At 43.3% G+C, this 50,880-nt stretch overlaps 7 protein-coding genes and 1 pseudogene across 8 annotated transcripts; 4 read left to right on the plus strand and 4 right to left on the minus strand.

The window, feature by feature from the left end:
* The first annotated feature begins 254 nt into the window (after positions 1–254).
* Positions 255–5,070, plus strand: LOC133913098 (uncharacterized). Its single transcript, XM_062356149.1, has 7 exons — positions 255–591; positions 724–887; positions 995–1,032; positions 1,120–1,207; positions 1,417–1,644; positions 2,372–2,437; positions 4,630–5,070. Exons 1-7 carry the CDS (start codon positions 555–557, stop codon positions 4,816–4,818), a joined length of 810 nt encoding a protein of 269 aa, XP_062212133.1. The 5' UTR covers positions 255–554; the 3' UTR covers positions 4,819–5,070.
* A 5,016-nt stretch (positions 5,071–10,086) lies between these two features.
* On the plus strand, positions 10,087–13,300 carry LOC133913102 (uncharacterized). 2 transcript variants are annotated; one of them, XM_062356153.1, is made up of 4 exons: positions 10,087–10,497; positions 11,275–11,416; positions 13,041–13,172; positions 13,215–13,300. In XM_062356153.1, the coding sequence occupies exons 1-3, from the start codon at positions 10,196–10,198 to the stop codon at positions 13,122–13,124; spliced, it is 528 nt and encodes a 175-aa protein (XP_062212137.1). In that variant the 5' UTR covers positions 10,087–10,195; the 3' UTR covers positions 13,125–13,172; positions 13,215–13,300. The 2 variants fall into 2 exon arrangements, with proteins under 2 accessions (XP_062212137.1, XP_062212135.1); XM_062356151.1 differs by having other exon boundaries at positions 13,041–13,258.
* A 121-nt stretch (positions 13,301–13,421) lies between these two features.
* On the plus strand, positions 13,422–19,332 carry LOC133913100 (pentatricopeptide repeat-containing protein At2g21090-like; annotated as a pseudogene).
* A 1,559-nt stretch (positions 19,333–20,891) lies between these two features.
* LOC133913101 (elongation of fatty acids protein 3-like) lies at positions 20,892–22,076 on the minus strand. Its single transcript, XM_062356150.1, has one exon. The coding sequence runs from the start codon at positions 21,910–21,912 to the stop codon at positions 21,073–21,075; it is 840 nt and encodes a 279-aa protein (XP_062212134.1). The 5' UTR covers positions 21,913–22,076; the 3' UTR covers positions 20,892–21,072.
* A 3,997-nt stretch (positions 22,077–26,073) lies between these two features.
* On the plus strand, positions 26,074–28,078 carry LOC133910723 (uncharacterized). The gene is made up of 3 exons (XM_062353023.1): positions 26,074–26,687; positions 27,022–27,073; positions 27,791–28,078. The coding sequence occupies exons 1-3, from the start codon at positions 26,074–26,076 to the stop codon at positions 27,833–27,835; spliced, it is 711 nt and encodes a 236-aa protein (XP_062209007.1). The 3' UTR covers positions 27,836–28,078.
* A 2,132-nt stretch (positions 28,079–30,210) lies between these two features.
* On the minus strand, positions 30,211–31,017 carry LOC133913104 (uncharacterized protein C6G9.01c). The gene has a single exon (XM_062356155.1). It carries the CDS (start codon positions 30,902–30,904, stop codon positions 30,485–30,487), a length of 420 nt encoding a protein of 139 aa, XP_062212139.1. The 5' UTR covers positions 30,905–31,017; the 3' UTR covers positions 30,211–30,484.
* Positions 31,018–31,506: 489 nt separating this feature from the next.
* LOC133913103 (uncharacterized) lies at positions 31,507–34,559 on the minus strand. Its single transcript, XM_062356154.1, has 6 exons — positions 34,038–34,559; positions 33,537–33,651; positions 33,196–33,401; positions 33,053–33,080; positions 32,149–32,257; positions 31,507–31,714 (listed from the first exon to the last, which is right to left on the minus strand). The coding sequence occupies exons 1-6, from the start codon at positions 34,323–34,325 to the stop codon at positions 31,633–31,635; spliced, it is 828 nt and encodes a 275-aa protein (XP_062212138.1). The 5' UTR covers positions 34,326–34,559; the 3' UTR covers positions 31,507–31,632.
* A 1,017-nt stretch (positions 34,560–35,576) lies between these two features.
* On the minus strand, positions 35,577–40,271 carry LOC133913105 (probable ethylene response sensor 1). The gene is made up of 6 exons (XM_062356156.1): positions 40,023–40,271; positions 38,529–39,473; positions 37,919–38,287; positions 37,571–37,837; positions 36,195–36,322; positions 35,577–36,010 (listed from the first exon to the last, which is right to left on the minus strand). The coding sequence occupies exons 2-6, from the start codon at positions 39,432–39,434 to the stop codon at positions 35,767–35,769; spliced, it is 1,914 nt and encodes a 637-aa protein (XP_062212140.1). The 5' UTR covers positions 39,435–39,473; positions 40,023–40,271; the 3' UTR covers positions 35,577–35,766.
* Positions 40,272–50,880: the final 10,609 nt, after the last annotated feature.

A 50,880-nucleotide genomic window follows, 5' to 3' on the forward strand; every position in this document is an offset into this window, starting at 1 on the left:
AAATTAATTTATCTTATTAAAAAACATAAATAACCTATCTCATCTAACCTCGAACACACACAACCATACGATGAGAAACATCTGTGTGTGTGACGATCGCACTCGCTGGCTAATGGCTATGCTATCGTACCACAGTACGACCCTTCAAGCGTTACGTAGTACTCCGACGACAAGCCAAAAAAGGCGGGCTCAAACGCGTACTGGAGCTCTGCCCTGCCATTGCCTTTCCCAAAGCCTCGAGCCGTGTCGCCGAGCAGCCGCGAGGAACACGAGGCGCTGAAGGCCTCCACCCCGGGAACCAAACCAACCGAACCGAGTCGGACTGCTTTCACGCACGTTGTGATCGGCTCGATTAGTCACCATACCACTTCCTCGTGATCCACTGCCCCCGCATCCGCCTCGCCCCAAACTCTAGTTAAAAACGCCCCGCCTCCCTCTCCGCCTCTGCTCTCCGCCTCTGCTCTCTCTCTCTCGAGACAATCGCGCGCGCAGCTCCATCGCCGCCATCTCGGCATCCCCTGTTCCTAGCTTCGTCCAGAGCTCGATCTCCGGCCATGGCCGCGGACTCTCCCTTCGACTGCCTTCTCATAGGTAAGCAGTAAACTCATCACGAGCTCGATCGTGGCATAAAGCGATGGCTGCTCTTCTTGGCGGTGATGGCGCATGCCCCTGCCGTGCCCCGATCCAGCCATCTAACTCTTGACGGTTCCCTGTCCCGTGCAGACCTCGACGACACGCTGTACCCGGGCAACACCGGCATCGGGCTGCCCCTGAAGCGCAACATCGACGAGTTCCTCGTCGCCAAGCTCGGCGTCACCGCCGAGAGGGCGGCCGCGATGCGCGTCGAGCTCTTCCGCACGCATGGCAGCACCCTCGCGGGCCTCATCGTACGTACCCACACTCCGGCCTGCCTTCTCCGACGTGCCTCGATCGCCTTTACTTTTCCTTCCTCCGTTACCTAATTGATTTTGGGCTTTGTCTCCGATTTCGGCAGGCGCTCGGCTATGACGTGCACCCGGACGAGTACCACAGGTCAGCACGCAACCAATTCACTATAATTTTGCTAGATTAATCTACATTTCTTTTTCAAATGTAACCAAAATTTGCTTTGAACTGTAGCTACGTACACGGCAAGCTGCCGTACGACCGGATCACTGCCGACCCGCAGCTAGCGCGGCTGCTGCAGAGCATCCCGCAGCGCAAAGTGGTAACAAAGCTGCCCCATTTTTTCCCGATTAAAGTCACACACACATCACATTACACGGCTACCACTGGTCAACTAATTTTAGGATTAAAATTCGAGTACTGATTGGTAGAGTCGTGTTTGTGAAAATTCAGTATTACAAATATGATGCTAGTTATATAACGGCACCACTGGTCAACTAATTTTACATGTATCCGTGTTGCGGGGCGCAGCTGTTCACGAACTCGGATCGCGCGCACATGAAGCGAGCGCTGGAGCGGCTGGGTGTCGACGAGTCCTGCTTCGACGCCGTCGTGTGCTTCGAGACCATGAACCCGCACCTCTTTGGCGAGGCAACGGAGCAGGGCGCCGACGGTGACCATCCGGTCGTGATCTTGAAGCCGTCGGTCGACGCCATCGTGGCGGGCCTCCGCATCGCCGGCTCCAACCCACGTCGGACGGTAAGTTGGGAATTGACTGCTCAATCCTGTTACCATTTTTGTTGAGTTCGTAACCTGGTTTAAATGGACATTAGAGTCTGTATTTCCTGGAGTCGTAGTATTAACTGGTGAGGAAACTTTACATGATTCTGAACTAAACAAAGGGAAGCGACTCATGTACGCTAAGATATTCTAAACCACATGCCTTTCACAACCATTGCACTCCCTCCCATCGTAAACACATAACATTTTGGACATCATCCAGTCAAATTTTTAAAACTTTAACTATCAATAATTTTTAAAATATTTAGTTTTAAAATATAAAAATTATAACTGTGAATTTATCTTGAAAAATACTTTCATAATCTCATAAACTTATTGACTTTATAAATATATTTTAGTAAAAAATAATGATAGTAGGTACACATATTTAAAACGTCAAGAATTTTTTATTAGAAGGGTAGTTAACTATAGAAACTCAAAAGGCACCGTCTAATGTGAACACCCTCTTCTTTATTAAAAGATTAAACATGGCAAGGGAATATATATGTTGGAAAGTGGCATTAGGTAGTACTACTTAGTATAATACGAGCCCAACGATTTGAAAATTAGCAACTAGTCGGGCCCTAATCAACACTTGCTTTCAGTGTAAGCAAAGCCTGTCAGCTCATTTTTACGTGCTTCATTTCCCCCTGTCAATGATCACAAAACTAACACATTTACTGATCTTTCTTGCTCTACGCGACAGCTCTTCCTAGACGACAGCGAGAGGAACATCGCCGCGGGGAAAGCTCTCGGCCTCCGCACCGCCCTGGTACGTAACTAACCGACCTCCAACACCTTCCGCCCTGAACCGGCTGCACGACGCAAAATGTTAGGTAGGTCGGTCAGGTGGGCGGCCGGTGTGCCGCGCACTGCTACCCACCGGCCGGATGCCGATGGTGATCCGCTGCTCTTGTCGGACTAGGAAAGGATATTAAAAAGGAAATTCTATTAGATCTAATCTTATAGAAATATTTCGTTTTATACATGTTAAGTGTTTTTTCATTCTTAGTTACACGTGTCTTTTTTTTTATTCTCAGTTACATGTGTCAGTCGTTAAATTAAAAAATAATAATATGAATCAGAATCTTTCGATGATTTTTTCCCCCGCATATCTAGGCCTCCGTGGCAGATAGGAGATGACTCATTCATCTCTCTCTTTTTATTTTTCTCATTCATCTCTCTTTTTATTTTTCTTTCACCTCTTCCCTCTTTCTTCCTTTCTCATCTATGCTACAAAATTGTTACGAGACTCAAAGGGTTCCATTAACTGCAAAGTGGTAGAGGCCGCCGCACCGTGTCTTCGCTTAGGCGCACCACCGGTCTCGCGTTATTGGGTTGTCTTGCGAGCGTGTGCATGCGTTATTGGGTACTCCAATCTTGATTGCTTTCGCTCATGCGCGCTTAGCCATATAATTAGTGCCTCTAGTACTCGTGGCTGGCAACTAGGGATGAAAACGAACGGGAACGGTCGGGAAAACCCCCTAACCGTTTTCATTTTCACATTTTCTCTCGAAAACGGAATCGAAAACGGGAAAGCCGGAAACGGGTACGAACTCGGAAATGTCGGGATATCAAAAACGAACCAATCCGAACATAAATATACGGGTATCAGTCAGGAACCGATAATTTAAAATGAGAACACTGATCCGTAGAATAATGATTTCAAGCATCGGCGCGACACATAATTAATTCACACCAACAAAAATAATTTATATCATACACAGATAAACCACATAATGACATAAGTATCAACTGAAAAATAACTATCATGTTGTAACTCGAGTACTCGGCATAACATACAATCATACAAAGACTAGAATTGTAGGTGGTGCAAGAGCTTGAACAACATCGGTAGGTCAGCAGCCGACTGAGACTGGACCACTGGGATTTGGTTGAACTTTGGGATGGAGGTTATGTTTGGACTGGCCGATCGGGCTTGGTATGTGGGCTACATTGTGATTTGTGAAGTTTGATCTCAATTAGAAAAACGGGAAATTCTAGATTAAAAACGGGAAATCCGAAAACGGTCGGAAAAACCCCATAACCGTTTTCATTTTCACATTTTCTTTCGAAAACAGAATCGAAAACGGACAAGAAAATATAGAAAACGGATCGGAACGGAACGGGATTTATCCCGTCCGTTTTCATCCCTACTGGCAACTAGTAGGTGGAAAATGATATCTCTGGCATGATCATGCATCCAACTCGGTTGAATCCGTAGCTGGCTATTGCTTAATAACTGCACGAGCAATATGAAAGATTTTTTTTTCCGAGCGAACATACAAGAAAATTTTGCTTTTGTTTCCCTGTGACATTTTTCTGTGTCCAATCTAAATCGCCAGAAATTTGGATTGAACAATCCGATGCACGTGTTGCTTGAACAGTCGTCCTGGCCAATGAACAAACCAGTGCAGAACAAGGAAAAAAAATCTCTTCATTTTTTAAACGGCACGAGGAAAGGAGGAACACTAACCTATACCATCCATAATCATATTCTTTCATTTCGTTCTTTTTTATTCCCCTCCTCATTCATATTTTCTTTATTTTTTCTTATCTTTAACAGCTTTTTTTAAAGAAATTTGTGAAGAGAAATGAGATAATCCTATTTTAAAGAAAATAACTTTAGAATATCTTTATAACAAGAACCGTGAAAAAAACGTTGAAATGCTGAAAGAGAAAAATCAACTAGTGAAGGATTTAGTCCCTGTGGGATTCGGTTGGATGGTCTTACCCACCTTTGATTTGTAGCCATAGCGTGTCCATAGTAGTTGACCCGTCACGTCAGTCACAAACTGCCTGCCTTGTCAGACGACCAGGTCGATATATCGACACGGTACGCACCACCCAACCAATTTAATTTAGACATGTCAGATTAATTTTGGCTTTGCAAATTTCTTCCGTAAGCTACCATTTCGAAGATTTCCTCTCTGAGTACTGACGCCAATTAATCTCGTATGTCAGGTTGGCAAGAGGGTGAGGAGCAAGGAAGCCGACTACGCCCTGGAGAGCATCGGCAGCCTCCGGCGAGCCATCCCGGAGATATGGGGCGTCGCCGGCGGCGAGAGTGAACACACAGACCCTGGCATCGACAACAAGATTATGAGGTCCGACCTGGAGTCCATCATCCAGCCAACGTCAATCCAGGCCTAGCTGATTGGGCTCCTGACCCTGCACATCTTCTATAATCAAATGACGCCGCTAATAAAGCTCTCTCTATCTCTCGTAACTAATTATCATGTAAATTGTTCTCGATTCCTGACGTGTCTCTGTGTGTTAGTGTGAATACATGTGTACTTAGCTGACAGGCATGTACATACATTTCTGATCAGCACTGGTTGTCAATGTAAAACAAGTGCAGGACGAGTCATGTTACGTAATACCAATATGTGATCATTGCGTGTTTCCTTGCATATATTCCAAGTGACAGATTGCCAAATTGTACGCACTCCACGGAATGGTTCCGTATGAAACACTTGTGCCCTGGTTGTTTCACAAAATCAAAAGTCAATATGATCACATACTAATTGGGCGGTGGCTTGATTAGTGGCGCGTCAGCGATGACGCGGACGGACGGACGGGAGGTTTTAGAATTATCCGTCCTCTCCCCGGCATCGCCGCATCGGCATGTTAGTTTATTCTCTCTACCGCGTCATCGTCCTCCTTGACCCCTTGTCACCTCGCGCTGTCGTCGCTGTCCAGACGCCAGACAATCGGTCTCGTCATCGTCGTCATCTTCTACTACTTCTTCTTTTAATTTTTCTTCTTCTCCTTCTTGTCTTGATGCACGCTAACGTCACCGTGGCAACATGCAGAAGATATGGCCAGTCAAAATCGAACCAAAATGTAAAATGTTTTTTGTCCTCATATAAAATAAAATCCTAATTATAGAGAACTTAGTAAAACGGAAGTGGCTGGGAAATCAAATTTATCCGTCGTGTGATAAAAAAAAACGAGACTGTCATACACCTATGCAAAGATTATATTTAAAAAAAATGTATGCACATCTCACAATAGATACACCTCCATAATTTACTGCAATCCACTCAGTACCAGACACTAATTGGTTGGTGGAGGATGATATAAAAAACTGACAAATAATTTCGGCAAGATCTTAATGGTATAGTGATTATCTTTTGGTGAAATATTTATAAAAAATGATTGAAAGACACTCCAAACAAAACAGAAAACGCACCGAGGGTTACACAAACAACTAGAGATTAGATAGAGGAATTTTACATAGCGATATTCTCCGCTTTTGAGTTGCGTTTGCATGTTTCTTCGAGGACTCAAGTTATATTCTAGCGCGTTGTATCGACTTTTGGCTTTATGTAGCTAGCTGCATATGATTGTTTCTCTTTTGAACTCTTTTACTCATCATCTAATAAAATCGGCCGATGTCTTTGCCGTCCGTTCTTTAAAACCGTCGCCGTCGCCCTCAACGTACGCCGGGGTCGCTTGAACGAGAGAAGCGACGAATTAATCTTATCAAGTCTGACAAAATGTTTCGCCGGGAGAGCAGTGGGGACGAGTCACGCTCACACGTTGGGCTCTCAGCTCTTGTCCGGGCGATGCATTCGGATAGAGCCTGCCGTACATGTAGATCAGTATTTGCCACTTTGGCGGTGGATCTTTGGGCTGTAGCGTGTCCTGAAGGCTGAAACGGAAGAGACGTATGCGTCAGTACATGCGGGTCAGTATCAGGATTGTTGGATTGGGGAGCCGAGTGTACATGCATCAATGCATATGTCCCTGAGTATGGTGCGATGTGTTGAAAGTGATTTGATTGCAAAAGTAGTAGACTACAAATAATGATTTAAACTCCTTTTTTATTATTAATGATTGTTATATATATACACATATGTAAGGAGGTGTCCATTCCAGAAATACTCCTCCCGAACGGACATCTATGTAATGAATGGGCATATGCAACCGTTTGGGAGGAGTAACTGCTCGGCGGTTGTCCGGCTTGTATCACTTATTTCTAACATTTTTTTATTAATGTCGGTCCATTTACATATATAATTTATCTTGTAAGCTCTTTAAGAAATCATGTGGGAAAAAATATGATGAGAGTAATAATGATATATTGTTAAAACTCATTTAAAACGCAATGAAAAATTAAGTAAAAAATAATATATCATATATTGATTATTATCTCTTTGTTAATCCATATGAGGAAAAAACTTTAAAAGGGAAAAAACCTATAAGTGAGTTTAGAGAACAACAAATATGTCTTTGATGTCTCCTTTAAAAACCCTAGTAGGAAAAATAAGAGATATGACATATGATCTTGTCTTAGATATTGCTTTATTAAAAATCTTTTATGAGAAACTTTGTAAATAAAACTTATAGACGAAAAAGAGTACAATATGATGTATGAATAGATTAAATTCAGGAGGAGACTCCTCTGATTCTTATAAATCTCGAAGTCATCGCATACCAATACTATGAACATATTTTTTTAATGTTAAAGTTGGTAAGGACTTTGTGAATAAATCTGCGAGGTTATTCCAAGATTTAATTTGCAATATGTTTATTTCCCTCACTTTGTTATAAGTCATGAGGATATAAAAATTTAGGAGGCAATATGCTTAGTGATATTGCTTTTTTATGTAACCTATTTTTATCTGAGCAACAAAAGCAGCATTATTTTTACAGATAATGGTATGCGATTCAATGAGATCAATACCACATAATTGTTGTACGTGGTTGATAATTCTGCGAAGCCACATGTATTCACGTGATGCGTCATATAATGCAATTATTTCAGAATGATTTGTAGACGTTGCCACTAGAGTCTGTTTGGAAGACTTCTATAATATGGTTGTTCCATCATATAAGAACATGAAGTTTGTCTGTGATATGACATTGTGAGGATCTGATAAGTAGCTAGTATCAGTGTATCCAATCATATTTGAATCTTGATTTCTTCGAAATTGAAAGAATAGACCAAGATCTTTGGTGCCTTGGAGATATCAAAAGGTATTCTTGACTCCCATCCAATGCTGTTTAGTTGGAGCAGCGCTACGTCTAGCTAGTAAGTTCATTACAAATGCGATATCAGGCCTGATACAATTTACAAGATACATGAACGCTCCAATAACGATAAGATATGGAACCTTGTGTCTCAGTATCTCTTCTTTATCTTTTCATAGTCTAAATAGATCTTTTTCCATGTCTAGAGATCGAATAACCATGTGGGTTTCAGATAGATGTAATTTGTCCATATTGAATTTGTCTAATATTTTCTGGATATAGGCAGCTTGGTGTACCATAATTCCTAAGGAAAGATGCTCGAGTTGTGGACCCAAGAAAAATTTAATTTTACCTAAATCCTTCATCTCAAATTCCGTTTTCAGATAATCACGTGCTTTATTGATATCTTGTGCGTTGCCAATAATATTTAAGTCATTAACATATGCTGAGATAATACAAAATCCCACCGAGGATTTGTTGATGAATACGCATAGACAATCATCATTGTTAGAGTAACCTTTCTGCAGAAGAAACTCACTAAGTTAGTTGTACTATATTTATCATGACTGTTTTAAGCTGTACAGTGACTTATTGAGTTTTACATAATATATGTTGTGACTTGCACTTGGATTCGGGATTTGGATTCCATCGCGAATATGAATGTATATGTCCAAATCAGGTAACCCATATAGATATACGGTCACTATATCTATCACCTGCATAGATATATATTTTTGAACTACCAATGAGATAAGATATTGGAATATGATTTCACTCATGACTAGAGAATATGTTCCATTGAAATTAATGGCTAGTCTTTGTATGAACCTTTATGCTATAAGTCTTGCTTTGTATCTATTATTCTCATTCTGTTTTTGGACGAAAGCCCATTTGCATCCTACAGGGAAGACATTTTGAAGGTGTATGTATTACTTTTGTAAATATCTCTTTTTTTTTGAGTGAGGCTATTTCTGCTTGATTACAAACAATGATTCAAACTCCTTTTTCATTATTGATGATTGGATTGCAAAAGTAGTAGATTACAAACAATGATTCAAACTCTTTTTCATTATGATGATTGTTACACATATATATACGTAAGGAGGTTTCTGTTCGGAAAACGCCTCTCCTGAATAGACTTCAATCTAATGAACAGACATATGTAACAGTTTGGACAGTTGCTTGGCGGTTGTCTAGCTTGGATCACTGATTTCTAACACGATGGTTGTAAAGTGGGTGACGATAAGGATCGCTTGGTGAGCTGAGTGTACTTGCATGTGTTAGTTTTCAGATGGCGCAAATTCTACTTCATTTGTTAGTTCGATGGGCAATCGTGAATCTTCAGCGTGTTTGGTACTCCTAACTACGTACCTCCTTTGCTCACTCTTTTGTTTTTAGATTTTTTTTAAGGAGCTTCATTTACTAGTTTCTATCAGGATTACAACATGAAAATAAACACTCATGTACCGGTAGTGGTGCAAAGATAAGTCACTCATCGCCAACCTTAATATACGATACTTGTTTTATACATAAATGTGTAGCTTTATTACAAACATAATTAGCATGAAAAATAGAAAAAAAAATCAAAACCCTTCAGCTAAGCTTCTTGATATCATTGAAGATTAACGAAATATTGAACATCTCTTGCTGAGAGTTGTTCCGTAGGTCAGCGATTACTTTACTGTCTATCTCCATGATCACTTTCGTTATCCCCTCTATATAGCGAACAACAAACCATCTCGATAGGCCATAGCCTCTATTGCCAGTGCATTGAGTGCATTTGCATACCTAACAATAGTTGTGACATGAAAGCTTCCATATTCATCTTGGAGTGTACAACCTGTCACACCAGTAGATTGAGATAGAACGCACCATTAATGTTGCACTTGATGCACTCTGTAGAGGCTTCTTCCACACGAGTTATCGAGGTATCGGCTTCTTAATACTCATAGAATGGAGTATTCGCTAAAGATCAAATGTCATATATCGGGCCCAATATACTATCTAACTCATAGACATCGTTATATCAGCATGCCTCTTCTTATTTCTTGCCATCCACATTGTCCACATTCCACACAAAAATGATGACAACTTCTCGCTTCAAGCATACATATTAAACAACAAATTCTGAGCGGGTACAACTTTGGAAATTTCACCCCCTATAAGCTCAGTTGTACAACTCCAGAAGCATTTTGATCCCGTTGCTTGACGTGAAGTTTGCTCACTCTAGGCCTCTTGATGTGTCAAACTACTGGCCTAGTCTGCTGATGGCCTGATGCTGCCTAGCATTACCACTGGACTACTACTATACCAGGCTCAGGCCCATCTTCGCCGCATTTTCAATATCAAGGCCTACTTTGTTGGGCCGAAGTTCTGAGAATTGGGCTTCAGAAGAAAACCAAACGCTTCCAATTGCAAGACAGAGTATCAAAATTTTGCCAGAAAAATCAAAGCAAACACTGGCCATAACTGCAGCATCGGCAGCATCAGACTCGAGAGGACTAGAGGAGTCGTCCGTACAGTTACTGCGAGCGGAAGCCGGAATCAAGCCATGGACGCGCTCTACCTGCTCCCATCCGCCCCGCCGTCCTGCTCGACCGGCTCCGCCCTCTCGGGCCCGCGCGAGCTTGCGGCCGTGCGCTCCTCTGCCGCTTCCGCTCTGCGGCTGCGGCTCGCTGGGAGGCGTCGGCGGCGAGCCGGCGTGGCGCGGGCCGGCGGCGGCGGCGACGGGGAGGGGGGCAAGAGCGGCGCGGCGGCGTTCTTTGGGGAGGACGGGGTGGTGGAGGACATGGACGGGTACCTGGACTACCTGTCCCTCGAGTACGACTCCGTCTGGGACACCAAGCCTGCCTGGTCCGTTTTCTTGCCTTTTTCCTTGCAAGTTACACTGAGCGATTGGGGTTGAGCAGAAAATATTGAGAGTGGAATTGATGAACCTTATGGCGCGGATATATTATTTTTTTGCTAACGCATACGGAGAGTGTCTCAGTTTGAGATCACTATTGTTGTGCATTGTAAGTTGTAATAAAATATTACTCTGTAAACTGCTTTAACACTGTTGTAAAGGTTAGTTCCGTTCAATGTAAGAGTCAGCTCCAACCCTGACAATTTTTGATTCTGTGTTTTCTGTGAACAAGTCATGACACAATCGATGTATTTACAAACTGGAGAGGTGCTGGCGCAAGCCAGATTCTTTCAACCGGCTAGGTTCTCTGCTATGGCCGTGTTTCTTTCTTTTTCTTTGGCTGGTGCCCAATTTGGAAGATCTAGCTTTTGTAACCTTTTTCCCTTCTACTAATCAATGAAAGTAGCAGCTCTCCAACTTTTCTTTAGTCGAAGAAAGTACTACTTCCGGCCTCTATACTCGTGTCGAGCCTAGGACTCGGAATCCGGGTGGGCAGTTCCACCACGAGGATCCTTACCAATTGAGCTATGCTCAGTTCACAGCAGCTCTCCGGCTAACCTTTTAAAACATGACTAATTGATGTGTGCCTGCCGATCCATTTTCTTGATTGCCCTTCCAAGTTCCTTTTTGTTGAACATTTACAGATTCAACTTCTGTGACTACAGCCATATCTTCCTTAGCCTCTTGTCAGGTTCTTACGACTATATTTGGCTGCCCCTTTTCAGGTGTCAGCCTTGGACAATATTGCTTTCTGGAACTGTTGCTGTTGCCTTCAGTTGGTTGCTTATCCAATCCGTTGTGATTACTGCAGGAGTTTCTTTTGTAACATGTGCGTGGTGGTACATATTTCTCTACTCTTATCCTAAGGTTTGTACACCGTTTTTCTAACAACTGTTTCTTTGTACAATTCTGTTTTGTCAAGAAGATTGCTTAGAGGTTCCTTTTTGAAACATGTGTAACTCAGGCTTCAATTTAGTTTGTTCCACAATCATGAATTTTTTTTTTCAGGATGCCATTTTATTAGGACAAAATCTCAGAATGTTGGTCAATGAAGATGACACATTTGCTTGATTTCAATGTAACACATTTCCTCTGACTTAGATTTAGTAGCACAAAATACCATATTGGCATTATGCATTTTCAAACTGCAAATGCTACACTTGAATTTCTTGCCCTGCTTGAAAACATCCCAGCACACTGGACTACCAGATACAATTTGTGTTGCATTGAGTCAGCACAAATAACGTCTATTTTGTCAGTCTAATTGCATCAGCTTCAGACTTCTGTTGAAAACTGAGCGATAACTCAGTTGATAGAGCCTCCCGTCGAGGAGGCCACCCACCTGAACTCGAACTCGGGTGCTCGCAGCAGGTACCTCTGTGAGAAATATGGTCTCAGCGTGATCCTGGCCAGCCAGGGTTCAGTACCCCCTACCTAAAAAAACAAAGCCCGGGGAACGTCTCCTCCCCATGGCCGAGGAAAAAAAAAAGATTCAGACTCTTGTAGTCTCAGACTCTTAGTCCTCACTTGGTCGAAAGCAATTCCTGTTCTGGCAAAATCAATTGATGCAGATTTACCTTGTCTAAGGGTAACAACTGCTTGGTGCAAACTAAAATCATACACAGCTTAACTTTAGCTACTAATGAACCTTCAACTGACATAGCCTGGTCTAAGGGTAACAACTGCTTGGTGCAAAGGTTTGACTTATGATTGCCTGTACGTGCTGAGCAATTTTTCTCACCATTTCAGTTTTTCCATATGTATATAATCGCTTCCTGACTTCCCTAAAAAAATATTTTTTTGCTGACTGGCTTCAAACCTTCTAATTTTACACATCAAACGGCTAGCAAGTTAGGAGGGTTCTGTGGTATCAGTTCCAACCGGAGCTTACAGTCATTCGCGTCTCATTTCCTATTTGGATTGAAAATCCAAATAGCTTCAGTGCGAATTTATTTATTTACTTTTAGAAAGCAAGGGCAAGGGCTCTGCCATTCAATTAAGCAAGACAGCACACTTATGATCCTGTTTGTCACAGCTGAAACCTATGAGCTTTTGCTGATAGCTGCTTATGGCTTTTATTCAATCCAAATAGCTTCAGTGCGAATTTATTTATTTACTTTTAGAAAGCAAGGGCAAGGGCTCTGCCATTCAATTAAGCAAGACAGCACACTTATGATCCTGTTTGTCACAGCTGAAACCTATGAGCTTTCGCTGATAGCTGCTTATGGCTTTTATGAGCAATTTTTAAGTTCAAAGCACACTAGCTTTTCAAAAAACCACTCTCAGCCAGTTTATTAGCTTTTAGTTCATTTCATTATAATCTAGTTTTTCAGTTTTTTAAAAGACAGCAATAAGTCAGTCTATCTGTTTTAGCTTATAGCTTTTGAGAAGCAGAAGCCAGCAATAAGCTGTACCTGTTCGAACTTATGCTCAACATTATTTCTGTAGTGTTTCTGCTCCGATTGATTGAACTAGCCCTGTGACTTCTCAGGCATACACCGAGATGATAGCTGAGAGGAGGAGAAAGGTAGCTAGCGGTGCTGAAGATACCTACGGGATGGAGAAAATCCAGTGAAGAATTCCCAGCAGTGCTGCTGCACGTTCAGGCTCGTGGTCCATGTAACACCATTGATTCGTAGAATGTATTCGCTATAAATTGCAACATCACCATTGATTCGTAGAATGTATTCGCCAGAAATTGCAACGTCACTATTGATTCGTAGAATGTATTCGCCAGAAATTGCAACGTCATGGAGGAACGAGTCATGCTGCTTTGGTGGTTCAAATCTTCAGACTTGCATTCGTGTTCGTGCAATCGCCCATGGAATGATCTGGGCCGCTTGTGACTTAGTGACCTGGATTCTGGGCCAACTTGGCCCGGTGCGGCGCGGCCCGGCCCGGCCCGGCCCAGGCAGCCTAATTAGCACGCGTTGTAAACCAAACCCACTCTCTCAACGGCGGAAGCGTTCTTGGAAGTTCGAACTAACCATGGGAGCATGAGGGCAGCGGTCCGCACGAGGCGGCCGGTGCCGCGATCGCCGGTGCCGCCGGCGACAGGGACTACTCCGGAGAAGGCTCTCGCTCCCCTAACCCTCCCGCTAAGGTCGTTCAAGCTCCGCCTCGCCAGCGGCCCGCCGCTGGCGCCCACGGCGAAGGCCTTCAAGCCCTACGCCGAGACCTGCGCCTCCCTCCTCCGCCTCTGCCGCGCCGCCGCCCCACCCGCTTACTCCTCTCACTCCTCCGGCTACCTGCCGCTCTCCCTCTCGCTGCACGCGCACGCCCTCCGCTCGGGCCTCGCCGCCGACAGCTCCGTCGCGGCGAACCTGCTCACCGCCTAAGCCGCCTTCGCGCGCGCCGCGGACCGCGACCGGGCCTTCCGAGACTGCGTCTCTGCCGGAGCTGCCTCCTCCTTCGCGTACGACTTCATGGTGTCGGAGTACGTCAAGGCCGGGGATATCGCCTCCGCTCGCAGGCTGCTCGACGGAATGCCAGAGAGGAGTGTCGTGACTTACACCACCATGGTCGACGCGCTCATGAAGCGCGGGTCTGTGAGGGACGCATTTGATCTGTATGAGCTGTGCCCGCTCCGCTCGGTTGCCTTCTTCACTGCAACAATTGCTGGATTTGTCCGCAATGAGCTCCACGGCAGTGCCCTCCCTGTGTTTCGCGAGATGCTAAGCTGCGGCGTGAGACCTAACGTGGTTACACTGATTTGAGTGATCAAGGCATGTGCGGATGCAAGTGAATTTGATCTGGCCATGTGTGTGGTGGGATTGGCGATCAAATGGAACTTGTTTGAGAAGAATATTGAGGTTCGTAATTCTTTGATCACATTGTATTTAAGAATGGGAGATGCAGCTGCAGCATGCAGGGTGTTTGACGAGATGGAAGTGAGGGATGTTGTCTCATGGACTTTATTACTTGATGTGTATGCTGAGTTGGGTGACCTTGAGGGAGCTCGAAGGGTTCTTGATGCAGTGCCTGAGAAGAATGAGGTCTCCTGGGGTACTTTGATTGCAAGGCATGAGCAAAAAGGTGATGCCGCAGAAGCAGTGAGGCTTTACGGTCAAATGCTCGTTGACGGTTGTAGGCCAAACATTTCCTGCTTCTCCAGTGTGCTCAGTGCTTGTGCTACCCTTCGGGACTTTAGAGGAGGAACAAGGATCCATGCCAATGCCCTCAAGATGGGCTCTAGCAGCAATTCTTTTGTATCCAACTCTCTGATTGACATGTACTGCAAATGCAAGCAGTGCACAGGTGCACGAAGGATTTTTAATTCCCTCCCACAAAAGAACATAGTATGCTGGAACTCTCTCATTTCAGGTTATAGCTGGAATGAAAAAATGATGGAAGCTGCAGAGCTCTTCAAGAAAATGCCTGCACGGAATACAGTTTCATGGAATACGATCATTTCTGGTTACTCAGAAAATCAATGGTTTATTTATGCTCTGAAATCTTTCAGTGAAATGTTGGCTTCAGGGCAGATTCCAGGGAAAATTACCTTCTCAAGTGTTCTTTTCGCTTGTGCAAACTTATGCTCCTTAGAGATGGGCAAGATGGTTCATGCTAAGATTGTCAAGCTTGGAATTGAGAATAACGTCTTTATGGGGACTGTGCTTAGTGATATGTATGCCAAGTCAGGTGATTTGGAGAGCTCCAAGAGGATATTTCATAAAATGCCTGGGAAAAATGATTTCACTTGGACTGCCATGGTTCAGGGACTTGCAGAAAATGGTTTTGCAGAAGAGTCTATTCTGCTTTTTGAGAATATGATGGCAGCTGGAATAGCACCAAATGAGCATACATTTTTAGCTATTCTATTTGCTTGTTCCCACAGTGGCTTGGTTGAACAAGCCATACATTATTTCGAAACAATGCAGGCACAGGGCATCCCACCTAAAGAGAAGCACTACACTTGCATGGTTGATGTTCTAGCTCGAGCTGATCATTTGACAGAGGCAGAAGAGCTTCTCATGAGGGTTCCAAGTAAATCAGAAGCGAATTCATGGGCAGCTCTTCTGAACGCTTGCAACACTTACAGGAATAAGGAGATTGGTGAGAGGGCTGCAAAGAGACTTCGTGAGTTGGAAAAGGATAATACGGCGGGTTATGTGCTACTCTCAAACATGTATGCATCTTGTGGAAAATGGAAAGATGCAGCTGAGATGAGGATACTGATGAAAGAGGCTAGCCTTAAGAAAGATGGTGGGTGCAGCTGGTTGCAATTAAGGGGACAATATCATGCCTTCTTTTCTTAGGAAGCGAAGCATCCATTTTCAATGGAAATTTATGAGATATTGGATTTACTGATGTGGGAATCAACCACTTGAATTTGTTGCGATGGTTGGTCGCCAACAGGGAGAGTTTTGAGAAAATGAGGATTACTGTATCTTCTCCAATTTCATGAAGATAAAGTAGCAGTGTAGAGCTGTTTATGGAGAATTATGTGAAGGAAACAGAGTTTGACATCCAGAATTATGGTTCTCTTGATGCACTGAGTTCCACAAGTATTCAAGGATATCTGCTTCTAAACAATGATCAGCAAATTCTATAGGCAGACCATGAATGCTTTCATGGAGGAGAATGATGTTATAGAGTTATTGCAACTGAATTCGTTGGTATTGAACAATGTTATCATGACGCTCTACTTCACCCAGTTCCTGAAGCATTTGGCAATGCATGATGGTTCACATGATTTGATGTAAACCAGCTTCAGAAGAACAACAGAGAAAATGCAACTCTTCCTTTCGGAAAATTTTAATTTGTTTACTGCACTGTTCCTGGGCACCTCTGCTACTCGCTCAAGTGAAGATTACAGTGGTGATGCTCTAGGGGATGTAAATATCCTGCAAGAGGTGTTTGTTCTTATGTCTAAGCATAACTTGCTGCAATGGGCTGGCTGAAGTGACATGTGACCCTGATTTGGTGCTGTGGATTCACTTTTGAGGTGGATAAAGTACCTATGAAGGGTTCCATTATTCCAGTTGGACAAAAAGGAATTTCGAATAAAGTTTGGGCAGATCTTCAGAACTTGAAGCATCATTACCACGGAAGTCAGGTGCGTACTTTGTCATCAGTATGCTGATCATACCTTCTGTTGTCTGTGTTGAGAAATTCTTAAATTTTAATGTTTTCATGGGTTCCTTTTGCTTTGGACCGGCTGGCCCTTTGCCTCACTGTGGGCCAAGCCCATTCATCGGCGTGTACAAGGGAAGGTGTCGGTCTGCTAGGGCAAAAGGCAGGGTTGGAAACCGTGCGTGTGTAGGGAGAGAGGTGGTGGCGGCGGCACAACTATCTCCAATTCCTTCAGGGTCGTGGGTTGGATGGCATCGTCGCTGCCTCTATTTGGGGTGGCCGACTCCTCCCTGGACATACACAGAGGAAAACTCTTTTCCCATCCGCTCCCCACTGCTTTCTCTGATTTGGTCCGTCGATATGAGCTTGAGCCGAGTGAAGCTCGGTTTTGGTGGTCAGTGCTTCGGTGCTTGGGAGATTGAGTGGTGGAGCTCCTGTGGTGGTGCCGGATGGTGTTGTGAACGCCGAGGCTCGCCCGCACGCGCCGACACGGCATGGTGAGGCCTTGTATCTCCGTCTTCCTCGCCGGCGGCAATGGTGACGAATGGGATTTTTGGGACAGCGGCAGGAGTGTCGTGCCTTGTCTTGCCTCGATTCTTAGTGCATTTCAGCGGATTGCACTGTGAGTATTGTCCTCTTTTTTTTGTCCTGAACAGTATGGTTGCTTGTGTTTCTAAATGCTCTGATGATGAATTTCACTGAATTTGAGCATGTAGTCTAAGTACAATAGACAGAATTTGTATGGTACTTCGATTTCTTAGCTGATCCAGGCAAGTTGTGAGAGTTGTGGTTTTAAACTCTCTGTTTAATTTCTGTATACCAAGTTCTTTGATTCGGTTATCTCTCTGTGCACTGCTTGCTAACTTGAATTTTCTGAATATGGTGCCACTGTGATTGTTTAAGTAGTAGAAATTGATGGTCTATTCTCAGTGTGATCAGTTGGTCTGCTGCTCGATTATTTCAGTTTTCACAGTACCGTTTCCTTCTGTAAATCTGAAACTGTTCAGTAGCTTTGTCCAGAAAATCTTGTTAAGCTTCAGAGGATGGTTGTCAGATTCTGTTTCTATGTGTGATCTTAGTTACATGCCCAATTATTGATGTGGATTATGTGCAGCTAGGGAGTAGAAATTTGTAGTTCTAGGGCCAGCTGATTAGAACCCTCTGAGAGCAATTTTTTTTTAGTAAATCAACTTGTTGTTCAGTTTCTTATTTATACATGATGAATGATCTCTTTGTTTTTACACTGGTGGCTCATTCTTGCAAGATCATGATTATCTTATATGTTCTGGTCTGCTCTTTTATTGTTATTTATGGAATGTGGTTATTCATGCTCATATTGTCGCATTATATACAACAGTCTGTTCATGGATCAATGAATTATGAGATGGATGTTCTTATGCAGGCAATATTATCTGCTTTTATTTAGTGTAATTTTTGGTATAACTGGACTTGTTAAAGATAATTCATGCATTTTTATTTGATTTAATGCATCCAGTTTGAAATCACTTGTCATCTATTCAGTCGAAGGCTTGGAAAATTGCAATGGAGTGTGGACTGATTACCGATTCTACAGTAAGTTGTTTTGAGTAAAAACTTTATGGTTGATCAATTAATCCGTATGCTTACTGCATCAATTACTCTAGGCGTAACAGTTATATTGAAGGTTGAATTGAATCATAGCTGCGAAAGGATTTCTATTTTGGAAAACTAGCTTTTATTTTGGAAAACTAGCTTTATATGCTTTCTGCTCGGGGTTTGAGTCTTTCAGATTTGAAAACATTCATATGCACTAAGTATCAGTTGGCGGCTTGGAGGATCAGTGGAACCCACCCAACCAAGCACCGAATGCTATTGCGTCCTATGAGTCTATATTTGTAACCATATAGCCCTTCAGGAAAAAAAAAACTAGCATCATTTTCTCTCTAAAAGAGTAGTTTCTTGAAACATGAATTATTAAGTTTGAACTATTTGCACATGCAGTAACTACTGCTAGAGGAAACCAACTGTTAATATATAGAAACTTGTATACAATTGTGACTCGTGGTGCGCCTTAGCCACACTGGGTCAAACCTAATTTATAGGCTATTTTTCACTCACCTTTTCGTACAGATTAATGTTTTTTATACATTCAGCTCTGGTCTTTGCCCACATAGGATGATCTCTGGGACTCTGCAGACAGCAGGACTCTTTGATTTCTAAATTGCATCCAGTTAATAAAACCCAGATGCACACATGTACTCCTAGAATTTCAGCAGTCCAAGGCTCCAAACAGTCGGTGTCTCGTTGCACTCTACTGAAGCAGGGACTGAACCGCCGTTGGTCGGTGGCAGGCAATCCATGTGCTGTGGTGTGTACGCGCGGCTTGATTCTCGGCGCCAGCCCAACCCATCAGGCTGGACACCTCAGCAGCTCGGCGGTTCACGTCGACGGGCCCGCTCTTTCTTCCGAACCTTCGCCGCCCTGCCCACCCCACGCGCAGTCAGCGTCGGCCGAAGCAAGCAGAAGTGGTGAAGGCTCGTAACGCGTCGCCCTCACGTCAGTCGTCAGGTCCGCTCATCCCCCAGTTCCTTCCGTCCCCTCCCCTCTGCACTCAACCACTGCCACTTACACCAGATCCACCTTTACCGATCCCTTCTGTCGTTCCAGCGAGTGTTGATCCCACCTAGCCGGTCTGGTCTGGTCGCTGGTGCAGAGCCAGGGCGAGCGGCTGCGGCGATGGAGCCCCTGGAGGTGGCCATAACGATCGTGTTCGATGCGCTGCTGCTGGTGTTCATGGTGAAGCTCTTCTTCGCCATGTTCCAGATGAAGCTCGTCTTCGTCCTCTTCTGCCTCGTCATCCTCCTCTTCGCCATGGCCTTCTCCGGCCGGGCACCCAGTAGCTTCTAGCTCGTAGCAGGGAAAGCAGGTGGCAATCTTTCTTTTCCCTCTTTCGTGTCTTTTCCTTTGGAGGGTTGACCGGTGGAGTTGTGTGGTACTTCATCTTGTGAAAAACCCTTTTCATCTCGGTTTTTGGTTAAAGACTAATTTACTCAAAAAGTATGCATGATCCAAGGTGACTTGAAGAGAAACTATGAGCCCAGGGTGCAATTCACGTGAATTTAGTCAATCAAGAGTTTCACTTGTAGCTTCGCACTTCTATTTCTAAGCAAATTCATGCTGCACCCTTTGACAGGGTACTTTTCTTGTGGTTTCCTGCGTCATGAGCGGATGGGAAGACAATCAGTGACAGTCTTGCTTGCGAAATTCTCGCTTTCTTCTTGAAGAAAGCATACCGTAATATGAGTTAACAATTTCGTTTTTTTGCTCGGAGATGGAATGCTATGGATTCCATTAAACCAAAGGCAGTAGCCAAATCAGTGTTTACATTACATTTGATCAGAGTGCTCCAATTTCTCCTAGAAACCATAAGAGCTTATACGGCAGAGCTTCCAGAGTAACTTTCTGATTAAAATTAGGGAAAATTTTGTCAAACAGCAGCTTTCAGCTTCTCGATGGAATCAAAGGAAGTTCTGCTAAATAGTGGAATCCATGAGAGTGATTATCTAAAAACTGAAGTTGGAGAGTTGAAAAAAAAACAACTTCCTCTGATTCACTTTTCGTATAGAATCATTTTCTTCATATATTTTATTTTAGAGAATTATTTTCAGATAAAAAGAACTCTTATCAATCAGGTTCTAGATCTCGCCGTGTGGCCTCGAGAAGCTCACGAAAATGCTGAAGCGGTAGACTTTCCCAAATTCACGCCACTGAATAAAGAAAAAGGGAAAAAAATCGTCATCTAATAGGCTATCACCAATGACTCTTTGTGGTCTGCATCATATTTAAAGGACTGCCTTTCTTTTATGCAAGCCTTTATGCAAATCGGTGGAGCTTTATATAAGCACAATACATTCTCGCGATAGCGAATGCTGATGCTAAATCGATGTCATACTGAAGCAAAGAGAGCTCTCATCCGCACCACAAAATAAGCAGAGGCGGATCCACAGCGGCGGGGTAGCCTCCTCCTCAGCTCTCAATTTTTTGAACATAGAAGAGTAAGAAAAGAAAAAAAAAAAGAAGAGGAAGAAGAATAAGAGCTCCTACTTAGCGGCTCTAGATGCACTACTACAAATAAGTGTATACCGGCATGATGTGCACTAATTTGCGGCGTGGGAATTTCATAGTGATACAATCACTACGCTTATCCCTGAGAACTCGTTCGTGCGATGACAACTCTCCTCGCCTCTGATAAACATTCCTTTTTTTCCTTTTATTTTGCGAGATCAGATAAACGATTCGCTGATACCAATTGCCACAAATGTTTTTGCAGCATAACCAATTTGTTTGGGTGAAAATAAAGAATCAAATCAGAATATTACAGAAAAACACTACATTGCAACAGGAGTTTAAAATCATTAGTCCATAATAATGTCATGAGTAGTAAGCTCACTTCTTCCGCTGTTGACCTATCACTCTGCTTTCCCCTTGTTGGCGCTCTTCTTGCCCTTGGCGGCGGCGTAGGCGGCGCCGTGGAAGTCGAGGAAGAGCGCGAGAAGCGACGCGTTGAAGACGGCGTTGAACACCCACCCTGCCACCCCCTCGCACCCGCCGCGAGCGAAGTGGAGCCACAGCATCACCACTGACGCCGCGAAGCTGAAGAGGAACTGCACGATCTGCAGCTCCGTGACGGCCCGCTTCCACCGCCGCGGCCAGCGCCAGCCGACGCTGCAGCTGAGGTAGTAGGCGTACATGACGACGTGCACGCCGGCATTGGTGACGAGCGCGATGGGCATCAGGGACTGCCTCGTGGCGAGCCAGAGGTAGCACATGGCGATGACGACGGCGTGGTGGTAGACGTGGAGCAGCGTGAGCGGGCGGCGGCCCAGGAGGATGAGCAGCGTGTCGCCGAGCTCGTACACCTTGGAGAGGTAGAACACGTGCGCCCAGAAGAAGACCGGGCCCGACGCCTCCGTGGCGCCGCCGGGCGGGAAGCAGAATGGCCACGCCCACTGCGGCGAGGGCGCCGTGGCGACCGTGGAGAGCGCGCACCCGGCGGCCATGGCGGCGGAGAGCGCCAGGAGGACCGCGTTGTGGGCCGCAGAGGCCGCGCGGAGCGCCCGCGGCGGGAGCGGCGGGAGGAGTGGCAGGATGAGGCGGTGGAGGAGGAGCACCGCGGCGAGGTAGCCGCAGATGACGGCCGCGGTGAAGGACGGGGTCGCGCCGAGGGTGTGGCCCGGCTGCCAGCGGAAGGAGGACACGGCCGGGTGCTCCACCAGGAGCCACCGTGCGCGGCTCAGCAGCGCGGCCATCGGGCTCTGCTCAAATCGTGGCAGCCGCCGAGCAGTCTCCGAATCTCGCCGGGCTCGTCGCTGTGTGGTTTTCCACGTGACACGTCGAGCAGGAGGACGCAGATTGGAAGGGGGAAAATCCTATAGGACGTGGTGCACAGCCCTCCTCATGCAGCACGCCCCGCATGCCCGCCACCTGTAAGTATATATGCATCTCAAATCATCCGCGCGAGTCGAGCTCTAGCTAATGGGCTAAAATCTAAAATTATATAATATATACGATGTATTTAACAAAATAGATAATATATCATTATATGTATAGTTTTAATATTCATATTTGATATATTATTTATCAAAAATTGACTTTTATTATACCGTACATCGAAAAAACGTGAGTTTAGTCATATTTAACACACGAGGTACAAAATACGATATTGTAGCCTATTTTTAGCATATCATATATCAAAAATCAGATGTATTCAGCATACGAAGTATCGAATATGCTGAATATGATATGTAACAGCACATGAGATTTCTAGTATAAAATGATAGCATCAAAGTGCACACAGTCGGTACAGGCTATATTCGGCACACAAGGTACCGAATACGGCACTATAGCACATATTCGGCACATGAATACACTTTATTTTCGGCATATGAGATGCTGAATATAGCATATTCGGCACCATGACTGGACCCGTGTTTTTCAGTGTACGGTGTACCGAAAATTAGTTTTCATTAAATGAAATATCGAATACGGATATTAAAATTGTAAATATGATAATATATTATTTATTTCGTTAAATATGATCACGTATGTTATTTAATTTTAAATTTTGCTCTAGGAGCACGAGCCGAGGGTGCGACGACTAGCTCTGAAGCACGAGCGCGCCACAAATGCATCTGAGCCGAGGACCAGCCCTGGAGGCTGGAGCACGAGAGCATCCACATGTAGACGAGCGTATCTGAGCCAGATTGACGGGCAGGCCTCCCAGGTCCAAGTAGCGCGCCGCCAAGGTTTGCTTGCTACCCAGCGCGCGCAAGATCGAACCACCAATGAGATCGCTTCCCGTCGAGCACGCCGGCGCCGTCGAGATCACCGAGGCTGCCGCCGCTAATGAGATGACGTTCATCCCGGCCGGGCACGCCGACGCCACCGAGATCGCCGAGGTTGCCGGCGCTGATGAGATGAAGCACGTCCTCGCGGATCAGGCCGGCGCTGCTGAGATCGCCAAGGTTGCCGCTGTTGATGTGATGATGTTCGTCACCGCCGAGCAGCCGGTGTCGTCGAGATCGCCGCCCATTTCAACAAACAGGAGATGTGCGTGAATATCCATGGAAGTTAGAACTAACAAATCGTAGCAAGATTCAGGGAAAAATAAACTAGAGAATTGATTTGTGACAAGAACACAAGCACCTATGAGCAAATACTGCAGAACGTAAATCAAACGTTCCTCACCGCGCGAAACACAAGCAGCTGTAAGAACACAAGAAGTTGTGAGCAAATACCGCGGAACACCGCCGGCAGCGAATCGAGGGCGGTTGCTGGCTCGGCGGGGGCGTCGCTTCGGTTCTCATTGGCGGCGCATTGACGGCGGCCCGCGACCATGACTCAGCTGGCTGGCTCGAGCGGCGACTCGTTCGCGATGGCAGGCTCGGCTGGCCGTGAGAGCTCACGGGTTATTTTCCTTGTCTGACGCTGTTGTGCTTCGGTACTTTGAGATTGGTTCTTGGGGACAGCTGGCTTCCATCCGCCTGGTCTGCAGACAGCATGGCACCATAAAATTTTCTTCCCAGATTGGATTTTTTGAGAGGGTAAAGAGAGGACATATACTTATCCACGTACACTACACTTACACCACACATATACTACCATTAAATATTATATGTATCCTATATACAGTCCAGCACTTATTTCAAGAACAATTGAGAAATACATCCTCAGTGAGCATTCACACAGGCCTTTAAGGCTCGAACGCAGCCGGACTCGATCACGCACCAGCGACTTTGCCACCCGAACTAACCCTCAGTCTCTTCCAGATTGGACAGTGGCGCAGGTAGCCAATCCGTACGCCTAGTGAATCGTCCGCCGTCACGTGGTGGGCTGCGTGCAGCCGTGGGCTTGCAAAGCAGGAGGATCTCGTGTTACTCGTTGAACGGACTGGACCTTGCTCTTACTTGAGCCCACCAAAAAAATACCACCGAACAATACGCGATACCTTTTGGTATTCAAATCGGCCTATCAGAGCTTGTGTAGCAGTGTATGTGTATTTATTTTTTTATTTAATTCTCGATTTTATTTGGAAGTGTAAGAGTGGTCTAAAAAATTATAAATATTTTTATGAACAAACTAGAGCTCACTAGCAACCCATTTTAATTGGTTTGATAAAAAGACTAAGCCAATATTTAATTAAAAAAGACTATTTTTTAACTTCTAACAATTTTTAATGACTCAAATAAATTCCTAAAAATCAAGTAAAATTTATTAATATTCTTCTCGATTTTTAACTTCTAACAATATATTAACATTTTTATATATTATTACATCACATAAGAGAAATATTACTGACTTTTTTCTGATTTTACGAATTTATTTAAGACATTAAAAATTGCTAGAAGTTATCAAAGTAGGATTTTTTAGAGAATTTTAATTAAATGTTGACTTAGTGTTTTTAGATCAAACCAATTAAAATATGTTGCTAGAGCTCTAATTTACTCATAAAAATGTTCACAAATTTTTGAACCACTCTTATACTCTCAGATAAAATCAATAGTTAAATAAACAAAAATACACATGCACTACTACACAAGCTTTGTACCAGCACGAACCGATAGGCCAATTTGAATACCAAAAGGCGTCACTCACTGTTCGGGCAACATCTTTTTGTGGGCCTGCTGGCGCAAGATATCGCTCATTTAATGGGCGAGAGCAAGTTTTCACCTGCTAAATGAACGACACGTGGTCTGATCGTATTTTTTTGTATTTTTAATCTTTTGATCGACGAGTCCTATAAAATCTCATTCACTCAATGGATGAGATCTTATTCTCATCCGTTCATCGGACGACGGTAGCTTATTCTTATAATTAATTGAAATGAACGTGTATTCTTGCAAATATTAAAAAAGAAAATGTATAAATAAAAAAAAATTCAGGAAGCGTCAGGTGATGATGAGCCCAAAAGGCCCAGAAAGCCCACGTCTTTGTCCTTGCAAGTGAAACCAACAGGCCGTGACCAACCCGTTTCCAAAACTCTAGGAAAAAAGAGTCCATCTGACATGTTTCGACTATTGCCCGAGTCCCCGATTTCCCTAGTCAAACTCGAAAACCAAACATTAAACACTCCTCAGCTATTGAGACCGGCGAAATACCCCTTGGGCTCATGCAAAGGTGGTTTTGCTCTGCGTGGTGCTGATGTGGTGGTGGTATTGACAAGAAAGTGGCCACCACACCAGTTTTCTTCGCATGTGTCATCCCAGTCGGTAAAGATAGTAAATACAGTGGCGGAGCTTCATGGAGGCCACACTGGACTGTGACCCTTTGCCCTTCAGCCCTCTGGCCCACCCACCCTCGGAAGCACAATTTGATTCTCTCCGACCCAACCCACTATGCTGCCCCTATTAAGATTGGGCCCAAGCTACGCCACTAGGGCCCGCATGTCATACTCCGATCCAACCTTCTTCCTCCTCTTCTCCACTTCTCGCTTTGAACTGGGAAGCGAGGGTACCTGAAAGCAGGGGAAGTTGGAGAGGAGAGAGGACCGGCCAGTCTAATAACCCGGCAGCAGCCCCCACGCTCTTCGCAGTTGACGCTTCGTGGCGGTGAAGGAATTTCGGGCCCTTGACGATTTGGGCGGCGGCGGCGGCTCTGTGAATTCCGTGAAAAGATGGAGAAAATGTAGGAGGAGGCGACGTGGATTGTCAGCGTGAAGGCGACGCGGGGCTCAAGCCTCAGGCACTTGCTGTAATACCAAATTTTTGGAGGAAAAAAAAATAAAAATAAAAGGAATTTGACTACTTTTTTTTGACTTTTTGATCCGAGGCTCGTATGGATGATCGGAGACCGTGGTTACGTTCATCTCGTCGAAACGAACCCATTTTGCTATTCATATGTCCGTTTCGGGCACTTTGTGGCCCGTAGCAAGCCCAATAAATTTAGACCGTTCGTTGTTTTAAAAAAATAAAATGAAAAAAAGAGAGGATAAGTACCGGAGACCGATCCATCCAGACACTTCGCTCTCGTTCGCGTTTGCTCTCTCTCTTCTCGTTGCTGAGCATGTCTGTTGCCGCTGCTCCTGCCATCGCCCGCGTGCGCCGCCGTGCGCTGTGCGCTGCTGCCCCGCGCCGTCCGCCGGTCGAACCCGTCCTCCGGCGTGCCGCGCGCCTCGCCGCGCCACCGGACCAGCTCGCGCCGTGCGCCTGCACCGCTGTCGCCGCTGCCGCGCGCCGTCCTGCGCCTGTGAGCCGCCGCGTCGCGCGTTGCCGAACCACCGCCTGCCGGCGCCGCCGCCGTGCTCACTCTCTCTCTCTCTCCGTGTGTGTGCTAACCGAGAGCTAGAAAAGAATCAAGCACCGGAAAAGAAAGGAAAGGAGAGAGAGAAGAAGAAAGAAGAAAGAAAAAGAAAAGAGCCGGCCGGGAGAGAAGCCAGGAAGAAGGAAGAAAGGAAAAAAAAAAAGAGAGAAAAAGAAAGAGAAAAGGAGAAAAAAAAAAGAAAAAAAGAAAGAAAAAAAAGGGGAAAAGTTGGAAATTTCGGATTTTCGTCGGATTCGTCGTCATTTTTTTCGAAGGCGATTTCTCGGTAATTTCTGAACATTTGTGGTTGGATTAAATCAAATCAATCAATTCCTGTCGTATTATTTCATGTGATCAATAGTCTGTTTCGTTTCGATAATCATTATTGATTCGAAGATACGATATCTGAGTCGAAGTATTCAATTCATCGAAGCGAAGTCTAATTAGTGAGAATTTTGGTTCGACTCTGAATTGGAAATAATGTATCATTTCATGTGATACGGTTTTCTGTTCGATTTTTCAAAATATAGGCGTATACGCGACGTTTTCAGGCGTAGAATTGACGCTTCATATTTTATGTGTTTTAAATGTGTTTTAGTTCTAATAGTATGCCTGTACAGGTGGTACTATTTTCGGACGTTCTTGATCGAATTTTCTTCATCGTCGGTAAAGGCAAGTGAATGTATTGTATGACTATGCTTTAACCTAATATTGGGTTGCCTACATTCTTTAATTACAGTGCATTCATCTAATCTGAATGACTGATTCTGGGCTGAGTACTATGTTGTTTACGTTTTCAGAAGTTTACTCGATGATTGATTTATGAAGTGCAGTAGGCACGATATGTCATTCTGCAGTTGTTCATTAGTGTTGTATGTAATGTTTTTTTTGAAGTCTCAAGCATATTCCGGAAGTTATGTTGGTTATGTTTGAAGCACGTCATACATATACATCTCATGCATTGGAAGTTTGTCGTCGTCTTCTGGCCGCGACCGTACCGGTACAGTACCGTATGTCACCCGAGGAGGGGTACGGTGCACACCCTTACGTTACCCGAGGAGGGGTAAGGGTGAGAAGAGCATGTCATGTGCATGGTTATGTCTTCTTGTGAAATTTAATGAATTATTCATATCAAATCTTATTTTCTTTAGTTAGCTTGTATATAGATATATATGCGGCTCTGAAGGCTTATACCAACCGAATGTTAAAATATTTAATGTTATCGTTGGACTTGCTTAGTCATAACTGTTTCTCCTAGTGTTGGCGGTCTGTTTCTTTACTAGTTTCTATTTAGAATTGTTAGCACATTCAACTGTGGCTAAATAGCTGTTTGTTAAAGTACCTTTCACTTGTTGAGATTTTCGAATCTTACTCGTGCTTTCTTTACAGGTATGTTTAGATGTTGACGTGCATTTTGGGGATGGATCTTGGTAGCTGCACACACTACCTCATCACCATGTTGATAGCTCAACCGGTGTTATAAATGGTGTTTTTGGTGGTCTGTCGTTTGCTTTGTTCATGTTGTGGTAGACGCTGGTAGCGTCATAACGGTTTCTATATATGCTGGTTATATCTGATTCTGTCTGCCTGAGATCTTTCTTTTGGTCAGTTATACCTCTCTATAGAGGAAATGCTGCCAAAATATCCTATTTTCATATAAATAGGCTGAGTTGTAAAGTAGGGTGTTACACTTGCGCCGCCGCACTGATCCCCAGCGGATTCGACGCCACGCAGAGCTCGGCCGGATTCCCAGTTGCGGCCGCGGCCGCGCTTGGCTCCTCCTGACCGGTTTCGTTGAGGGGGTCGTCGGGCTAACGTGGGGACCTCCACCTTTCCTCTTCCTCGTCGTTCTCTCTCTCTCTCTTATTAGCCTTGCGGCCTTTGTGACCACGGGCTCTCCCAGGTCTGCGAGCACAACATGGATGCCAAGGAGCCCTCGCAGCAGCATCTCGTCGGCAGCGGTCGTGTTGGTCTTCCCGGCACGAGCGGGCTGGCAGGCGGTCTTCACGACAATAGCCTAGTCGGTGGCGCGCACCAAAAACGGCGGGCGTCGATGCCATCCTCGCCGCGCGAGCGCGCACGTTGCCACGTAAGGTCTTACCTCTCCGTGCTCTAGCGGCACCGCCTCTTGCACCAGCTCGTCCTTGCGGCGGACGGGTCATCGCCGTGACGTCCATGTCGAGCGCAAGGCAGCACGCCGGGGAAAGAAGATCCATTCGACTAATAGGAGAGAAGATAGAGGTGGAAGATGACATGTGGTCCCACGAGCTATTATTTGCTGAGAAAAATGTTTTTTCTTAGTTATTGCCATGTCAGCATAAAAGAGTAGTCCACGTGTTAGAACCGGTGCCACATCAGCACCTCGGAGCAAACCACCTTAGAATAGGCTTGAGGGGGTTATTTATCCGGTTTCATTAGTTGAGGGCATTGATTGTCTGATACCGGAGTTTAGGGAAGAAAATCGAACTCGTGCAATAGTTCCAGAGGTAAAATAGATTTTTTCCCCCGAATTCTGGGCATTTTGCTTCCCAAAAATTGATGTTTGACGAGAACACACTGCAAAGGAAACAATCGCATATTGGCAATTCGACCAATTTCACCGCAAACCTGACCGAGGACGCTACAATGCAATGGATCAAGATGTTCCTGGCATGATTAGATATTTGGATGGTTTGCATGCGAGTTGAGGTATTTTTCACATCGAATCAACTGAAAACCATCCAAGCAGCGTGTTAGCACAACAATATAGGACTATTATCGTGTGCTCATGAATGCTAAAGAAAAACAGAACACTCCCTTAAATGGTCCAGTTCAGGGTTAGTTTTCGTGTCGCTCCTGCTGTTCACTTGGAAATCTATGGCAGCAGCAGCAACTAGAACTGTAATCCCTCATGGTAGTAAAAGTGATAACCATACCTAAATTCCATTGTTTTACCTGAAGACCCAGAAGATGGCTCTAAATAACTACAAGACTGTTATAAAAAATAAAAGAAGATATACAAGATTGTACACAGTTCCTAGTAATGCTTGGATACCACCCACATTAAGCAAAGTTCACAGGCATGGCTCACTGTTTTGTGTAATTTCAAATTTCACAGCATGAGAGAATGCAGAACGATATTAACCAAATTTACATGAGCTAAAGGCACGCCCTAAAATACAAGGCATCTAAGCAACATCACCAGCAAAAATGTATCTACAAATCAGTAAGAAAGCCCCATTGAGAAACAGAAGGACATATGCTTAACAGGGGAAAAAACCGCATTCAGAAACAGACGGGAACGCCTTGCAGATTAGCTCACATTCTGACTGTAAGGTAGATGATCTTAGCCCTTCAGAGTTGAATTGACTAAACTGGCTTCTTGCCACACCTCTGGGCCCTGATATCGTTGTGTCAAAGTAATCAAGAGGCAATCGCTTGTAAAGAACCATTTACTACTCCAAGGGCTGAAGGCATATATTCAGGCCATCCACACTAACCCCTACTCACCTCTTGAAACCATGCCTCCAGCTTGATACATGAAAACCTACCAACGCAAAATATCTTTTGAAGTTGAGACAGCTTTGAGTTGCTCATCACGTTCAAACATGTTCTTCAGCTAAATAATAAGGAAAATAACCTCATTTACTACTCTTGGGGCAAGATCGAGCTTGTCCGATGCCATGCCCACAAACACGCGCAAATCATATTTGTACTATAGTTCCTTAAAACACCATATCATAATGAATCATACTTGGCAAATAATGATACACTGGAACATTAGAAATTTAGTTACTTAGTTACGGCTCAGTATGCTGCATATCAGAAGGTGGTCAACCAAACTCTAGGATATAATGTATTAGCGTTATGGCGACTCTGAATTTCAGCATAGTTTTGGCATCACCCATGCCATATCATCGATCTAGCCTCTCATAAATGTCCCTTTCATCCAGGAGCATAGTAATAGCACAGGAACCAAATTTTCATTTCATCAGAGCACAAATAAAACCACACTCGTCGTAGAATTCATCAAGCGCGATACAACTACACTGAATTAACCTCAGCGCATCACCTCTGGCATAGAAGAGGTAGCCCACAAGAAGCTCAGAAGCAGCACTCGCAGTCGAAGGGGCACAGCGGGGTGCCGCCGGCGCCGGCCTTGCCGAACCCGAGCTCCTCGGCGGAGTATATGGTGAGCCCGTCCGCCGTGCGCCGCCGCGGCCGCTTCTCCTCGACCTCATCGTCGTCGTCGTCCGGGGCCCTACCCTTGTCCTTACTCCTCGGCGTCTTGTCCTTCATCTTCTTCTTGACCCCCTCGGCCCCATTCTTGGACATCTTGGTCACCTTGCCCTCTTCCTGCTGCGGCGGCTTCCGCTTCTTGCCGGACTTGGCGGCGCTGAAGATCTCGTCGATCTCGTCTCTCGCCTTCTGCTTCTTAGGCTTCTGGTCAGAGGAGGGGGCTTTGGAGTCGAGAGGCGGGTTCGGGGCGGACGGCTTCTTCTTCTTGTGGGATTTGGTGGCCATTGAATAATACGGCGTGCGGAATCGGCCGCCGCCGCCGCCGCCGCAGGACGAGGAGGAGAAGGAGCTGGCTGATGAGGCTTGGTGTTGGGGAGGGCGGCGAGAAGGGTTTGCGAAGGAAAACGACGAGCCGGGTTAAGTTGGGCCGGCCCATAGATTGTCCTGACTTGTATACTTGATCGGCCTAACTCAGCATTCCAGATTTCTTTATTTTTCTTCTCTTTTTTTCCAACCTGGAAAATATACATTCCAATCCAAGTTGAGTAGGCTGCAGGTCAGAGTTGGACCCTGCGAGATCCCAGTGTGTAGCAAATACGTTCAACGCAGCTCTTGTTTATGTCAAGCAGATATATGCTCCATTATCCAGAATAACTAAACGAAATTGTTCATAACTTCTGAACAATCAATAGTTCACAATAAAACATGTTACCATGACATATGTACAGCTGATGCAAGGAGGCTTGTATTTACAACTTGCTGATAATCGCACATGATCTGGCAGACTGGCACCATTGCTCGTCCGCAACTACAGTGCCTTCGTGACAAACTTTGTGAGCAGATACGTCCAATCACCCATAAAAAATAGGGACAAATGAAACAATCCATCCCTTCTGAACAATCAATATTTCATAATAAAACAAGTTGCAATCACATATGTACAACTGACGAACGAGTTTTGTATTTACATTTTACAGATTGCTGATCATTCCACATCATGATACCAGGCGCACTCACAGTGCCTTCATAACAAATCTGGCAGACGCGGCAGCACCCTTCGCTGCCACCTTCAGGACATGACGACTCTTGTACAACCTGCATCCAATCAAAAAGTAATAGTGAAAAGAAGAGCCATCAGATATGCTTCGTACAAATTATTTGCATGTGTAGATAATTAGTCTTTTTATACAAGAGTCGCTTTAGCATCATCCTAACATAATTATATCATTTAAAAGATAGCTGAAGCAAAAGTATGATGATAAGAAAATAAAAGGTCAATAGATCATAATATTTTGCAAGTATTAGTGCTACATTCCATCAGAAGTATTTAAGATGACGAATACCAATAGTAGGTTAGCATTGCATAATTACTCTAAGCCATCACCTAGCAAATAAAGAGAAATAGAAGTTGAAAACAATGATACACCAAAAAGGAGGCAGAGTGGAGTAAACTTTTGGGTGTTCAAACACTTGATATAGCATTCAAGAGTAACGTCAGATGTACAAAATAGGCATGATGAAAACTTTACCCTACTAATGTGATTCCCCAAGTAGCCAAGATATAAATAACTTTTCCAGCCTCCCAAAGAGTTGACCATCTCCACCGAGCTTTCATGCTATCTAATGCCTTTAAAACAGCTGCTTACAAGTTAAAACCCAAAAATACATTAAATCATGCCAGAAGACAGTTGATGCAAATTAGTCCACATTCTACAAATAAACAAACTGACACTGACTAGTACAAACTGAAAGCAAAGTTGAACCTACTGTTTAATATTCATGTTTACCACCCAGTCCATCTTCTAGGGTTGATTTACTCTGAATTCGAAGATAAATAATATAACATACACTAAATCTGCACTGTCATATACAGAAAGGCGGAAACTATTCCTTCATTACAGCCACACCATACCATCTAAATTAGAAGGTTAACATTCCCAATCTGGCCTTCACCAGCATTACCTCATCAAATATAGCTATCTGAAAATCAAGCCTTCACAACACATACACAACCTTGGCCAAAGCAGCAACGGCTCCTTAAATTGTGACGTCTAATTTAGCAAAGTTATTTTCTCTATGAAGATATTATTAGCTTATGCTTAGCAACGGTGTGCATCGTACCCTAGAGCTATACAATCTCAAGTATCATATGGATTAGATGCGCTAGAGGGACATCTTTTTACAATGCAATATCTGATATATTCTCAAGTAATTCAATACATGCAAAAACACAATATGGTGATCACATAAGCATAGTAAGATAAACAGCAGGGGAGTTGTGTTGCATAACGTTGCTAATTGCATGTGAAAATAGAAACAGTAATAGTAGCAAAACTTTAGGCAACTATTCTGAAAAGATGAATCCCAGTAACCTGGACAACTATTTGGGGGTGTAATATTTAACTTGAGTGACAGCATAGAGGATAGCCATACCCTTTTGGAGCTCCACTGGCGATAATGACTGAAGGAAACATAACAGAAAACAATTAGAATAGAACAACATGGCAGTGCAGGAGAGGGGATGTTCATCAATCCTTGATAGCTCCTCTCAAAAGAACTCTTAAAGAAGCAAGTACCTTGGACTTTGGATATTCAAGAATGCACCTAGCAACAAAGGTGGCAATACCATCGACTATGTCGTCTTCATTGATTATCACATAATTTTCATCATCAATTCCACTAATTTCCTCCAAATTAGACCCAGCGGCATCACAAGCAACCAAGACCCATGATCCTTTCTTCCCATTACCCATGTTGCCTGGAATCTCTCCAACTTCCACCTCTGGTTGTCATTAAAGCAGAAAATGGAGAGGAGTTAAGTTGTTAGCACTTGGCAGAATGTATTAAAAGAACCAATAATAATTGTCATAAAACATAGTACAGAAATAAACTTTCCCAATGTGTAGCGAGGATAAACCTGTCATGTTGCCAGAAGATAGTTCAGTATGTTGACTTGTTGACTCATCCTGCAGTTTCGCAAGATGAGCAAGGAAGCTAGCGTTATTGACGGCCGCTAGAAGACGATTATACAGCTGCATCGTAAAAACACATCCGAGAACAACAAAATCAACCCAACATAAAAGATGAATCAAACAGCTATATGCTGGATAAGGCATGTGGTTATATCAAAATGAATTTCGAATTATTGTCTATTGATTCTGATTGGATATCACGGATTGAATAGTCCGCAAGCATCACACAGCACGCTTAACTTATCATGATGTTCTTAAATCTCGGCGTTTAGATCTACTGGTAATAACGTTTAAAGGATGAAAGAGGCACGATAATTCACATGCCCCTGCGAATTGCGGATATACATACTGATAACTATGTACGATCGTGCCAATTTCCATAGGATAAACGTAATAATCTGCAGCAGCATAAGACAAAGAGGTGCAACTAATTTTAAGAGGCTCACGTCGGGAGGGCACTCCTGGGAGACGCAGGGGGCGCCGTGGAGCTCACGGAGGAGGGCGAGGTCGTCGGCGAGGCGGGCGCGGAGCATGGCGTTCTCCTCCCGCAGCCGCGCGGCCTCCTCGCCTGCGCACCCGCCATCGTCCCCCGCGGGTGGTGTGGGAGGGGCGCCGTCGTGGGCGGGGTGGTGGCCGGGGCGGTGCTCGTAGGCGTAGCGCGCGACCTCGGCTATCTCGACGAGGGTGTGCGCGACCTCCAGCGGGATCTTGTGCGCCGCCGAGGCCAGCGCCATCGCCGCCGAGGGCGATCGATCTGTCGGTCGTTCGTTCGTCTGGTATCGTTAGGGACGCGATTGGGGCAGAATTGGGAGGAGGAGGAGGAGGAGGACGAGATAAACCCTAGGCCACGCAATACGCAACCTCGCCGTCGTGGCAATACGCAACCTCGCCGTGGACGACGAGGTCGATTGGGAAATTGGGGGGATTGAGTCACGTCCTGGTGGACCCCACATTTTTTTGAGTAAAAACGCAAAAAAAAAAGTGGGTTGTGAACTCGTCTCAGTCCGCAATCTAGTTCAATATGAATTGCTAGTAGTACTAAATAAGCACTTTCTTTATTATTTACTTATTACTTATTTTATCAATATCTAGTAGCATAAAAAGACATGTACTTTTTTTTACATGCCATAGTGTACACACTACACAAGACAGGCTGGCTTTAAAAATAATCTTATTCATCAGGTCAGCTGCATCTAATGACTTATAGATTTTGCAAGTCATCTTCCTCTAACAATGGAGCGAGTTTTGTATATGTGCATATACTCACCCTAGTCCAAAATCTAAGTCGTTTAGAATATTGACGCGTCTTCAAAGTGGCAATTTGTAGTAATTCTTAAGAAAAAAATATATTATAAAAGTATTTCTCATGATGGATCCAGTAAAATCAGTCTTGCCTTGTCAATCTCAATAATTCTTTACATGTTGATTGTCACAACTAATAAATTTGATCAGAACAAATTCTAATACGATTTATATTTTGGATAGGAAGGAGCACTAGTTAAGGGAAAATTGTCCAAGGTGGTCGTCTTAGTGAGAGAGTGAAGGAAGCTTAGTAGGTTAAATTTTACACAATGTACTTTCTCTTTTGTCCCTAGAGCTTGTAATTCGGTAGCCGACTCCATAGCAGCTGATGGAGCTGGTGACTCCATAGCAGCTTATGGAGCTGGTTTGCTTATGTCCTGGCTGCCAACGACTTAACTGGTACTAGTGATTAATGGAATTTTCTTCCATCTCAAAAAAGAAACCATAGGCCACCCAGAAAATTGCCACTATAGTTATTGCTGAACCATGGCCACCGAAATATCTTCGAACTGTGACAATGACAAGTGGGCTTAGCTTCTCGTGTCATTGACAAACCCAGCAATATTCTAGCACACTGTAACTTCACCAATGGTATGAATTCGTCTTACACGACGGATAAAAATGAGTTCAACAGAACAAGCAATGAGCTATAGTGGTCACGCACGAGCGCACGCACAACCAAGAACAAGCAATTCGCTGGTAGGATGCTATTCAGTGAAGCAAGTTAGCGTTGCACCCAGGTACATAGCCGCAGTATGCACTCCATTTGCTTTACATTATGTGTACATTATATGCCAGCTATGACAGGACTACAAACAAAATTCTAATGGGTTCCCTACTTGGTACTACGCCATCAATCATTTACAGTATATCTCATACACTTCTTTGGTACCGCGATTTCAGGGAAACTGATCCTTTCCTGTCATTAAGTGCGTTAAGCGCTTTCGGACCCGAAGAATCAGAGTCTGCGCTGCTTGGCCAGACTAGGGGGATCAGCTGCTGCTGGTAGGTGTTTGTATTGTCACTTACTCCGAGCTTGACAATGAATGTTGCAGTGCAACCTCTTCCTGTTCCTTCACTTTCAAGCCAGATGTGCCCTCCCATGAGGCTAACAAACCTGAAATAGATTTTTTTTTTCAGTGGGTTGTTGAGTTATAGTGTGAATGAATGAATTGAGTTATCACTAATAAGTCCTGCACTACAATGTAGTAAATCTTTTTGTGCCACTTAAAAGGAAATTGAGTTACCAAAAACAAGACCATGCAGAAAAAAAACTACTAGGAGATGTAATATTTAACTACCTCTTGCAAATGGCAAGGCCAAGACCACTACCATTGAACCCTTGGTTTCCTCCACTTTGAGTATGAGCAAACTTTGTAAATACATGAGTTAGATCCTGGGGACTAATACCACAGCCTGTATCTTTTACCTGCAATAGTGTACCATAGACTGTAAAGCGATGAAAACTGAAAAATAATACCTAAGCAAGTAAATAAGTAAAACTCCGTTTCATGTGTCCATGGCATGTTCACAATCTGGAAGCATGAAGCCCTTTTCCAGTTATGCACCCAGGAACACTGGAATCAACTAAATTGGAATTTTTATTAGTATAAACATCTGAGTTTTGTGATAAAATAGTTTGAGTACATGTTGTGATATCTTGATTTGGCTGATCTAGAGTTGATGTAAGATTTGGTTTAATGCTTCCAATCGAAGGCTATTTCATCTTTAGTAAATGCAATTTAGGTCTACATCAGCACTGGGAGTAATTCAATTCAAGCAACTCAAAAAAAGATGCAGCAAATGACTACAGCCAATGAGCCAGCAAATGTCACATGGTGTAAGGAGCAGAGTTGGAGAAACTAGATTTCAAATTTCTTTGAAATTATCTCTCAAATTTCTTTGAAATTATGTATAAGTTACACCATACAACACATAAGAGTATGTATGTACTAGATAGATCAATAAGAAACCTCACAACCAACAATTATCTACCGGCAGCTACAGTGCTACCGTATCCACCGGCAAAACTGATAAGCGGTCAGTTACCAACTTACCATTAGTTTTTGTAACCTTGGTAGGACGACCTGGAAATTATGCATTGATCTATACAAAATTGAAGCTACAAAGTGTATGGACAACTGGACTATCAAGCAACTGAACAGTCCAGCCAAGTTTGGTGATGCAGATGCAATGAATGATCATGACCGGTAATTACCAGAAGTATGTAATTTTTCATACTTGAATGCACATGTTAGTTGGAGGGTTTTCAGAAAATTCCTCATATGCCACTGAAACTGTGAAATATCTCATTGTGATAGTGGGTCCAAATCCCAATTCCATGAGAAATTCAGTAGCATATAAGAAGATATGACAAAATTTCTTAATATTGTATAAGGAATAACTAGAAGTTTTTCGATATGGTCGCAAAGAAGTACAATCAGGGTTCATGAAACTGCTATGGGGGACGACCAAAACATGGCTGGTTCCGGTTTCATTTGTGAATTTTGAAACCAAAAAGTGGTAATGAAGGGCCAGTTTTTGGAAACCTATGCACAATGCATACGAGTGTTTGCAAGGAAATCTTCTTGAATATTTCTGGATCCAACGTTAAGACCATGAGCACATAGCCTAGCCCAAGATTAATAATTCACACAAGCCTCTCTAGAATATTTACCTGAACTTTCAAATAGAAATGGTCATCACTTGCTGCTGGATGAAATTCTGGGGTTCTGAACTCTCTCAAAGAGTCAGGCTTCACAATAGAAGCTAAAAGTGTGATGTGCCCCTCCTTGGTAAACTTAACAGCATTGCCAGAGATATTTAGAATAGTTTGCATAAGTCTCTTTTCATCACCAATAGCACATAAGGGCAAATCTGGTGACAGCATAACCGATACAGACAGTCTCTTGATGGCTGCAATTGGTTTGATGAAACTCATCACCTGTAAGATTCAAATGGGAGTTTCAGTTAAGTGCACCAAACATATAGGTACTAGAATAATCAGAAGGCTGATGTTGAATACCTCTTTGAAAACAGCATGAAGATTGAATGCTTTAATCTCCAATTCAAGGCTTCCATCCTCAAGTTTGGAAAGATCCAACACGTCATTGATGAGTGTTGCTAAAAGATTGCTGCTTTTCAGTACTGTTTCCACCATTAGACGCTGCTCAGGAGTAAGCTCAGTTTCCAAAAGCAAGGAGGAAAGGGCTATTATTGCATTCATCGGTGTTCTCATTTCGTGATTCATAACAGCTAGGAAGTCATTGCGAGCACGGATGGCCATCTCAGCTTCTCTTCGAGCTAAATCCAGGGCAACATTCTGCTCCATTAGTAAATCACGTGCTCGCATGGACTCTTCAAGAATAGCCGCATGAGATAGTGCAACCGCTACCTGAAGAACAAATTAAAAAATAATAAATAATAGATATGCTTGCAATACTTTTAATAATTTATTAACTTTTTCAGAAAGGCATCGAGATTGATAAACAAGCAGGGGGCCTTTTTTTTTAGCTTGCTACTTGGTTTCAGTGATCACTACATTGTACTTCTGAATACATGGTTCATGAGCATGACTTTGAAAAAATATTAAACACACAAGTCATAATAACCATAGCAAGAGATAGAGCACTAACCTGATCAGCAACGACCTCAACAAGCTCCAGTTCATGCACATGCCATTTCCTTGCACTATCAGATGGAAGCATCAAAACCATAATTGCAAAGCTTTTCGCTGAAAGCTCTGGCCAATCATTTATTTGGAAATTTGAAAGATGTAGAAGAGGTACTCGCACAGCAGCCACCTCTGGTGGAACATATCGCCCTGCAAGAGCTCGAATCCGTGCCAAAGGAGATGTGTGGGGTATTATAATTGCCCGGTTGCTACTGAACACTTGATTGACAACAGGAAGATTAATCGGTACAGATGACCCAACAGTAATCTGGTGGCGCAGAGTATGAGAAAGTTGAAGACTTGAACCACTTCGTGATGGCATCCACAAAGCACATTCTTCCAGACCTAAGGTCCTTCCTAGCTCAACAAGAGTAGTCTTCAAAATTGTATGCCTATCAAGTGTGCTTCTTATTTCATGAGTAAGCATCCTAACATGTCTACCAGTCTCCTCCTGAGTCCTTATCAAGCCCATCTCCCTATCAAGCTCTTCAGCTTTATTCTTCAGGAACAACTCCCTTGTTTTCACGCTCAGCAAGTCGGGGATAATATGAACAAGCATCAAAGCTGTTGCACAGGAAACAACTGCCGTGGAAACCTTGGCTACGGTCATGACAATAGCAACGGTCTTCGTGTGTGTGGTGAAAGTCCACAGGTTTATCAGATGCGTCGCTCCACAGAGAACTATAAACGCACCAAACTGAATTAAAACCCATCTGTACGGGAAGAAGGACGACTTCTTCACGAAGTAGATCAGCTCCAACGGGATCGAGAAATACGCGAGGGCTATGAAGAAGTCCGAGATGTACTGATACTTGACTAGGAGATCATCGGTCGGCCATTGTGGCTCGATGCAGTCACATCCGTCCATCCAGGAGTGTTAGTATTGCATCAGTTCTCACAACATTTCCTACAGAAGAAGAAACATATAAATGAGTTGCCCAGCTCCATAACATCCAGCCCTATTGAAAAATCATAACATTTGCCGATGTCAAAGATGTCGTAGCAATTGAGAAGGCCACGAACACAGAGCATACTGATAGAGCCCCGCGAATCGCACAAGATGAACCAATCGCCACTCCAATTCCCATTTGCAAGCGACCCTCAGCCCCCATTCCCGTCATCTAAAGCAAGGTTTCAGTACTCCCATCCCAAGTCAGCAACATCGCAATAGCACGTTATCCCAAATCATGCCCCTTTCCCCACTCCAGCAACACAGAGCAGACAATCACTCCCCACCTAGGCGTTGAGCACAGACCCCCCCCCCCCCCCAGCAATCGGAATCAAGAACGCCGAGCAGCTCAACAGCCAAGCTGCCGCACCTCCGGATGCGTCCCTGCGCCTACCCTAAAACCCCCCACCCCAGATCAATCCTGCCTCCAGATCAACCCATGAGAAGAAGAGAGAACACCAGATCTGGACAGCGCGGGAGGCGAGGGGGAGAGAGCAGGTGCAGTACCTCGATCTGCGGCGGGGAGTGGCGGCGTCGGTGGGGAACGGCCGCCCAAAGGTTGCGGGGGAAACGAGCGGCGAGGAGTGGAAGGGAAAGCGGCGCTGGAAAGGGAAGGGGAGGCAGCCAGATGCGCAGACAGGTGAGGCAGCCAGCCAGGGGAGCCGTCGAGTCTACCACCAATCCACCACACCACCTCCGGAAGAAAAAAAAAAGGGGGCAGAAAGAAGTCCACCCGCGACCGGTAGACGGTACTAGTAGTATAGAGTAGTACTTAAGCCTCTCTCCTCTGCCGTGCCCCGTTTCCCCTTGGTCTTTCTTTTTCCCGAGCCGGTTTGTCTCTAGGTTGGGTTGACCGGTTGAGCGGCTACGGAGCAGCGAGGCGGACAACGACGGCCGGCGCCAGGGCGGCAGCGAGCTAGCGCCTGGAAGCGGTTGTGTAACGGTGTTGTTTTTTTAGGTATAACGGTGTTGGGGTTAAGAGAGCGAGGGCAGGGCACATGCTCCTGTTTAATTTCTTATTTCCAGTGGATTTTAGTAGATTTAGTTTTTTCTAAAAGTTGTAAAGATCTAATAATTGGTATGCTCCTGTTTAATTTTTAAGTTAGATCTATTTCAAGGGATTATATCAGTTGGGGCTTCGGAGCGGATTTCTTTTATTTTACGAGGGAAGGATGGTTGTGCTACGGGAGGATACATGGTTTCGGCAAGCAGGAGCGGAACTAGAAGGTACGGTGTGCCTAGCACATCCAAATTTCAGAAAGTTCAACCGGAATCAGTTCTTCATTTTACTTTTTACCAACTCTTAGCAACCTATTTGCAAAACACAAGGCCCACAAGCCACATACATAAGCTCCTCAAGAACCTAACACAATAACAAAGTGTGCATGGTGTGTCGCTGGCGACAGGAAGCAACCACCCATGACCACAAGCTGACGAGCGCATCGTAGTCACCACGTTGGTGTGGACGCATGTCACTCAGCGGCCAGTGGCAGTGAATCGACAACCTGGCCGCGTGGGTGTGGCTGAGCAGTCCGTGCGTCAAGTGCGAGCAGTAATCAATCAAGCAAATTGCAGCCTTGCAAGTAGATGATTTAGCTCTCAATTTCACACAAATTATTTCATTATGCCTTCAATTTTAATTTGAAACCACTTAGGAATTGAAGTTTTTTTTGCCTTGTCGATTTGTGATTGTAGAGTTCATATTTCAGAACTAGCATTGAAGTATGAAGAGGAACATGGGCATTTGGTCTTCATATGGGGATTGAAATAGGAAGTCAGCAAAGATTTGTGGTGGAGAAACTCAAGGAGGGGAAACTCATGAGGGAGGAGGAAGAGGAAATGAAGGAGATACTACTCAGTTAGTATTACTTCCTTCTTCAGTTCCATATGAGAATGCGCCGCCATCCCAACCCTAGTCCCAAAGTGAAGAAAATGTAACTAGAATGGGAAATTTTATAGCAAGAGCGTAAAATTCAACTCCTAGTACTGAACAATCAATTTATGATGCTGAGCATCTTCCACAAGGTCCAGGGAAAAGAAAACCCATTGCTAGCTATCATGTTAATGATCAATTTGCAGTTCGGAGGGCATATGTTTAGAAAGGATCATGCCAACCTTTTGCACATGATTTTCCTGTAAGGGTCATATCAAGTAAAAATTGTCACTTTAGCAGTAGCTGGTTTGATAATACCATTGGATTGAGTATAGCGTTAAAAAGGATGCTGCATTTTGCTTTATATGTTACTTGTTCAATGAAAAAGCTAGTGGAGGTGATAGTTTTGTTAAAAAGGGTTGGACAAATTTCCAGAGATATGATGCATTGGACAATCACAGAAAAACACATGTCCATAAAGCAGCACAAGAGAAATACAACTTCTTTGTGAAACAAAAAAAAATCAATTTCTCATGCTATGGTCAAGATTTCCAGTGAGGAGAAGCGCACTTACAAGGCACGATTGACTTGTTCACTTAGATGCTTTAGATTTATTATGTGGCAAGGTTTGGCATACCGTGGTCATGATGAAAGTGAATAATCTAATAATAAAGAAAATATTCTTAAACTTGTGAGATGGCTTTCAAAAAATAATGAGGAGGTCGCTAAGGTTATCTTACAAAATACCCCAAGAAATTGTAAGCTAAATTTCCCTGCAATACAGAAGAATATTATTAATTCTTGTGCTAAAGAAACTACTAGACACATGGTTATTGAAATAGGTGATGACTTTTTTGCTATTTTGGCTAATGAGTCCACTACCAAAAAATTATTGATAGCAGACGGTGTGTCACAGACGGTTTCTTAGTACCCGTCACTAAACAAATATTCTCAGACCAATGCTAAGACAGACGCGTCTGTAACAAGACAACCGTTTAATTGTGCTGAACTTATAGACAATTTTTGTAAATCCGTCTGTTTGTATCATACAGACACAGACGATGTTTAGAAAAAATCGTATGTGATATTATCACAGACAGTTTATTATAAGTTTCATCTATGCATATATGATAGACACAGACAAATTTTATGAAAACTGTCTATATTTAAAGACCCGTGAACTATTTCAAATTTGATCGCTCATCTCCCGTGACTCTTTTGGCTTTGCACACACATAACCCGCTCGTCTCGCTAGACTCTTTTGGCTCTCCCCCACACACAACCCCTCGTCTCTCCTTAATATAAAGCGACGAGAAATGTTCTTCTTCCTTATTCGTCATATCCAAGTGTTCCATTGCACTGATAAGCGTCCTCACTCGCCATCAGTGTCAGAGAAGTGAGATCTCGACATGGGTCGAATCCCTTTCACTGCACCAAGGTGAGTATTGTATGGTTCTCATAGTGGTTTAGTTAGAGTTTGTTAGGTTTTCATTGCTTTGATCTATAACTGATGATAGAGAATTATTTCTATTATAGATATGCAATGTCACAGTTCACGGTAATCAGGAGGTGGCAGGATAGGGTTGTCCCTATAGCAGCTTCGACGGCGCGGATGATTGGCATCGACTTTAGCCAGGTGAACTTTGTCTTCTTCTCTACTATGAAGGCCCTCTCCATCGACCATGTGCATGTTGTCAAACGCGTTCTTCATTTTGTTATTCCGGATGTAAATTTCTCTATTGTTGTTCGTTACAATGGAGACATTTTTGTCAACTACAAGGCATGCTTGAACGCCCATTTCTTACTGAACAATGACTGGCAGTTTGGCAGGAACGCTATCTGATTCTAACTCATGCGTGAAATAGTCAAGGTGCAGCTAGATCCGGATGACTACAAGCTGCTCATTGAAGATGATGCTCGGGTTGACATTGTGCTGAAACGCAGTAGGATGAGATGAAGTCTATCGTCTCATCTTTTTTTAAAGATGGCATCGATCGACCCAAATTTGTCGATTACTTTTTGTCTTTTTAGAAGATGATGTTGCCATGATATCAATCATTTCATCCTTTTGGAAGATAGCATCGATTGACCAATAATGTATAGCTAGGGATTGTGTTTAACTATCTAGGTTTATGTGCTCTGAACAAAGTATGATGCATATCTATTTGATATTCTTAACCTTTGTCATTTGTAATGCATGTGTTTTGTGTTCTGAATAATGTGTGATTAATATTCTAAATAATATATCAATATATTGTTTAATTTATGAATCATAAAGTGTGTATATATGTGACCATTTTTCCCCTATAGCAAATTTGCTTATAAGTGGGAAGGGTCACACAGATGATTTTTTTTAAAAAAAATTATGTATGTGACAATTAATACATATGGGTTTAAACAAAATCCATCTGTGACTATAACTGCATACAAACAAGTTTCAACAAAACTCGTATGCGAACCTTATTACCCACATACGGCTTTACATAAAATTTGTCTGTGTGTAACTCTATGGCAGATGATTTTGAAACTGTCTGTAACAAGGTCGATACCACATACATTTTTGTAGAGACAGAACCTATAACCATCTATGATAGAGTTTAAAATATATCTGTAATAACCCATTCTGGAGTAGTGGTCCAGTGATGTGTCCTAGAAGGAACAACTAGCACTTTGTTTATGTTATGTTGACAAAGAAGGAAGGATATATAAGCGGTTCCTTGGGGTAATTCATGTTCATGATATCACTTCTTTGTCACTTAAGAATGCAATTGAGACCTTACTTATGAATCACTCCTTAAGTCTTTGTCAAATCCGAGGACAAGACTATAATAGAGCTAGTAACATGAAATGTGAGATTAAAGGGCTAAAGACATTAATTATAAAAGAGTCTTCTTCTACTTATTACATTAATTTCTTCGCACATCAGCTCCAATTAGTTCTTGTTGCTGTTGCTATGAGGAATAGTGATTGTTCTTGGTTTTTTAATTCAAGTATCAAACTTGTTGAATCTTATTAGAGTTTCCTGTAACCAACAACAAATGCTTAGATATGTCAAAGCACAAGAAGTTCTCAAAGCACTACAATCGGGTGAAATTGATAGTAGTTAAGGCTTGAATCAAGAGATGGGGTTGACTAGGCCCGGTGATACTAGGTGGGCTTCTCATTATAGAATTGTTTTGTGTATTATTGGTATGTATTTTATAATACGCAAAGAACTCATAAAAATCCCTCTTAGAAGTCAGATAGGGAGAGAGCTCAAGCCATGGTGGCAGCATTGGAGTCATTTGATTCTGTTTTCAGTGCACACTTGATGCTACAAGTACTTGGGTACACAGATGACATGTGTCAAGCTTTGAAAGAGCATGACCAGGATATTGTAAATGCTATGTCACTTGTTCATTTGGCAAAGGCTAGGCTACAACAAATGAGGGATCATGGATGGCAAAAATTTCTCGAGGAGAAGGTTACAGCGTTTTGTGTGAAGCATCACATTAAAGTACCTAAGCCAAATGGAAGATATGTGCCTTTTGGGAGATCAAAGTACTTTTTCCCTAAACAAGCAAATGATGATCATTTTAGAAGAGAGGTGTACCTCGGCACCATTGATAATGCTCGTAAAGAGTTGGACAATTGCTTTGACAAGGTTAATATGGAGTTTCTTGTTTGCAAATCAACATTTAATCATCTCAACTCATTTGCTTCATATGATCCAGAGAAATTTCTTAGCCTTGCCAAATTTTATCCTAATGAGTTTTCAAGTATAATTTAGTTAGGCTTGAATTCCAACTTAAAAACTTCATCGATGACATGCGAACTGATGAAAGATTCAATAATTTGAAGAATTTGGGTGAGCTTTCTGTGAAGCTTGCTGAGACCAATAAACATGAAATTTACAGGTGGGTCTATTTGCCTCTCAAATTGGTATTGCTCCTACCAGTTGCAACAACAAGTGTTGAAAGTGTAATTTCTACCATGAGTTATGTGAAGAACAAGTTGAGAAATAGAATGGGTGATCAATTCTTGAATGATTGTCTGGTCACATTCATTGAGCGAGATAGTTTCATGAAGGTTAGTGATGATGATATAATTCATCATTACCAGGGTATGACAGATCGTAAGGTTAAATTGTAATTTCGATGACTTCCCCGCACTAAAAATCATCCAGCTTTGTAGAACCTTTCAGAAGGGATAGGACAGCCGCAACAAAGAGGGCCTTGGGCAGACGACGAGGGCGTATGCGTGTGAACGCTTGGTTCAAGCTCTTCACATAGACATGATCTCGGAAGACTCGTTTTTAGACCGAAGCGATTCTTTGAACCGAGACCTTAGTGTTCTTTTGTGCTCTCATGTAGTCAAGTTCATTTAGCTCATGTAAAACTAATATCATTTGACACTTCAACTATTTGTATTGTACATTAAACTTGTATGCTTTATTTCTATTTTACTGTGTGTGTGTGTGTGTGTGTGTGTGTGTGTGAGAGAGAGAGAGAGAGAGAGAGAGAGAGAGAGAGAGAGAGAGAGAGAGAGAGAGAGAGAGAGAGAGAGATGAACTAGATGTCAGATGTGTGTGGTTTGTTGGATTGGCACGGTTTGTGCACACCCATTGCTGATTTTCTAGCGCCACAACTAGTTCCAAGTGTCAATGGAAGACAACACACAACAGGTGTACCCGAGCGGTAGGCTCTGATAGTTAGGCTCCAAGTCAGGCAAGTGGTGCTGTCAGTTGACCCCGTCTATATGTCAGGAATTTCGTCGGAACTCTCAGCACATTCTCTTGAAATATCTTCATTACATACTTCATTGGCCCCATGAAGTTTGATGATGAAAGCTGGGTTTGTTGTAGTGGTGTTCAGTTGTGACGGTTTGCATGGAAGGTGAAGGGTGTCTTATCTATTTTGAAATTGAGGAAAGGGTGTAACCCTCTCTTTTTGCAATAATATTTTTTTTCTGAGAGTTGTTGTTATATGATATTTAACTATTTTATGAAAACATGAGCGTAACTGTAGCAACATTTCTACCCACATACGGTAATCATGTGAAAAGAGGTTAGCCATTGTAGCATATAAATTAGGAGGCATTCTGGTCCATTCTTATGTTTTCTCTTTCTAAGAATTAGTGTATCATTGGTCACACTACCACAAATATCATCAGATATTATGAAACATAGGAAGTACACTTTGGGAGCAAAATAGGTAACTCTCTCCTTGATTGTCCGCTATCTTGACAATGCTTCTTGTTGTACAATCCTATGTCTAGACAAGAACCATAAGCTTTGTGTTTTTTAAAATCAAACACTAAAAACATAATGTGGTAGAAAAACAAAGGCTACAATTTATATGTGTTAGCAAACCTATGTCTATAAAGCGTGGAATGTCACCCAAAAAATCAAAACCTCATCCAAAATTCAACATAAAAAAGCAAAAACATATTATGTTTGGTTAGAATATCTATGCAAAATCTTTGACCAACATAATTTTTTCTGGAAGATTTCTAGATATGAGACTCAACAAAGTGGCAATTCTGGATTTGTTAGTGAGGCATAAAGCCGTGAATTCTAGAGTACCATTCTATCAAGTGCCATATTTTAAATTATTTCTTTTCTTTTCACAACCCCACCAAGCCATCACACTTAGCTAGTGGTTTCATCGTAGAAGTCACCTATGTCACTTCCTCCCTCTATGGGCGTAGTAGGATTAGTGGTGATCAACGAATGTGGCCACACTTTAAAGATTGCGTATGAGCAGTTGATGGAACTCATATTAATGCAACACGACTTCCAACAAGCTATATGATCTTTGATTGTGGCATCTCTAACTATTCGAAGATTTTATTAGATATATTGGCAGATCAAGTAAAGCAACGCATAATATGATGGCTGAGGTTGATTTTGACATGTGTTTTACATATGCATCTATTGATCTACCAAGGTTTATACATGATAGTAGTTTGCTCTACCATGGCATTAAAGTTGATGAAAAGATCTTTCCCTATCCTCCTTGGGGTAACTACTCATTTTATTCCTTCCTTTCTTCTTTTTCATTCAAGTTGTGTACTGTCAGACCCATCTAAATCACACTCGGCTTAATCGTCAATTTCAGCTATCTATAAAGATAAGAGCTAGCACACACCCGTCATTGACGTGTTGAGTGCTAACACTTATCTAAAAACATCCATCATAGCTACTATTCAATTAAAATGAGAGAAATTCTGGCAATCCCGACATATGCTCAACAAAGCCTAAGATCACAGCATATACCATTTACAACATAGTTTCATCATAAGATATGAATAAAGTGCAAAGGTTTAAATTTTATTACATATCTTGTTAACAAGTTTCTACTTGCTATTAGAGTTCTCATACACAGCATAAAAATATTAATAAAACAAAGGCCAATGGCGCCATTGCCCCAGAATGCGCTACCGGGATTAGCTTAGACATTCCTTCTCTACTCCTGTCTATCATCGGCATCGGCAGGATAGAAATATCCATACACAAGTTCGTTGTTACCTACATCAACTTAAAGGTAGCACCCTGAGTACAAGGTACTCGCAAAACTTACACAATATGGGTATATACTATCCCAACTCTAAGGATAATGAATTTAGTTGAATAGCAAGGAATAGTCACAAGGTAAATTGATTCAGCGAAAAAAAAAACACTTTAGTCAACATAATGACCTGAACAACTAGCATTAACCAGAAAATAATCATAATCTCCAAAAACGTGTAGTTGCTTAACTTAATTAAGCATCAGCAAATGCTACTCAATAGCCCACATATATTCCATCCCCCCAAACTGAACGAAACTCTACGATTGATGTCCAATGGACATTAAGCATGCTTATGACCAAGAGCGTGGTAATTTAAATTGATCTTACACTCTGCAAGGGAATACTTCTTTACCCACACGACATGAAACCATTCGGTTTTTGCAACCTACCAGCTACACAAATGGTTACCCATGACAATCTTTTCTAAATAAGCCCCGATCGATTAGGACATGCACCTCTCGGTGCGGAGGACAACTAGGTCCACTTCTAAAGCAACCTAGATACCTCTAAAAGCCCGCTCGACCACAACACTATAGACGTTCAAGCCAAAGAGTCACTGCAACATAAGGTATTCGGGCATCTTTACCACATTCCGATATGTGGTTAGTACGGAAAGTGTTTAAGCCAACAACACAAATGATCGGTGCTTAAATGATGCAAGTGGTCTATGATACCCGGATCTCCTCTCCCGAACTGCCCCTGACACCGCTCACATCTCGTTTCAAACTCTATGGCACCCGAGTCTCCTCTCCCGAACTACCCTAACATTGCCCACATCTCATCTCCAATTCACCAACTCATCATCACAACTTGTCATTCCTTTAAAACAATAATAGAAGGCCTAATAGCTCACGAACGATGGACGTACCACCGCTCGACTTCTATTGGTGACCTATGCATTGCTAAGCATTCCAAACTTCTTTTAAGTTGGACATTAACATGGTTATACTCAGGTTACAAGGATAGAAATCATCAATATATCAAGGTAGGGACACATGCATCAAATAGGTTCTACCTGATTCCCGACATCGACTCGCTAAAAAATGCATATATGACTCATAGCAATATCTAGCAAATTGACCAATAATTCACCAAAATATAGAATAAATATGATAGATATTTGCCTGGTGCTTCCTGTTCTTCACTCACAAATTCCACTGGTTCGTCCCTGGGTTCAAGTACATGACTCTACGATACGTCGTTTTCTAATTAAAGAAACGATGCATCGCATTGAGTATGGATGATTTATGGCGAGAGATGCTCTACAATGCATGAAAGGTAGTGGAGACGCAATGCATTATGGCATGAGTCTATATCATCGATAATTTCTCAAATTGGATTATTGTTAATTGTTTAGCATTTTTCAGGATTAATTAAGCTTAAGCCAAAGCTTAATCCTAAACAGAAAATTAATTATTTTTTACATGAGGGTGAGTATTTTTTTAATAAACATGACATAATAGAATAAGATTAACAAAATTGGGTTCACTAATTTTGGACTTACCAATAATTAATTATTAATTATTAAATCTTAAAACATTTAATTAACTAAATAAATTTCAGTACAAATTTCATGGTTCCTAGTATTTTTAATAATTATAGTATGACCATATGAAGATGAAAAAAAATTGGTTTCACTAATTTTATATCAATATTTAATTTACTATACATTTTACAAGGTCCAACCGAATTAACAATGTAAGAATAAAATGATTTTGATAATTTCAAGGATTATCCAAATATTAAAATCTCTAAAACTTTTTGCACCCGGGCTCATCTAGCTACAGAGCCTTGAGGCCATGGCACACAGTGCTGCCATGGCCAGCCGGAACGATGGGCTCGATCCGGCATGCCAATGGCTAGGGAGCGACAGAGTTCAATCGAGGAGGGAAGGAGGAGCATCAGTGCACGCACGCAGGATCATTTGAGGCATGCACAGACGAAGGCGATGACTGGAAGGTGGTCTACGATGGCGTACAGTGGCATTGGTACTGCGGTGGCGGCACGCGCACGGGGACGAGGCGGAGGAGTGCAGCTATTAGATGGCCATAAGCATGGGTAGCTGCAGTGTGCTAAGGGAAAAGTGGCCAGGTGGTTCTCAAACCGAGGGCCTAGCTGTGTCACGACCGACGGCGTGCGGCTAGAGGCGGTGGCGGGTGGCTCATGCAGAAACATGTGTCGGCGACAGACCATGCATGGTCTAACACGTGCGGAAGACTCAAGAGGGCACGGGGGAGATCACCAAGGGGGCGGATGACGCGATGAGGCAATAGTGAGATGGCTCGATGGTGAGGGGAGGGGTGGAGCCACCAGAGTTGGGGAAGGAGCTCTGTTCGGTGGGGGAAACGGTGAAATCGGAGAAAGTGGTGGAGAACGTCAGGTGAATCTCCTCGAGGCTTCACACGACTTGGGCTGGGGCTGAAAAGGGCTCAGGCATGGTGGATTTGGCGGTGGCGGCACCGTGCTGTGCTGTGCTCGATTTGATTACTCGCAGCCAAGAGAGAGTGAGTAGAGAGAGAGAGAGCAAGGAGAGGGAGAGAAATAACGAAGGAGGGGATAAGTTGCCGACCGAATTCACTGGAAGTGGCTCGGTGGCCGGCATCATAGTCAACAACAATGGCCGGTCTCATAGTCAACAAGGGCGCCTAACAACAGAGGCAGAGAGAGGGAGGTCGGTGGAGTGGATGACAAGTGCGCCCGAAGAGAACAGTGACCAACACATGCTAAAAGATCTCCTTTCTTTTTATGATCCAACGGGAGACCTTCCCAAGCTCTAAAAATTCTAGGACCAATTTTGTGTGATACTATAATTTATGTGCAACCTATTTTAACTAGTTTGGTCTAAAAAGCCTAAGCCAAAATTAAATGAAAATGCTTCAAAGTTACGACCTTTTCTAACTTGCTCTAATTTGTAAGGACTCAATTTAAAGCCCAAAAATCT

Source organism: Phragmites australis, chromosome 3 (assembly GCF_958298935.1).
Source record: "Phragmites australis chromosome 3, lpPhrAust1.1, whole genome shotgun sequence".
In the NCBI taxonomy this organism is placed as follows: domain Eukaryota; kingdom Viridiplantae; phylum Streptophyta; class Magnoliopsida; order Poales; family Poaceae; genus Phragmites; species Phragmites australis.

Coding starts and splice junctions, on each gene's coding strand:
- LOC133913098 (XM_062356149.1), top strand. CDS start 555: ATGGCCGCGGACTCTCCCTTCGACTGCCTTCTCATAG. Junction 592..723: donor CTTCGACTGCCTTCTCATAG/GTAAGCAGTAAA, acceptor TGTCCCGTGCAG/ACCTCGACGACACGCTGTAC. Junction 1,033..1,119: donor CACCCGGACGAGTACCACAG/GTCAGCACGCAA, acceptor TTTGAACTGTAG/CTACGTACACGGCAAGCTGC.
- LOC133913102 (XM_062356153.1), top strand. CDS start 10,196: ATGGACGCGCTCTACCTGCTCCCATCCGCCCCGCCGTCCTGCTCGACC. Junction 10,498..11,274: donor TGGGACACCAAGCCTGCCTG/GTCCGTTTTCTT, acceptor GCCCCTTTTCAG/GTGTCAGCCTTGGACAATAT. Junction 11,417..13,040: donor TTCTCTACTCTTATCCTAAG/GTTTGTACACCG, acceptor GTGACTTCTCAG/GCATACACCGAGATGATAGC.
- LOC133913101 (XM_062356150.1), bottom strand. CDS start 21,912: ATGGCCGCGCTGCTGAGCCGCGCACGGTGGCTCCTGGTGGAGCACCCG.
- LOC133910723 (XM_062353023.1), top strand. CDS start 26,074: ATGAAAAAAAGAGAGGATAAGTACCGGAGACCGATCCATCCAGACACT. Junction 26,688..27,021: donor TTTTCGAAGGCGATTTCTCG/GTAATTTCTGAA, acceptor ATGCCTGTACAG/GTGGTACTATTTTCGGACGT. Junction 27,074..27,790: donor TTTCTTCATCGTCGGTAAAG/GCAAGTGAATGT, acceptor CTTTCTTTACAG/GTATGTTTAGATGTTGACGT.
- LOC133913104 (XM_062356155.1), bottom strand. CDS start 30,904: ATGGCCACCAAATCCCACAAGAAGAAGAAGCCGTCCGCCCCGAACCCG.
- LOC133913103 (XM_062356154.1), bottom strand. CDS start 34,325: ATGGCGCTGGCCTCGGCGGCGCACAAGATCCCGCTGGAGGTCGCGCAC. Junction 33,652..34,037: donor CCCAGGAGTGCCCTCCCGAC/GTGAGCCTCTTA, acceptor TTTACGATGCAG/CTGTATAATCGTCTTCTAGC. Junction 32,258..33,052: donor GCCAGTGGAGCTCCAAAAGG/GTATGGCTATCC, acceptor ACTTGTAAGCAG/CTGTTTTAAAGGCATTAGAT.
- LOC133913105 (XM_062356156.1), bottom strand. CDS start 39,434: ATGGACGGATGTGACTGCATCGAGCCACAATGGCCGACCGATGATCTC. Junction 38,288..38,528: donor TTGAGGTCGTTGCTGATCAG/GTTAGTGCTCTA, acceptor TTTGTTCTTCAG/GTAGCGGTTGCACTATCTCA. Junction 36,323..37,570: donor ATTTCTATTTGAAAGTTCAG/GTAAATATTCTA, acceptor ACACTATTGCAG/GTAAAAGATACAGGCTGTGG.